Genomic DNA, 72,089 nt, shown 5'->3' with positions numbered 1-72,089 from the left:
GGGTATAGGCTAGACCCGAAGGTATCAGAGCGCTTTACATGAGGACGAAGCATCAAAACATTTTTACATTGTTACATCAATTATGATTACAATTAACAATAAATGCTAGGGAAAGAAAGATGTGATTGTGACACAATAATATAAGATATTAGATCGTAACTTAACCAAGACTCACGTTATAGGAAAGGTGGAGGATAGAGGGGACAGATAGTCTGGATAGAGGCAGGTGGATAAGGACGGGGGGAGGGGGTCTGAAGGGGGAAGGTACTCAGTGTCAATATAGCAGTCGAGTAGTTGCAGAGAAGAGATAGAGGAGCCGTGAAAACAGTGAAAAGCAGTGTCCAAAATCCGGCTGGGTAGGTGACGGCCAAGGGGGTGAGCCAGAGCCAGAGCTAGACTCGCTATAGCTGCATGAGACAGCTCCATCGGTCAGAGTGTTCAGTCTCCCTGTTAAAAAAGACACCGTTTAAAGAAGAGAGCAGAATTACAGAAATTCAAAGCAGGGGATAAGGGAGAGACAGGGAGAAGGGGAGACACTGAGTCCAAAGTCCGGCTGGGTAGGGGACGGGCAAGGGGATGAACCAAGGCCGATCTCCTGAATAGCTAAGCCGAGCAGCTCCACCGGGCGACGGACACAATGCTCAGACTCCGCTGTCCGGGCAATGATCAGGTGCGCTCAGAGAGACACAGATTGGCACAGGGGGAGTGAGAAACCATGGTCAGAAGGGAATCCAGACACCATTGTGAGGACAGGCAAATCTCTGTAGGGCTGCGCAATGAAAAAGTTCAGCGCGGGGACGAAATCACCACTGGCAGCCATGTTAGGATCAGGCAGCTGTCTGCCTCAGCCTCGAGTGTACAGGGGCCCCCTCTCCACATCAAACGTATACCAGGCCACACCACACTTCCCAGGGAAAGATAGGATGGGCCTGTCTTCCCCTGCCACCCGAGCCCACCTGGACGCATCACTCCTCACGGCAGGCCATCGCGGTAGGAGCCGCCATTTTGCAGGGGGTGTCCGCTCACCTCTGCCCTCAGCTTCTGGTGCCTTCGGGATCAAGGGCAACCTGTCCAGCTGATGAGCAGCCTGTCGGGTTGTAGCCTGGGGCCCAAGCAAAGGCTGGATGGGGTTCCAATTGTCTCCGGCTGGCAATTTGGGTCAAAGCAATGATCTGAGGCACAACGCTCCAATTCAGGCTCTCCAGGGACTGCTCACCGCGGGGCTCAGAAGCGGAAGCGGAGGGCAGTGGCTGGTGGCCGGTCGCTCTGTAGCCAGGGGCCCCAGTAATGACTTTGTTTGGTTTCCGATAATGGAGAGCCGGCCAGGACTCCTTACAATTTACTCTGGGACCGGCTGCCAATGGGGGCAAAGCAGTGATCTGGGGCGCAGCGCACCGATTTCGGCTCCTCACTCCATGTACCATGGTCCAGCACCCGGCACTCGCGGGTAAGCAGGCCTGCTCCTCTGCCCGGGCTGCCAGACCTAGCTTATATACCAGCATTCCCCAGGACGATACCATCAAAGTCATGGGGTCCGCCCTAGATTCGATCCCATGGGACCATCAGACATCAAAGGCCTTTATCCTAGACTGTGCCACCCTAGCTCTTAAAGAAAATTTCTTTGCATACAAAGGGCAACTCTTCTTGCAAAGTACAGTGACTTCTATGGGCAGCCCCTTCACCCCTAGTGTGGCGGGGCTCTATGTCTTCGACTTTGAGGCAAAACACATCTTACCATCAAACGGGCTCTTCTCCTCCTCCATCTATTTGTGGAGGAGGTATATTGAGGATGTTCTTTTGATCTGGAAGGGCAGTCATGACCTTCTGGAAGACTTCCTCAAATGGATCAACACTGTAGATCTCAATCTAAAATTTACCCACACCTCGAGAAAGTCTGAAGTTGTCTTCCTGGATGTGACCATCTCAATTGAAGTCACATCTTTAACTACAAAAACGCATTACAAACCGACAGAAAAAATAATCTACTGGAATTTTCCAGTTTTCATCCAAGACCACTAAAAGAGAATCTACCGTATGGCCAGTATCCTTAGAATCAGGTGTAACTGTAGTAATGTGAAAGACTTCAAGGAACAATCAACTGGCCTTACCAAGAAACTGCAAGCAAGAGGATATCCAGCTAGAATTCTGGATAAGGGGTACAAACGAGCACGCAACCAACTGTGTGAGGCCCTCTTGGAAGATAACCCCAGACAACCACAAGAAGTCCCCCTCACCTGTGTCACCACATACAGTAGCCTGTCCAATCTAATGAAAAAGTCAATCAATAAGAACTGGAGAATCAGCGCCAGTACGAACAAAACATGGGAGAAACCTCTCTTCTCCTTTAAGAAAGGACGGAACCTCAAAGATTCTTTAGTCCACACACGACTGAAAGAATTGACATCACCAGGTGTACGTACTATCACTGACACTTGGGGCATGCCTAAGATTGTGGGCCATTTTCCATGCTCTGACTGTAGCGTCTGCCATTTGACAACCCCATCCAAACAACTGGTCTTGGAACAAGGAAAAATATCGACACAAAGATTCCATACAAACTGCAACTCCACCAACGTCATCTACCTGATCACATGGCTCTGTGAATTACGATACATTGGAATGACCACCCGGAAGATCAAGCAAAGAATTTGCGAACACAGGAGCAATATAAGATGCCGGAAAACAACCACTAAAATGAGCGACAATTTTCTACAGTACAAATATCTCTCAGAGACTTTTTTAAAAGGAGCAAAGATGGGTGTACAGCTTGGGAACCCATAACCGAGGCTGGAATGACGACATTCCATGGTCATCAATATTTAAATAAACTTTGCATTGAACCAGCCTTAATTACATTCCCATTAACAGAACTAACATTAAGACTATAGTATTTATTATAACTGGGCACTGAACACTGTCTTATTGAGTTGACAGAATCATTACAACTGTACCCTGTACCTAATACCTGTAAGAGCACAATATGTGTCATAAGGGAGTCTCCTTCAGTCTTTATGATAATACTGTAACTTCCCCTTAAAATCTTTGGGGAAACAATTGCTGTTTCGATTGCCGCAAAATACCCCCTTTTCGGCATTCTCATGTGCCGTGTCATTTTCTGAGTATCGTAGTCTGCCTCGCACACTAGTGTTAATTGTCACTTTTGCTTTCTCTCAATAAAGGTGGTTCCAGCACAATAAATTTGGTTCCAGCTCACAAACCTGCCGTAACCAGTGCGCTTCCCCGGATTGGTCGGGACGCCGCACTCACCCCATTTCCATTACGCTGGACCTTGCTCACTCACCAATTCACAAAAACCTGCTCCGCAGTAAATCTGGCGTTGAAGCACACTGTGGAGGTATTCGGCCTCTCCCAGTGGGGCCTGATGATAAAGCATGTCAACGACCAGGTAGGTGAGTGAGGGCCTTCCATACAACCCTGAATTGATTTCTGTATTTTCATCTTTTTCTTGCTCTTGTTGTCACAAAGTAATTAAATTGTACACTCTTATTTTGTTTGAATTGGTTTCCAGACTAGCCCAGATATACATGACTGGCAGATGTGGTTACAATATACATGATTAGAAATAAATACATGACAGGCAGAGGTGGTTGACTCGATTTTAAGACCTAGTAACTGGTCTCTGATGGTCCTGGATACAAGATGTCAATGGAGGGTTGACTATGGAAAACACTGATGGTATTCAAGAACCAGTAGAGGGCGTGATGCTCTGAGGATTGCTGTTAGTCTAGAGAGTGAATTGCTCTGCTTAATAACCCCACGTCATATGTGGTCACTTCAGTCAGAAGTTTGACTGAGTCCTGCTGGTGTTCAGTACCGAGGAACCACAAAAATTAAATTGTGCGCAGGTCACCATGAAATGAATTTATTGTGCAAAAAAACTTTAGTGAAAGGCTTGAAATCCGTATCTGGCTAAGTGTGAGAATCTCAGAGGATTGTGGGAGGACGGTCAAGGAGGACATGGATGAGGAGGAGAAAGACCAGGAAGGAGGTCTAGGAGGAGGGCCAAAGCCATCAGGACGGTGTGCACAAGGAATATCAGAGTCTAGAGGGCGAGGCAGACCTGGACAAGGAGGTCCTGGAATAAGCATATCAGTTTGGCAGGGGATACACGGCTAGGTCAGGATCAGGACTATGGGGAGGAAGACCAAGAAAACCAGGAGCAATGGGAATAGGCACAGGAGGAAAGAAGGAGCAGCACCAATAGGAGCAGGACTACCAGAATGAGGGGAACAAGGATTAGGTGGCCAGAAAGAGGAGGAAGAGAGGACCAGGGCCAGATGGACCAGGATGCCCAGGGTCCATGATGAGCAGGAGTATCACTCCACAAACATGTCACATTATGTTAGATGTGTGAAGTAACTGGGAAAGCCTTTGTTTCCAGTAGAGGAGGTATTAGGATGCAGAATGCCTGTCTATGTAGGTATCTAGTTAAATCAATATATTGGTCTAGCCTGTCCAAAAACCATTAAAGCCTCCAACACCAGACACATGTAGAGGAAAAATTCATCATTGGGCAATTCATGCTTGATGATGAGGCATGCCACCAAATTGGTGGCTGGGGGCACTTTTAATGCTGTTTAAGACCCTAAAGAGTTTGTCTTGTCATAAGAAACAGTCTGAACTCTTCCCCCCTCTCTTCATTCGGAAATGTGTACCTTATATATAATTTTGTTACAATAAACGGGAGGTAGTGTACTGGACTGATCCAAATCCTATCTTTCCTCTTTTGTGTACATCCATATAGAGGTCAACCAGAAGTAAATCTGAAACAGACTCCATGCTGTTAAAAACCTTATAAGAAAGGATGCCACGGCGTGTGAGTGTCCACATAGTTTTGGATTTGGTAAATAACCACTGATACCTGTATATCTACCACCATATAGTTCTAAAATTAATTCAATCACTTTCACTGTATGCTTTTTAAGGAGAAGCATTACAAGTGCAGTTCTTATATAATTCCGCACCTTTTCCGAAGGATCAGGTATGAGGACAGACAAAATCACTGATGTTGTTTGTGTTCTTGGATGAAATTAGTGCAGTGACACAGCCTACAGAGGACAACAGGGACATCAACTTAGCCATCAACTACAGGCATAGTTGCCTTCTATCTGTCCTAGTGTTTAGAAAGTTGGGGAGGACTTCACTGACAGTTTCTGGTTTTTTTAGGTCTCGAGAAGGAGTTTGAGTAAACGTTTACCAGGAATATGGTAAAAAAAAATAATCTTAACAAGTTGATGAAGAAATAATCCCCTTCCACTCAGGCAGAAAAAGGTTTGATCAGGTCACTTTTAGACTATTGTCAGATTTTTTGATACTTTGAGGCATAAAATACTCTTCATAGTAATTCATTTACTGGACACTTCATGTCAGACATTTCCAGTTGTCCTCAATCATTCAGCCATTTGCACAAGTGTAAGAATTGCAGTAGAGGGTTATTGATTCCTGCAAGCAGCTAATATAACTATTTCTCTACACAAGCAGATTATTTAATGTTACCATACCAGAAGAGTGCATTCTGGAAATCACCAGACAGAAAAAAGATAGAGTAGATGGACAATTAAAATATTAAATTCAGAATATTGTGACAAACAGATAGTAACACACTGCTGAAGCCTAAATATAATGATCACACCCTAATTTGTGCATGAACATAAGGCTCCCACTTTCTCACTCCTCAGTGCAACAATCTTCTCAAAGTGCATGGGCCTTCGGAGTATCTTATATTTGTTTAATGTGCAATGTATAGGTCCACGCTGTTTTACCTTTCTTCTAACGGTGGACAGAGATCTGTAGGATGGGAAACATCCTTTACAACGCAACTTTTACCACGCAGTGCCTTTACCACGCAACTATTACAACGCATGTCATTACAACGCATTGCGCTGCGGGGCGCTCTAGAATAGGGAATAGATTTAATTTACTATCCGACACCTTCCCTAGTGTCCACGGGGACTGGAGTTGGAATAGTAAATTAAACTATTCACTATCCAGCACCCCAAAGCGCTATGCGTTGTAATGGTATGCGTTGTAAAAACTGCGTTGTAAAGGCATGCGTGGTAAAAGCATGTGTTGTAATGTAATACATCTCTGTAGGATTCATTCAGCAGTGCATGGCCCTATAAAGCCATCTTGTCGACATGAGACAGCCTGTAGTGTCCACTGTAGATGGAGTGAAAGTGTGTTTGGGTCACACTCTTATGTGAAAGCCTGCCAAGGCGGCTGCAACACTGAAGAAGGGACATGCTCCATTTCTGAGTGGTGCGCCAGCTTTGAACAGGAGGCTGGTCATGCCGGGAGGTCGGTCGGTCTGGGAGGTCGGCCAATGTTACTCAGAATGTGCCCATTTCAGAGGCCAATGAGTCTAGCTGCCCGTGGATGCTTTTTTTGAAGGGACATCACATGAAGAAACAGAGCATTGATCCCTTCTGAGTGGATTACCAGGATTAGAATGGACTTCGTAGGAGGCACACATAAGGTAAGACCTATTGCAATAGACAGAGCAGAGACTCATGTTTTTACAAAGAGGATGGTTTAATTGTTCATTCATTCATTAAAGCTTTATTCGGCATTTGTCATAAAAGCATCCATTCTAACCCTGTACAATAAATACTAAAGCTAAAAATACTTTTTTTTAAATACATATTAAACATATTAAACAAGTGACAGTCGAATACTTTACACGAATAAAATTAGTGCTTAGTTCATTTAGATTGTTTAAAAAATGGGAGAGCATTTAAAACATAGCAGCCATACTTCATTATGTTACATTTAACAGTAATGTACGGGTGCGGATTACCCAGGCAAGAAATTTTGCTACAGCAAAAACAAATGGTGTAGAGCAGTCAGATTCTAATATTCTAAGTGCTATCGATTGACTGCGAGTACCAATGTTTAAACAGACTGGTTTTAGCCATTTACGCCGTGGGCTTGCATATAAAGGGCAACAAAACAATAGATGGGAGATGTGCTCTATTTGGTCTTTACAATGATAACAATGTTCATCCTGCGGCGGGGACCAATGTTTCTTAAAAGCATTCACTGGGAGTGTTCCAACGCGAAATTGGAAATATAATTTCCTATCATGCGGGCGTTCAATTATGTCCCAGTATGCTTCGCACGATGGAAACATTTTGATGTCCAAAAAGCGAGATGACAAATTGGGTACAGATCTTTTGCAATACATTGTTGAATACACAATCTCCCAATACATTTCTTTCAATTTTGTTTTCGATGGAAAGCAAGCCAAATCCCTGTTACCCCATAGATGTTCCAGTTTTAACTTTGCAAGTAGGCCCCGCTGTTCTTTTAACCATACAATACAATGGAAACGATCACACTTGACGACATCTGACAAAGCTGTGACATAGTGACTTAGCTCTGGGGTCACCATCAAGCGCCTCCAATACAACAGTGGCCGTAACTGAGCTATGTCCTCAACATTATTCCTGCCGAGGTCCAACTTTAATGGGATTGTGGGTGTGCTTTGTGGGGCCATTACAAGCCCTCGCAAAAATCTATTTTCTGCCCGCCCCAGATCTCCTAGATTTGAAAAACCCCAAAGTTCGGAACCATATAAACAGGCGCTCAGTACTTTCATGTTATAAATTTCAAGGGCACTATTTATTGGTTTTGTCAGCGAGGCTCTATGTTTGAGCTGACTAAACTTTAGTACTGCCGTGTTAATATGCGATTTCCATTTCATATCGCCCTGCAAAATAATTCCTAGAGAGGAAAAAGCATCAACTTTCTCAAGTGGAGTACCCTTGTACGTTATCACACCTTTAAACGTGGACTGATGGTTAAGGCACATGAATTTAGTCTTGGTGGTATTCAATTCAAGGCCCCGACCATCGCAAAATTCACCAAAGGCATCAACCACTTTTTGGAGACCACTCGGTGTACTTGAAAGTAAAAGTGTATCGTCCGCAAACATTAGGACGGGGACATGTAAACCTGCTATGGTTGGGGCGTCACTTGGAGATTTCTTCAAATAATCAACAATACCATTTATATAAATTGAAAATAATGTTGGGGCCAGGACACACCCTTGTCTCACTCCTCGCTCCACCGGAAAAGGCTCAGTCACTTCTCCCTGCTTGCCCCACCTAATTTTAGCGAAGTTATTTTCATGGAGGCGCACAAGCAGGGTGAGGAGTTCTTGGCTTATGCCTACGTCAGCCAAGGTCTGCCACAGTTTTTCTCTAGGGACCAGGTCAAAGGCAGCTTTTAAATCCACAAAAACAGCGTACAATGTGCCCTTTTTTAATGTGACATTTCTCCAATAGATGGCTATGAAGTAAAAAACTTGGTCAACACTGCTGGTCAAGGGGCGGAACCCTGCTTGATGTGGTGACAGTATGTTTTTTTCATCAATCCATTGTTGCAATTTATTCTGGACTAAGCGCCCCATAAGTTTTTGCGCTGTGTCAATGAGACTGATGGGTCTATAGTTTTTAGCCTGAGTTTTGTCACCTTTTTTAAATATAGGGATGATTTCCGCTCCCTTCCATGAGGCGGGCACATCCCCTCCCATAGCCACTGCATTAGCCAACCATGTAAAATAAGTGCACCATGAATTCCGGTCAGATAAGAACACATCTGCCGGGATTCCATCCATGCCCGGTGCTTTTCCCCCCGCCACACAATCCAAGGCCATGCGAACATCTTTTTCATTAAATATTTGGTGTTTAAAAAAGACAGTTACAGGGGGGGATCAGAACTATGCATTGGATTGCGGGCATACTGTGGTTGAAAAAACTCAGTCCATTTATTTTTAGCAACATGGTTTTGTGGTTGTGCAGCTATCCCTCCCCTATCCCATTTTACTGTGGCCCAAAATAACTTGGAATCCTTGGCTGCGCAAGCCTGTTTCAGCTCGCACCAGGGTTCTTCATCCCAACGTTTCCTGGCTTGTTTTTGGGTCAATCTATAACTGTCTCTCGTCTTCCTAACAGCTGTGGCGTTACCCGTTCTCAATTCAGTGCTTAGGTTATGTTGTGCCAGTCTACAGCTCTTATCATACCATCCCTGCCTTGGTTGTTCTTTTTTAACTTTGCTTGTTTTAATGAAGAAGCTTTGGATTTTACAGAAGAGGTTTTTGTGAACCTCCATCATGTAGTCCTGGAAGTTTGGATTTCCACAATGGGACTTGATGTTATTTACTTCCTCTGTCACTACTTTTTTGAGGTCCTCTAATTTCGCTACATCTTCTATCAACATGCTCCATTTCAAGTGGCGCTGGTTGTTTGAACACACAACATCTTGCGTCACCCGCTCATTTTTATTGACATGTTCTGTGGTCTCATGGTAAGAGTGAAAGGTCATGCACAGGGGATTATGATCACTTTCCAATCTTACTTCTACAGCCATGTCTATCAATTTGCTCCAGGCCCTTACATCTATTAAAAAATAATCGATTCTACTAGATGCACGGCCAGTGTCAAATGTATTATTCCCTTTTAGATCAGAGGGCGTGCACCCATTTACCGCTCTCAGTCCACTTGCTAAGCAGAGACTCTTTAGCTGAATTGCCACAGCACTCCATCTTTTAATGGCAGGCACCTCCAACTGAGGTAATCCCCACTGAATGTCCTCCTCCTCGGACAGATTCCTATCCTCTTTACCCAAGGGTTCAAAGGTGGAATTGAAATCCCCACCCACGATAATGTGCGGTTGAAGTGTTAACAGTTCAACATCCTGTTCTAGAATAGTTACTACTTCTGAGGATTTACCGCCACCAACCCCCCTGGCATAAACATTAAACAGAGCGAGTTCTTGGCCGCTGTCCCATCTAATGTTAAGTGCTAAAATATAATTAGATGGTAAAGATCTTTGCGTTATTAAGCAATTCAGCGTCTGGCGGATCCAAATTAGTAGGCCTCCGGAGGGGCGTCCTGAGCGATTTCTGATTGCTAGTATGTAGAAGTTTAAGCACCCCTGGCGAAAAACTGGGTTTAGTGACCAAGTTTCTTGTAGCATGATAATGTCATGTTGGTCAATAAAATCAACCCATTCTGTTGTAGCTATCTTGTTCGCTATGCCTGCTATATTCCATGAAATAAGGGTCAAAGAAAGTTCTCCTAGGTGTAGCCCTGGCTTGCCCATCTCCACGTCATTTTCAACAGGGTCAACACTTATCATTTTTCCGCCTTCCCATATTACCTCACTCCCTGCCATTTCCCTATTTTTACCATATGGGTCTTTATCTGCCTCTCCAGAATATGAGGTTCGGGATTCCCTGAATCCTATTGTCTGATTATTAGATTGTGTGCATGCCATATTATCTGCCATTCCATTGGTTTGCATTCTCTGTGGTTTGGCTGACAAATGTTTACACCCTGCGAGTCAATCGCATTCGTTTAAGTTAGATAAGGCAGAAAATCTGTTTTCCAGGTTCAACCCCCAGTCACAAATTGGACCATCCCTAGCTCTTCTACTACCCACAACTGACCACTTGGTCCTTAATACACTTGACTTTGCCACTAGTCCTCTTCTGCTTTAGAAGAAGTCCAGCGTGAGTGGTATTAGTTCTGCCGTTCTGCGTTGGGGGGGGAATAGATTGAGCAGGATTTCCGGTAGTACATCTGGGCCCTTAAAGTTCAGTACCACACAGTCCCCCGCAAATTTCTTAGGTTTATTCCCTATCCACTTCACTCGTCTTGCTGTTACCAAGTCCTCTGACAGCTTTTGTTTGCCCCAGGGAGAAATGTGCATGTTATTGCTCAACCATTGCAATGCTTTATTTAGCAAGGATTCAGGTAGCTCAATCTGGCCTGTATTCAGGGGTGGCACGTTGGCAAGAACAAGAATCAGAGGTGAGGCTTCAACGATTAGTTCCACAGGGCCTATTTCTAGATTTGGGCCTGGATCAGTAATATTCCCTGAAATTACTGAGGGGCCAACGGCTACGGCTACAGGGTTATTTGGTTGCATGCCAAGATTTAATCTAGTTGACTGAATGGGAGCTAATACGTCTACTGTTCCCCCTGGTGGGTTTTCCATAGATTGCTTTTCATCGATTTTACCTAATACCAAATTCGGTATTTCCCCCACATTGTCATTAGTAGTTTTTAAGAGGATCTCCAATTTACTAACTTTATCAGTGAGGTGGTCAATTTTAGACAGCAGCGGTTTAATTATCCGATTTAGTTTAGTGTCCAACATACCCATGAGTTTCTTTATAATGGCGTCGTCCCAACCTATACTATCATTTTCTTGTCCCACTTTTCCTACTATGACACTCTTACTAGGGGGGGCGGTTGCTGGTCTTTTCCTACTAGACCGCAGCCCTTCTCTTTTGGGGGGAATCTTAGTGTCCCCTCTGGTTGCTCTTGGCGCAGGGACAGGAGCCGGTGGAGACATACAATCCTCGACTAATTCTAGATCATGTTGGGAGACATCTATATCATCCCCCACTGTTATGTCTACATTAGTGTCTAGATTTGAAACTGTGGAAACATTTAACAGTAGTCTATCGGTATTTTGCTGGGTAGATGATTCTATAACATTTATTGTGTCCAAATCCATCAAATTCATGCCTAAGTTCTCCCTTTGGGAAGATGTTGGTGAGGTGCTAAGTCCCAAGGAAGACCTCCGCTCGTTATTTATTTTTGCCACCACCTGCACTAAATAGTTGTCCATGGTGTTGGCGGGAACAATGGGGGTCTTTTGTTTAGACATATACAAAGCTGGTGACAACCAGATGATATATATATATTAAGCTAATGCCCCTTACCAATGTCGATGTGTTCGCACTTTACCCAGGGACAGTCAGTATTGGATCCACGGATATCTAATTAACTCACAGTGCAATATTTTGCAGGAATTCTGGTCCAGTCCAGTCGTGGCCAGTCTTGGACTGTCTTAGACTGTCCGCCCTTTGTCCGGGCTTAGTCCAGGCGTCCCGCTCGCGTCCCGCGACGCGGAGAGTGCCGTTAATTTGTAGCGCCTCCGGGCGCGGTGACCCCGTTGATGGCTTCCGGGTCGCAGGGCAGGCTGGGAGGTGTAGTCTCCTTCCGCTCTGGGCCGCGAGATGGACTACAGCGGCGGCGGGAGGGAGACCAATGCACAGCCAGGGAATTGAAACTGCAGGCGGAACAGCGATGCCAGGTAGGATTCTCCTCTTTGAATTAGGCAGAGCACCCGCTCCACCGAGAGTGCCGTCAATTTGTAGCGCCTCCGGGCGCGGTGACCCTGGTGATGGCTTCCGGGTCGCAGGGCAGGCTGGGAGGTGCAGTCTCCCTCCGCTCTGGCCCGTGAGATGGACTACAGCGGCGGCGGGAGGGAGACCAATGCACAGCCAGGGAATTGAAACTGCAGGCGGAACAGCGATGCCAGGTAGGATTCTCCTCTTTGAATTAGGCAGAGCACCCGCTCCACCGAGAGTCCCGTCAATTTGTAGCGCCTCCGGACGCGGTGACCCCGGTGATGGCTTCCGGGTCGCAGGGCAGGCTGGGAGGTGTAGTCTCCCTCCGCTCTGGGCCGCGAGATGGACTACAGCCGCGGCGGGGGGGAGACCAATGCACAGCCAAGGAATTGAAACTGCAGGCGGAACAGCGATGCCAGGTAGGATTCTCCTCTTTGAATTAGGTGGTTTAATTGTGAAAAGAACCATGCCAGACTGCAGAGCAGTTCACAGGGAAGATATAGTAACTGGTCATATTTTTCTGTGAGGTGGTCAGAAGTTTGCCTGTTAAAAAAGGATCTATAATGAAATACATACATTGCTTTTAAGTTTATCTCATTGAAGGCAGTGTTTCTAATGTCCTTTGATACTGCCAGACATTTAGGAGAACTAAGTGCCTTTATGAGTACCTCTCCCCATTTGAGAGATTTTGATAATCATATAGCTTTAAGTTAGGTGCCAAAAACTATACCAAAAGAAAATTCCATTTTTCATAGGACACAGGCAATGGTTTTACAAGTATTATGATTCAACGGAGCACGAGCATTTGTAGTTTTTATTGACTGTATTTAGAGCAGTGAAGATTTATCTTGCCAGATTTGCTGAATTAGAAAGGATGCCTTTTCATTTATAAATGGTCAACAGGTCCTTAGTGGTGGAAGGTCATTCTTTACCATGGGTCATTAGATTAAGAAGGTGATTTCTGCTGCTAATTCCAGTTCTGGATGTGATATTTTAGGCCCTGTTCTGTCTCATTCGCAAATGAATTCCGCCAATGTAGTCCCTCAGGATTTTTTGCTTTTGACAACTTAATTCACAATAATTGTACTGAGTGTTACCAAAGAGTGTCATCTTTTAAGATGAAGCTGGTCCTGAGCAGCTAGGGTAAGAGGCACTGAGCTGGTTACATGTGAACACATTAGACTACTGTTGTGTGTAGCCTGATATCTGCACATAGGTAGCCTGTTGCAGGAGGGACTCTGCAAGGATAGGTGCTGACCAGAGGTGGGCCTTACAATGAGTTGGCCTCATAGCGTAGGTCTGTGGTGTTGTAACTGCATTTTATATTATTGGCAAAATCTGCCCTAAATTAGAGTTTCGGCCTACTTAAGCATACAGGGTCCAGCAAGGTACCAAACAGGGGTAAAACATGCAGACTGAGCTTGAATTTGTTGCCATCAGTAGCCCACTGGGTCTCTGGCTCAGCTAATAATCAGGTTTCCAGGCCTTAGTTTCTCCTTACTGGAGCAACTTCATTAATTAGCTCCACCACAGAAGGACAAAAGCCTACTGATACAAAAGGGACATTGACAGTGATTTGCCCAGTTCCTCAGAGAGTAAAGAGACAGTGAGGAAATATACTTCTGACAATTAGCTTGCTGCCTGTGGATTGGGTATGGAAGATGGCTCATACACGCAGAAGAGAGCCTTAGAAGTGCAGGTAGAGGACAGGTCAGGCACGGTACCCAGTAAAAATCCAGCATCCAGTAAAAGCAAGATTCGGGAGCCATAAAGAAAATTCTCCTAGTGGGAGTTAACCAAGCCAAAAATAAAAAAACTTTACAAACAGAGCTATATGCAGGTTTAATGATTTCCCTGTTTAAAACAAGAAAAACAAAGCTACAGAGCGTGTGGGGCTCTACCCAATTTCATCTGAATTCCTCCAATAAGGGCGAGGCCTCTAGAGGTCGGTGCAGCAATCGATCATTTATTTCCCTGGGTAGGAGATGTGTGTGAGACTCCCCCCTAAGCTCACATTTGGACCCAGGTGCCCCACCACCTGGGATCCAATGCAAGGATGTCAAGGGGACCCCATCCCCATGAGAAAAAGGCACATAAGAGAGCTGGCACAAGTAATCGCCTACATCAGGGACTCCATCCCCTGAGGCAGGGACATTTCCACTGGGTAGTCGCTATGCCCCATTGCTCATATTTGGTGGGTTGGAGTGCCCAGCATCACACAGACGCTGCCACTGTGGAAGCATGAGGACAGCAGCTCCTGCCGCACAGGAGCTGAAAAGATTGATACCGGTGCACTCGTCTGTGGATGAAGGCGTGTAGGGAGCCGGCCAGGGTTGCAAGATCCTTAGGACTCCCTCCACAGCCCACCACATAGAAAAAGGCAATGGGTGGTCCATGTAGGCCAAGGGACACAAAACCAAAAAGAAAAGCAGCCTTGCGGCACCAGGCCACCAAGAAAATTACAGCAGGTGAACCTGATAATATAATCTTCATAGCATGGACCTGGCGTGCCACAAAATTCCCTACAAGGGCTCAATTGCATATTTAGTTTTGCTTGTGGTGGAACCAAAATGGACTGCGGCACCACCAACATTTGCTATGGAGTACTTAGGGGCTGCAGGAATGCAGGAGTCCCTCTCAAATATTTTTGTCATTACTTGCTGTAAGTCTCCTGGGACCTTGGAATTATGACTCCCCTTCCCCCAAGGAGACATTGATTCTAAGTACTTTTAGCGCTCAATCTTTTGTTCTTTAGAGTGCACTAATCCCTTGTTTTTGGTTATTTGAGGCAGTCTACTGTCAAGATTCTCGGTTACATGTGTTTACAGTCTAAATGTGTTATTGACAGCATTAATATTAAACAATGAGTACATATAATTATAAAGAACGTGTTTGCTTACTAGTACTTTGCTTGCTGATTTTAATGATGTTATAAGATTGAAACAAGACACATAGTTGTTTTTCTTATATGGTAACTCCCTGACAAATCCAATAGACCTGCCTTATTTAAAATGACACCCCCTTATATTGTGATGTTGCATTTGGTATTGGTGGGGTATAATGTGACTATGTGGTTTGCTTGGTGTTAGACCTGGCACTGTTGGCTTGGGTCTCCCTTCCATTTTTTGGTGTTGCTTCATGTTTTTTTGCTGGTTATAGATGCTTTGCGCACTGTACCACTGCTATTCAGTGCCATAGTGCAAGTGCTCCCTATGGTAAATTGATGTATGGATTAGGGACTCCCTGATTAACTGGTTTGGTTTACTTGTTAGACCCTAGTACCGTGCTCCGAGTATGCCCAGGGCTTTTCAATCAAATGCTGCTGATGGGCTTGGAGCACTAGTTGTGCCACCCACAGAAGCAGCCTGTAAATTGTGTCTCAGGTCTGCCATTGCATTGTGTGCAGTCTGGTACTGCCATGTTGACTGGGCAAGTGCACCCACTTGCCAGTCCCTAAACCTTCCCTTTTCTGCATATTAGTAACTCCTATGGTAGGCCCAAAGGCAGGGTGCATTGTAGGTAAAAGGTAGGACATGCCCTAATGTGTGTTGGATGTCCTAATAGTGAAGTAAAGCCCTTTTCGCTTTTCACTATTGCAAGGCTACCTGTTCCCCATAGGCCAGAATAGGAAGTTTGATTATAACATCTTACAATCCTAACTGACTCAGGGAACTAGGTAGAAATTCAAGTTTAGTATGCCTGTACTCAGAATGATAAAATACATCTCTTAGTGAAGTTGGTTTTAACATTCTGTGTTTGAAAGTACCACTTTTAGAAAGTAGGTATGTTCTTGCCTAACTATCCAAGCCTACCTCTGCCAGGTTGTGTAGTCCTTGTCTGGAGTCTGAGTGACAGGGGCTGGGGGATTCTAGGAGACAGGGTGGGAGGAGTTGCACCTGGGACCTGAATAGGGCTGTGCCTGCCTTCCACAATGCTAGCTCCACCTCCCGTGGTGCGTCTGATGTCCCTGGCCCACGCTGTCAAAGGAAAGAAGGAGTCTTGTCAACAAAGTGCTTCAGGACTGAACAGAACTGGTTTGGACTAGGCACATACACTCCCTGCCTTCAGAGACAAAGGATTTTGGTGTATAAAAGAGGGGACCCAGACCACAGAACTTTAGATCACTTTTGGGAAACAAGAAGAACCTTTGCTGAGGAGAGGAACCAGAGAGAAACTGAAGGAGGAGACTATCCCTAAGCTGAGGGCTGTTTAGGGGGTGTGGCCTGCAGTGATTTCCTGACTGCCAAAGAAAGGAGAAAGGAACTTTGTGCTACTTTCATCAACTTGTAAAGGATCTCCAAGGGCTTGGAAATTGAGCTTGCCTCCTTAACAGACTTCACCAACCATCTCCCCTAAGTTCTTTTGAAGTGTCTGCTGTTGTGCTGGGCCTTCTGAGGAACAGTGTGTCGCAGTAGCAGGAAGCGCAACTCACGACGAAGAAGCGTGACACCATCACAAAAGCGCCTCGCATCGCCGGAGAAGAGTGTCGCCATTGCAACAGATGCCGTCGCATCACCGGAGAAGCACGTCGCAGAGCCTGCCACGGCTCAGAACATTTGTTAAGTTGCCGCACGCCCGTCAGGCGTGCACACATCTTTTTCGCATCTAGAAGAAGACACCATTTTGTTTCATTGCACCGGATCTTCATCGCATCACGGCATTGTGGGTCTCATCGCAATGCCCCAATGCAGCAGTAGGGAACCGACGCATCACCGTTCTTGCATGTAAGGAACCGATGCATCGCCTTCCCTGCAGCACTTTCGCTGTATAGCGTTACGGATCCAAAGGTACATTGATTTTAAAGTGTCGCATTTCCCTAAAGAGAACAAAGCTATTTCTACCATTTTTAAAGTACAGTATTGTGGATTTTTTGTTATTTGTGGTCTTGTGTTAAGTCTATATGAAAATACTTATTTTTATACTACAACTTGTGTGGTGTCCAAATGTAGTGTTGTCACTGGGTTACTGTATGTGTTCACAAATGCTTTACACACTGCCTCTGAGATAAGCCTGTCTGCTCATGCCAGGCTACCAAGGGGGTGAGTGTAGGAAGGTGGAATCTGACTATATCGTTACCCCCACTTTTTTCCTGGTGTTTTGCTGGTTTTCGACTTAGTTGGACTGGGATCCTGCTATTCAGGGCCCCAGTCTATCTGATTTCTCTATAACATGGATTCCATTTACTTTAGGTACATCCTAGATTGGTTACTGGGACACCCTTACCTGATAATCCTGCCTGGAGAAGAGGAATAGCAGAACTGTACCGCTGCCTGCGCCCCTCTGTTCACTGCCCACCTTCAGCTGCTTGCCGGACCCGCTTCGCGGGTCCCGCTTCGTGGGTCTAGGAGGAGGAGAACATAGTTTGCGTTTGGTCCACCGCCTGAAGCCCCAAGGATTTGGACAAGTGAGGGCTCGAACGGCAGCAGGGCTGCGAGCGCTGACGCTGGGACTCGGTATTCCAGGAGCCCCAGCGCGACCAATTGAAACCACCTGGTCCGCTCTCCCTGACAGCCCCGCCCCGGACCACTTCCCACCTAATAAATTTGTCACAGCATACCGCTGCGCGGGAGCGTCCCGGGAGAAGCCCGGGACAAGGGCGGGCCTTCTGTGGCCCCACGAGGCCTGTAGAGACTGGACTGGGCCAGGCCTTTGACTAATCTCTACAAAGTCACCTATACAGCAAGTATTTCCCCATTGCTGTGGTTATTATTGTGCCATTATTGACCCCTTTATTCTCTTCCTGTTTGTATGCATGCTCTTTTTGCACTTATTAAGGGGCCTTGAAACGTTAAGTACCCAGCTTAATTTGTATTCTTCTCGCTAGCATCTTGTGCCCTCACCCTACTGTTAGTCTGTCACTACTTTGGCTCTGCCGATGTCTACTCGTGAGACCCGTAGCAAGGCTGCGGCAGGCGCCAAAAAACTGACCGGCACTTTGGACAACTTCATTCTTCGTACTAATTCCCTAATAGATCAAGGTATAGTACTTATGGAAAGAAGAGTCTCTCAGGATTTAGCGCATGCCAAAAGGTCGTCACTGGGCAACATAGCCACTGCACGCACCCCTGTCAAAGTCACAATTATCCCTGAAATTCATTCTAAGGAGGCTGATTATGTGTCCCATTCTATCTCTCATATTAACATTGCCACCCTAGACCCCCTTGTACCGTCCTCTGCTACACTGACACCTCAGGATAGCAACTCACTATCCCCACTTGCTATTGATTCTTCTGAGAACATCTGTACCCAAAGAGGTATACTCGAGGGACCAACTCCTAAAGCGAAAAGTGTTACCCTCAACACAGGTCACCAAGATATGCTAGAACGATTGAGTGACAGTGGTAGCATGGAGGAGAGGAGGGACATCATGGGACCCAGTACTAGGAGAAAAGAGGTACAGCAGGCACACGGCCTTCAATCTTTAGGTACTCCAGATGATACAATTGTGAATAGTATTATGGCTAGTGTATCTGGTGACAGTAGTCTAGAAGAGACCCTAGGAGATCCGGAGGATGAGTTTGGCCCACTCATAAGCACTCTATCTGATCTTATGAAGTCTCTCCTCTTGCCTTTGGAGAGTAGGCTCCAAGGCATAGAACAACAGCTTAAGTCTCTTCACCACGAATTAAAATCTCGGAATAGCAATAATACTCAAAGTGCACCCATTGTATCGGTCCCTGCTCGTAATCCTCCTCCCATTACTAAGAATAAATCTGTAGGGAAAATCTCCACTCCCAAGGCCTGCCTTTCTAAAACTCCCTCTGTCATAAACCCTACCCCCAAGGGGAATAAAGTCAGTACTATCAAGCCAGCATCTAACGCGATTAATACAACGCAGATTGCAGCTGGCCCAACAACCTCCATTCCCAATTCCATCACTTCCCATCCTGAGGAACCAAAGTCACGTAGGAACATTAATCTACCACCTGATGCTTGTCCCTATGTGATAGTCCTAACTGGTGTTCCCGAGCTTGCTCCTGCAGCACATGAATCATTCTGGGCTCTCAACAACAAAGTTTGCCATTGGCTAAATAGCAATTCTCCCCCTCCTAACATCAATAGTAAAATTCTAATGGTAGAGAGAGCTCCCTTGGTGGGTGAGAATAAGAAAAGTCTACATGGTGACTGTGTTATTGTCACATTTGAGGACCCACGCTTGGTGGACCATTTTTGTTCTGGGCCCCCAAGTAACAACTTCTCTACTATCAGGGTTAAATCTTTGTCATACTTTTACACTCGTACGGAACATCAAGATACCAGGTGGAGTTGGTTGAGAGTTCCTAATCCCACGAGGAGGGGGATGAGGGGTGAGCCATCCAGGAGCCTGGAACGCAACTAATTGGACAGGGGGTGATGACGGAGGTTGGAACACAGTAGGGAGAAGAGCAGGGAGATTTGTCCCCGGTGAAACACAGTTTAATGGGGACTGGCAGGGCCCACAGCTTAACTACCCTCTAATCCACTGCTATAATCGTTTCAGTGGATTGGAAGCAGTCGACTGACTCCCAACCCAGTCTGCTGGACAAATGGAAAAGATTGTGGTGAGAGCTGCCCCTGGGGACAAACTCAAAAGCAGTAGAGAGAGTACATCTAGCCTAGGGCCCACTAGATCTGGTCTGAGAGTGATAGAACCTAGTATCCCAGTCATAACTAAGGAACTACCTGAAACCCCCTCTTCTATCAAGATTCTATCTTGGAACATAGCTGGGCTTAAAAAAAACCTTGCTAACCCAGACTGGAACAATGTTATTAATAATTTCCACATATGTATGTTCCAGGACACTTGGTCATTGACCCCACTATATAAAAATGGATACTCTACTCATTTTACGCCATCAGTCACGGAGGGGAAAGGCCGCCCATCAGGTTGCCTGCATATTTGGGTTAAGGTGAATTTGAATTGTGTAGTTACCTCCCATAAAGTCCTTACAAATGACATCTTGCACATTTCCTTAAAAAGTCCATTTGGGGGCACAATTTTCGAACTATTCTGTGTCTATGCAAGAGGCATACAGGGCGGCCTAATCTCACCCACAATAGAGTTGTTGGAGGAAAGACTGTCTGACCTTCCAACCACATCCAAAATACTGGTGAGTGGGGATTTTAATTGTACATTTGAACCCCTAGATGATGAAGAGAAACTTGGTTTCAGCCCAGAGGACCGGAGGCAGATGATACCTTCCCTAACCCTCCCTCCCATTAAGAAATGTACAGCTAGAGCTATCCAGTTGAATGCTCTAGCTCTCGAATACAATCTACGTGCCTTAAACGGGTGAACCATCTCAGATCGGGACGGGGCAATGACCTTTAATAGGATAGGTTGCCCCTCTAGAATTGAATACATCCTCTTGGACACTCAATCCTTGACTGATTTAGTAGATATGGAGGTTAGACAGTCCTCTGATAGTGACCTTAATCCACTATGTATGGAAATCTATTGGGCAAATAGAATTGGTAAGAGTGGTGGCCCCATGATGATTACAAAAGAGGTCTTGCCCTTGAATTGCAATCGGAAACTAAAATGGAACACGGTCAAATGCGAAGAGGGGAAACTCAATAGTATAAAAGAGCTAGTCTTAGCAGAAACCCTTAGCCTTTCAGCCGTTGCTTTGACAGCGCCCCATGCTCTTGTTACGGGCGTACAAGTATCGTACAAGAAGCTCACAGATAAAATAGGAGAGTTCTTCATGAAGAAACCCCAGGGGGATTTTAAACAGAAACAAAAACCCTTCTCGGGTAATCCCTGGTACACAAAAAGCTGCAGGGTCAAGAGGAGGGCTATAACGCAAGCTATAAGAAACAAGGACCCCGTAGCAGTGAGACTAGCAACAAAAGAGTATCATAAAAGCATTAATTTAGCTAAAAAGGATTGGGAGGAGGAACACTGGCAACAGCTTAAGGATGCAGCTTGGGAGAAAAACGCTATTGAGTTCTGGAAGCTGATCAGTGTCCTTGATAGAAGGGGGGCTGATACGATTCCAAATCATATAAATGAACATCAATGGCACTCTCATTTTTTAAAACTATACTGTGAGGATAGTCAGCAAGACCATACAATACCCCCAGTAAAGGAAACACTAAGCGCATTTGGCTTGGAGATAGGTTGTAAGAAAGAGTCCTTCTCTTCACGAGAGGTTTATGACGCAATTCTGAAAATAATACCAGGGAAGGCAGCCGGCCCAGATGGCCTCCCGGGAGATTTATTACGCCATGACCCCAATATATGGGCAGATTTTATAGCCTGTCTAATGAATTCAATCCAGTATGGTCATCCCGTCCCCGAATCTTGGAAGGGTGTGGAGGTAATCACCATATATAAGAAAGGTGATAGAGATGACCCTGCCAACTATAGACCCATAAGTTTAATTGACACCATTCAAAAGGTCGCTGGCAGGGTCATCATAAATCGAATTGAGACGTGGCTAATAGACGATGACATTCTGACCCACTTTCAGGCGAGGTTCACACGTAATGTTGGTGCTATGTACCAGGTATTCCGGTTCTGTGCAGTCTATTGGAAAGCAGTGTCTATCCAGAAGGGAAGCTTGTATTTGGCTTTCATAGACTTGAAAATGGCATTTGATGTCATTCCCCGCGCCAAACTTTGGGAGGTTTTATTGGGTATGGGCTTCCCTGTTTATTTGTTGCAATATATCATCAAGCTCCATGAAGACAACTATGCTAGAATTCGGTGGGGGAGTCAAGGCCAATTGACAGAGAGGGTACCAGTCAATAGAGGAGTGCGGCAGGGTTGTGTGATGGCGCCGACACTGTTCTCCCTTTTTATAAATGGGGTGGTTGACCACCTACGGGAGGAACCCGCGGATGCCCCTGTCTTAGCTGGAGAGAAAACCCCCACACTTCTCTTCGCAGACGATACCCTCCTAATGTCCAAAACCCCTAAAGGTCTACAAAAATTGCTTGACCTCTTCAGTATCTTTTGTAAAGAACGTGGGTTTACGGTCAATACTACAAAAACGAAACGGATGGTACTATCTGCCAAAAGGAAATTGAAGAAAGTCCATCTCTCCCTGAATGGTACCCCCCTAGAAGTGGTGGATGAATTTGATTACCTTGGGGTCAGGCTTTGTAACAATATGAGATGGCACTCCCATATATCTAAAATGGTTTTAAATCTTAAACGGGTCGCCGGAGCTATTTTAAAGAACCAGCGTCTTTCAATCAGTAGACCGGTAGCCCCCGCCCTGGCAGTTTACGAGGGAAAAGCTTTAGCTTCTGCAGTTTATGGCTCTGAACAATGGGGTGCGCAGAATAGTAAGGCGCAGGCTATTGCGGAGAACAAGTTTTTGAGAAACTTAGTTTCACTTCCCCCCACAACCCCCCTGAAACCACTATTTTATGATATGGGCAAAAAACCAATTGCAGAAATAGTTCAAATACGCCCTGTGCTATTCTGGGTGCGACTTAGACGGACCCCAGAATTGGCAAATTATGCCCTAGTACTGGACGAACTAATCATTCTGAATGCTTCCGGCAAAATAAGGTGGCTCAACAATTTAAAAAAGCTGGTAGAATCTATAGGCCTGGCCGAGTCTTGGGCCTTGCAAGCCCCTCCCTCTAAACAAATTGTTAAGAAATTATATTGGGAATGGGCTGAGGGCAAATATCTCATTACTTCAAGCTGGGGACCTCTGACAAACAACTTCCTCACGCATAAACCCGGGAGGAAGTTGGAACCATTTCTGGATTTCATACAGACCCCCAGAGATAGAAACCTGTTCCTAAAACTGAGATACGGCACCCTCCCTTTAAAAAAATTCATAGAAGGGTGGAAGGGCAGGAGGGTTCATGATCTAAAATGTCCAGGTTGTTTGTGTCCGGTAGAATCCCTTGGCCACTTTTTGTTTGCTTGCAATGCCTATAAACATGCTAGGGCAAAATGGCTGAAACCTGTGTGAAGGGAGATGGGCATTAGAGACCACAGATCAGCTTTGCGTATTATTTTAACCAACACTACCTCAATGTTTATAGTTTGCGGGATAGCTAAGTATCTGGCCAGTGCTTGGTTTATACGATCTAGACTGCTTTTAATGACTTAAGAGTGCATCCCTTTAACATAAATCTCTGTAGACTTTCTCCACTTTTTTAAACTAATTTTAATGATGATTTTTTTTTCTTCTAATGAACTTGTAGTAATACTTGTAAATGTTTAATGTCGTTTTATGTCTGTACTTTTATGATATATTTTATCGAATAAAGTATTACAAGACAAGGTTACTGGGTTACCCTTGTGAGTCCCTATATATGGTACCTTAGGTACCCAGGGCATAAGTACCCCAGATGCCTACCAGGGTCTGAAGCATGTGGTTCCAAACCTGCCCTGTCCCTCCAGTGGACCAGACAAAGGGATCCAACCCCCAGCTGTAGGCAGCCAGAGGTTGACCCTGAGAGCACAGTGCAACTCAGTCATGGAAAGAAAGGCATGTATGGTGGACAGTGATTGGAGGAAGCTGAGCCCAACCTTAGTGGGGCCTCACTTCAATACTCCATCCCAGCACCAACCTTTTACTTTGCCAAAACACCCCACAGGTAGTGACTCCCTATGGTGGAGACCCTCTGATACCCTTAGGGTGAGGGATTGCTTAGTGGACCATAAGATAGGGCGTAACCATGCTAATGCAGGTACTTCCTTATATGGCCACTTAGTCAACATAGTCTCACCTGGACAAGGATAGCCTTATCTCCTTTCGTTGGGGGAGGGGGGTTATGTAGGAAGGTGGGATCTGACTATATGGTTACCCCCTCTTTTTGCCTTGTGTTCTGTTGGTTTTCAACTTAGTTGGACTGGGATCCTGCTATTCAGGGCCCTAGTCTATTTGCTTTCTTTATACAATGGATTCAATGTACTTTAGGTACATCCCATATTGGTTACTGGGTTACCCTTGTGAGTCCCTTTATTTGGTACCTTAGGTACCCAGGGCATAGGTACCCCAGAGGCCTACCAGGGGCTGAAGCATGTATTATGCCACCCCTGGTTAGCCTTCCAAAATGGCACCACAGGTCTGCACTTGCAGCCTGGGTAAGGTGGTGTAAGCACCCCTTACTTAGATATAGTATACCTATATCTACCTTTACAAATAGACACATATTACCCTATAAGTCACTCCTATGGCAGGCCTTGATAATCCTGAAGGCAGAATGCTTGGTTGTGTGTGAGAGGGTGCCCTAGCATGAGCTGAGCCCCTTTGCAGCTTTCAGAACCATCTCCTTATAGCTGTTCTATGATATAGCCATACCATATACTCTTAAGTGCATTATAATCCTTGCGGTTAATGCTAACTTTGGTTTGGCCTCATAAAAACAAGTCGTGTTTGGTGTCAAACACTTTGGAATACTACCCCCCCCCCCCGCCAGCTCTGGCGGCGGGGATAATATTCCACCCTTCTAGAGGGAAAAGACATGTACACACTGGTGCACCCGGTTAAAGTTAAACAGAGCCCGCCCATCACAAAATGGGTGCTGCTGCCACAGACACGAGTCTGCACTCCTGCTGGTGGATGAAACTCCGGCAGGGGAGGCCTGGACAATAGGTTTCCTGTCCAGGGAGGTGCTAGCACCTCCCCAGACAGGCTTTAGTGTATTGGGGCAGGGTGGGTTGCATTCAGTGAATGCTTTTCAGGCACTGCCTGGGGAACACAAGGTGCTCCATGCATTTCCCAGTTCAAACTGGTTGCTGGGGTACTCTGCCCCAGCTCTGGTGTGAAACTTGACAAAGGGGAAGGGGTGTAACCACCCCCTCCCCAGGTCTACCCATAGGAGGGACCTTAGATTTAGTCCAACCCCTAAACTTACTATAAGTATAGAAACCCAGTCCCTAGGACTTTATATTACCCTGGACGAAACTCTGCAACATATATCTTGGACCTTTGACATTCCATATCGACTGGAAGACGGAAGAAATCTCCCTTGTGGTCAAGGAGTGACCACCCTGTTCAAACAGGCACCAACTGCATCTTTTCTGGTCTGCATTATCGAGGCTCCCACCGGATCCCCAGGAATCTGTGACACAGGACATGGAGTTCCAGACATCTCTAAAGCTGACCCGAGCTCCCAGCAAAGCTGAGACCCGTAGCTGACACAAGAGACATGGGACTGAAACTCCTGGGCATCCTGCATTTTTGCAACTGCACCTACTTCCCGAGGTATCCCGAAGTTGTGCATTGGGGTATTTGAAGCCCCTACCCTGATCTCCTTTTGCCCTGTAGAACAGAGGCCAGCACCCCATGAGTGATCTGTGAGTCCCCTTTTTTCAACGCAGTTTGAGGCACCTTTGGGGTTCCTAGTGCGTTGGCTAGTGAGCCCCCACGAAGGACAATCCTTTGTTTCTTGAGCTTTCCTTTTGCTCCAGGCGTGCTCCCACTTCTCTCCAATGAAGGAGTTCCTCAGACCTTGCTGGTCTGCACTGAAGCCAATCTTGTCATCTTGTGTGGGTTGCTGTTGCCAAGGCTTGTTGGGTCCAATCTGGATTCTGACACTGCAGTCAGCTAGATCTTTTGTGGGACAGCTCGAATCCAGTTCCTGGTTGTCGTTGGTCCCTCCTGGTCCTCGTTGCTGAAGAGTCAAGCTACACCTCTTTCACCTGAAATCACCCGACATTGGCTGGCATCTTCTCTTCACCATCCTGGTCACTGGCTAGTGACCCAGACTCTGTCCCTTCTGCTTTCAGGTTCTTCACATCTCCGATCCATCCTTGGATCTACACGGACACTTTTCCTGTGGTCGCCTACAGCATTTCTTCGCAGCTCTCCATAGGAATCAACGACAAAACCCGACACCAAAAGACACCTATGCACCCGGCTTCCCTGGGTGAGGTAACACAAGTACTCCGGTGCACGCGTGGGTCTTGACTCTCGAAGTGTCCTAGTCTAAAAGGGTTCCATCGTAGTTCATCTCTAAGTGCCTTTAATCTTTAAAATTGTAACTTGTTCGTTCTCAATAGAAAGTCAACGGTGATCTGTGGCTGTGTTTAGACACTGCACGTGTCCCCTGTGGGCCACCTGCATCCTAACCTGGGGTGGTTATTGGTAGCCCCAGTGGTTCTACAGGCCCTTGGCCTGCTTTCTAACTCTCACGTGGTCCTTATACCACTATTTTAGTATATGGTTTCCAAGGACCCTAGGGCATAATGTATACCGTGCAACTTATCGTATGGTAATTGAGTTCCTCGTAGTGTACTGTTACCTCAGACCTCATAAAGAGTCCAGAGGGGTTGTGTTTAAAATAAATACATATTTATTTGATATGTACCTTGTGTGGTGTGCTTTCATTTGATCATTCAAGATATTATAATTGGGAAACCAACCAGCTTAACTCGCCTCTAAGTCTTAGCCTGAATGCTGCTCCCCACAGCTACCTCTAGGATAGCTTTCTATAAAGGTTGCCTTGAAACCTATCATCAATAAGAGTCATTTGGACTGGTGCAAGGTGCCCACTAGAATAGTGGACATCATATGCCAGGCCAACTTTTCACAGTGAGCAGGGGTTATTTTAGGAGTGTACCCCCTTACCCTGACTAGATGCAAGGGTCCCTATTTGGTCAAAGGTACCTACCTTTGCCAACTAGAGACCCCCAAATCTAACACTTGGGGTATAATGTGATATTAGTGTGTCATCAAGGGTACTTTGATCTACTTTTCCTTTTTAAAAAGAAAAACCACTAACTGGACAATAATTTACTGAGTGTTGTTGTGTGGCAATAAATTGTAATTGCTAGTCCACGCCACCTCTTCTGAGTAGGCCTTGTACTGCTTTGCTTCACTACCCTGAGAAACTCAAGGGCTACAACGGGGTACTTGGTTCAATTGAAAACCTATTATTTTTGAAGGACTCACTTACTTCTCAACTAATTACCTACTGTCTTACACTCTACTATGGGGATGACTGCCTCCTGGGCAAAATTGTGTGTAAACTCAATTAATAACATTTGTTTTGAAGGGACTAGGGCTATACCTGTTAATCACTACAGAATAAATGTAGCCCAAAGAACTGAGCTGGACTTCGGTACAAAAAATTTGGAGTTCTAAGAAAGTGTCATGATAGGTCCTGATGGTAAGAGCAGGTTCATGTTTAATTTCAAATAATAATAATTTTTGGCATCATGGGTCATGCTCGATTAATGTTTTTTATATACAAGAAACTCTTTGCTTAGGCATGTCTGCATGTTTGAGTACTGGGAGGAGGGATGGAATGAAGAGGTAATGCTTGGATTGTCTATCTATAACCTACATTACTCGGATTCTTCATTTCTCATTCCGGCACTAACGTTACCACCCTCCCACCCTATTTTGAAGGGAGGTCTTGTAGAGAGCTTGATAACAGCAAGAGGTGGACTTTGTGCTGAATGGAAAGAGAGGTGCTTGGGAAACTATGCCCATAGTGTGATAGGACCTCACCACTGCATGAGTAGTTACGGGTATGACGAATGAGGTAATAGAGTATGATTACTGGTAAGTAATCCAGGAATTGAATGTTGAGCAGTAAGGAGATATCTTTTACAAAACAACAGATATTCTATACACCCAACTCTTGGTGACCTGCCCAGAGGTCGAAGAGATTTATTTAAAGACGTTCTCCTACTTTGTGTAAAAAGACTACTGTTCCAGGATGATTACTTCCTATAGCTTAAATGCTTCTGCTGAAGTGCCATTATATGAGTCTCCTGTGCTGTGAAACCGAAGACTGACAGCTAAACAAGCCTTCCTGCCAGGGTGCTTACCTGCCTGAAAGAAATACAAATGTGCACTACGAGTTAATCTGCAAATTTAAAGGTTGCTTGGGAGCCAGTACTGACAATAGTTGATCAAATTACTCGAAGCTGTATGATGACAAAGATGTATTCTTTTGTGCTTCCTACCCCTGACCAGGTGTTGAAGGGACAGTTACGTAAAAAAAAAGAATTCATTATGTGCAGTCTGGGTAGTAGTATAATCTATATTTTGGAAGCACACCTCTATCTTGAAACTTTTTGCACATTTTGAAGCAGTCTATCTTATACTGTGTGTAATGCAAGTTTAAAAAAATGACTTACAAATTCACAGTGCTTTCTGTCACAGGTTGTGACCTCCTAGCACTAAAAATACTAAAGACACTATTCTGCATTGCACCTACCAAGATATAATTCTGTGATTCTCTGGTAACACACAGACCTATGCAGTGCATTTACTAATAGAGATTTTATAATGTACTGTAGTGCATTTCCCACTGGGTAACACATTTCTTTACATTTATTTTTCATTTAAGCAGTTCAATATTTTATATGTAGCTACCTGATGATGAAAGACCAAGAAAGTAGAGAATATTTTGTTTTTTTAACTACGCCTTTGACCCTGCACCTACTGTCTCTGCACGCATTGCATGCAGCATCATAGTTCCCATACTTTTTTAATGCACTTCGACCCCTAGACCTGCCTCATCGCACCAACAGAGACTCCTTTTCCAGCATCACCCTCACTGGCACTGGACCACGATTTGACACGAAGCCAGAATGCACTGGCAGTTGTGTTTTTTCCTTGTCCCCAACCACTCTAAAAGATCAGACCAAACAGAAAAAGATTTTTTTGTAAAACCCTCACACACTTGCAGAGTCCGACTAGCACGATATACACACTGATTATTTGTCTTCCGAGAACAAATCCAGCTGCGGAGCCTTGTCTTTGTATGTGATAAAAATATGACAACCAGTCTGCCCTACTGCCAGGCACTGGGCGTTTCCGGGGTGCGCCACCAGGGTGGGGGCTGGTTTTGGTCCCCTGGGAGGCATTTTTGTTGGCAGGGGCCTGTAATATCGGCCCCTGGTGCCAAAATTGTCTGAAACTGGCCCTTGCCAACAGCTCGCCGCACCCCCTTAGGGGAGGGGAGTGGGGTGAGTGGGGTCTGTCGAGCAGTTTGCCAGGGCCAGTTTTAATTAACAGTCTGGCCCTGCCTACTGCCATGGCTTGACAAAAGAATGCAGTGGTGTATTTAGACCTGCTGCCACCCGGCACCCCCTGAGTTTGCCAAACGGTACAGATAGGTGGGTGCTGGCCGACAAACGACTTGTTCTAGGTCGGGGAGAGGCGTTTACGGGCAAAATGTTCCGTGGGGGGGATGGTGGTAGTGGACAGGCACGACTTGCTCACCTCCGCCGCCCCCAAAGAGAGTGATCCCACTTCCCCCTGGCTACGCCACTGACAGAATGTCACGGTTTATTTTTGCTGAAACCATCTCTGCCATTGTGACAGGAATAGTTTCCGCAAAATAAAGCCTCTGGAAACGCGACTTGTTTTAAATGTGACTAATGGGCCAGGGCATGAATGGCAGGGGCGCTGACTCTTCTACTGCATGCTTGGCAGCATGCCCATCATTGATTACGACATAGGAGAGCGTTGTGTAGATAAATTAAGCATATATGTCTTCAAATTCTTTAGTAATCCGTTCATATTTTTCTAGGGTAGAGAGTATCCATGTTTTTTCCATCTATAAAATGCGTGCTTAGTCCTCCAGCCAAACATCAGCATCTTTGTCCCTAATGAATTTGAGAGACAATGATTGAAAGGCATGTCTAAGCAAAGAGCATTTGTTGAATAAGTATAAAAGAAGCACGTACGAATCACTTTTTTCAACCTAAGCTCTTTTTGTTGAATTTATTCCCAATTCTATACATTTATGTTTATTTTCTCTTCCCCACAGTAAATTTAACTAATAATATTATCTCTATCTTTTTCGTTTGATGTGGCCTCCTTCACTGTTATGAATGTAGCTCATAATTTTTTATTTAACAAAAAAGTACTCATCAACACATACGCTGTAGGAATACCTCAAGAACAACAGATTATACATAAATTTCAAAATGCTGACATTCCAGATTCTATCAAAATAGCTCTTGTCACCAGGGGAGCTGGAACTAAGGGTGTTTGAGGTACCACAGCAAACCTACATTACCCTGAATGAGTTCAAATGGGTGGCTAGCACACACTCACAATGAAAATTGTTCAATCGTTGCTCACCTCTCAGGTGACGTGCACTCTAGATACATTGTCTACACATTTTCCCTGTACCTTGTTAACATCTGTGTGGAAGACGAAATCAACACGGCAGCATAGTATGATCAGAGCACATGTTTATTGAGCCTCAGCATAGCAGCACAAGGAGACAACTGTCTCTGTACTTAAATACCTATATGTCACCACAGAAATTAGAGCCCTCCGTAATCTGACATCACATAGAGCAGTATGAAATACAGTTCATCACAACATCTGCCCCCTTTGCATAGAAGCCACAACAAAGTAACTTCCAGCACAAACCTGTACATAAAGAAACGCAAATAAATCAAAACAGCAACAGTTAAAAGAAAACTAAATATGTACAGAAACCTTCAAATTTACATCCCATAAAAATATGCAATAAAATGATAACATAACATAGATGCAATGGAATGGTTGCCTATATGATAAATGGAACATCTAATTGCAAAACCATGCTGGCTTCCTTATTATTTTCTTAACTCTGTCATGATCTTGAACATTTTCCGAGATCTTAAGATAAGGATCTTCCTTAGGACTTTCAATGGTACTCTTAAGATTCACTTTTATAGCATTCTCCCCAGCCCGGAAGCATTTAACAGACCATGCTACACACTGAGCTCTGGTTTGCTCGTCTTTATTCTTCAGCATGCAACTGTTAACTGAAAGCAGTGCATCAGAAACTATATTAACCACACCCAGTCACATCCACCAGATTACATAATACTTGTAAGGAATCTGCCGAGGACCTTTAGAGGCCTCATAGATATAAACACAGGACACAATGACTTTCACCACTCTACACAAATTCCACCATGCATGACATCTTACTTTGATCACACAACCACTCACTGCTTCAACTTTAAGAGGTTCTCTGAGCTTTGATCGTCCTTTCTGCACATTCGATGGTTCCGTAATGGGTACCCAATACCCAACTTGGACCTTATCTCAATGAACACCAACATCATGTTTGGCATGAAACCACTGCTTTAAAGTGTGCATGTGGGTTTCTTTTTTATCTTCTTAGCTCATCACCAAATTGTGGAAGACTAAATCACCACAGATACTTAGTATGATGAGAGCACAGGTTTATTCAGCCGCAGAGTAGCAGCACTAGGAGACGACTGTCACTGTACTTAAATAGCTACATTCCACCACAGAATTAATAACCCTCCATAATCTGACATCACACAGAGCAGTATGGGATATAGATCACTACAATTAGCCTGCAACTGGTGTGCAACATTACATCAAGGGTGAAAGAGGAAGAATTGCACATGAAATTTTGATTCTGCCTCGGCTAAGCAGTTTTGGAACGCAGGCTGCTTCAAATGTTGTGAAATGCTGGGGTACACAAAATGTGTTATTCACAAAGATGAATTAATTATATGTAATCATATGCTTATGTTAACATTTAACTTGCTTACATCCTGGCAGCCGCGGCCGGTAGTGGGAGTACTGGCCGGGATTTGACGTGGATAGGGTGCGGGGCAGGGTGGGGATAGTAATGTATGGATTACGGAGTTTAGCAGGTAAGTAAACATATAAATAAATAAAACAAATTTTGTTGCGTGCGCTGTATTACCAAATGCGATGTAGTGCACGCAACAAAATGTGTTTTATTTATTTATATAATTACTTACCTGTTAAACTCCGTAATCCATACATTACTACCCCCACCCTGCCCCTCCCCATCCCCACATCACCGCCTGGCGGTACTCCCACTACCGTCCGCGGCTGCATCCTGGCAGGTATAACACCAATTAAGTGTATGGAGTTTTCCATCTTGAACGTGGAGTTCTCCCCATCCATATATCTCACGGAAAATGTGGGAAAATGGGTGACCCAATGCTTGGTTAGCTTTGGAGGTCTCATAACATTTACAAACATGACACAACAATGAGTACTCCTGTTCAACTCTCGATGGGATTGGCCATCTCTGGGGTTTGTTGGTCCTATTATTTGAAAGGACATAAGCCCCTATCCCACCCTGAGGTGCAAAACAGCTAAAACCCAACCTGACATCAAGTCACCAAGCACCAGAGGTCGAATATCCAGGGAAAAGGCAGACTATAAGTACCCAATCAAAGAATTACACTCTCAATTTCACATTCCCTTCTCTTATCATGCTAAATATGGCACCCTCTTAGATATTCTCTGACAATAAACCATAGACACATCTTCAATTCCTCCTCAATCGCCCACCACTCCTCCACACAATTTTTCTATTAGGCCAAGTCTTCCTCTATATATAAGTAAGTTATCTTCCGCAGACTCAGACAGAAATAAAACTAAAATTGAGGAATATGGGGAACAAGACTAGCAGCTTCCTTCGCAATACCTTTATAGAACAAAATATGGCACAACTTCTCCTACTACCAGTTTGACTCAGACTATATATTTCTTTTTATAACAGAGTGTTTTTAACTCCTTGTTCTCTTTTTAAAATGAAACTATAGCCTAACAATAATTGTTGGATTTGCCATGCCTCTCATGCAGACTTTCTTCATAAGTTCTTCTTATGTCCAAAAGTTCTCTCCTTTTGGAAATAGGTTTGGCACGCATTGTTTCAATTGTTTTCTATAACACTCCTCATACAATTTTTCATGTTTTTCTCTGTGGTTCTTCGGATATTTAGTCAGGCGACAATGTTAAGGGAATGTTAGCTGATCTTCTACTGGCATTGGTCTTTCAAGTTATTACCTCCAGTTAGGAAAATTCTAATAACATTGCCTTTCTTACTTGGTGGAACTTGATTTGTCATAATCACAGATTGGACACAGCCCATTCACCTAATTTGCGAATTGCCACCAAAATGGACCTGTTATTGTTGCCTTTGATTTCCTACTTATCTAATCATAACATAATAAATACCAGAGGTGTTGAGGTTTCCAAGCCTCCATGAACCCTGATTATGTTCTTATTTAGATATTTTTTCCTTTTTTTCCATTTTATCACATATATTTAAACGTGCCTCTTTTCCTTTATGTTTTGGTCAATACGCCTTAAATCTGATGCATTTCTGCCCTTTTCCAAAGATGCAGTGCTGGGGTGCCGGAGGGGCATGAGGGGCATGGTCTGCCTGCAGGCCAGGCCATGCACCCAGCCCACACCATGTTCAGCTATCAATGTTAAAGAAAACTGAGAAATTCACTGAAATAAACAAGGGTTAAAGTCACAACATTATCGTTAGGAATTGTAATAATATGTCATTCTAATTTTTTTTAAACTTAGAAATTCACTAAAAATATAAAGGTTAAAGGGACATTATAGTTATATGCAAAGTTCAATTAAAACACACTATTTTAAATGAAAAAATCCACTGAAATCCACTAGTTATAGTTATCTCACATAACTATAACTCATGCTCTAAAGTGACTATAACTCGCTCTCTCAACATGCACTATTTACTTTGCTTATTACATCACTCAGTCATTACATGTTCTATGACACCATTGCTAACTTCACTGCAAGATCTGAAATAACATCATTGATGACAACACTGTGCAACGTGGGGGCATTAGTATTAGTATTTTCCTTCCTTTTTATATATCTAGCCTTTCTCTTTACCATTCATCCATACATCCTTCCTTCTCCTATGCAGCTATTTGTCCTTTTCTACACCATCTTCTTTTCATCCCATTTCCTTCTGAGTTTTTCAGCCAAACTTATGATCATGCCTTTCAAAGGTCATGTTGAATCTTTCAACAAGCCTATTTCCTTGGAGATTGTAGGAGGTAGTGAACTTATAGGTCACCCCACCCTCATCCCACATTGCTTTCAAATAGGCTAACACAAAGCTAGTATCCCTATCTGACATGACCTCCTTTGGAAATAAACTCTAGTGAAGATTCTAAGAAGAACGCTCAGCACTGCAAGAGCAGTGACTGTCATAAGTGGGATAGCTTCTGGATACCCTGTGACATGGTCCACTACCACCATGATGAACATGTTTCTGGGGGATGTTTGTGGTATAGGGGGGCAACAATGTCACCCTCTGCTCTTTCAAAAGGCGTCTTTATCACAGGTAGTAGTATTAGGGAAGCCTTTGGCTTGCCCTCTGTCATGCCACCGGCTTGACAAGTGACACTGGAGCGACAAAACTCCTTCACCTTTTTAGACATATGAGGCAAAATGAAATGGCTGACCTGCCTTTCACAGGTCTTGGTCTGCCCCAGAGGCCCAGCCAATGGGATATCATAAGACAGGTTACGGAATAATTCTCTGTATTGCTGTGGGACCACCACTGTCCTGAATATTCCTGGTATGGGGTCTCTTACCTCACTATACAGCATTCCCTATTCCCAGTAGAATCTTATAGGTACCACTGACATCATGTTCTTCCTTTTTGACAGCTACAAGCCTCAGGCCTTCAAATCGGGACAAGATTATTGCTGCTGGCTCATGTCCTCCCTGGAAGGGCCTCCTGCTCATTGAAGCTCTGCCAACTCTGGCAAGTCTCTCAGGGAATCAGCCTCTTTTCAGGCTCTAGACCTTCCAATGGTGGTTAGGTTTCTCCTTGGCCTGATGACTTTTGGAAGAGAACTTACTAGTCTTTCTTTTCATGCTCTTGACACTAGGGTCCATGGACCTACTTCAAGGGTCCAAGATCCCTTGACCTTCCCTCAAGGACTTTTGTGCTCTGGTGGAAATACATACCCATCCATGAAGACCTAGCATTTCTGCATGAGTCTTTCTATACACCTCTGCTCAGGCAGAAGTGGCAAGGTAATTTCCCGGCAGACACTCCATTGGAATGGAAGGGACACAGCAACCTTCTTTGGTCTAGTAGCCCCTTCCCACTCAAACTTTAGCACAGCTAAGGGATGTGACTTAGTAACATTGCCAGAGTTTACAATCTGTAGCACCTCATTAGGGAATATTTGGTCTGAGAAAACCAGCTTTGCTATCACTATGCTCATGCTGGCACCTGTATCCCTCAGAACCTGTTCATCAATCCTATTGATTCTTGGTCACTGCCTGTATTTCTTTAGGCTTGGAGGCCAGTGGCCCAAAGGTTCAAATTACTCCCTACTGATGGAAACTAAGATAGCCTCAATGCACCGTGTTAGACCAGGCACCTTGGCGTGGATCTCCCTTCCACTTTTCTGTTACTGTGCCTCATGTGTTTTGCTGGTGTTAGCTGCTCAGAGCGCTGTGCCACTGCCCATCAGTGCCACAGTGCAAGTGCTCCCTGTATAAAATGTATATGTTGATTGGATTCCATGAGTGGCTTATTTGGTTTACTATCAGACCCCAGTAAAGTGCACCAGGAGTGCCCAGGGCTGGTAAATCCAAATGCTGCTAGTGTTTTTCCAGCACTGGTTGTGCCACCCACAGAAGCAGCCTTGTAAAATGTGTCTAAGGTCTGCCATTGCAGAACCTGCGTGCAGTCTGGTACTGTCATGCTGATTGGGCAAGTGCACCCACTTGCCAGTCCCTAAACCTTCCCTTTACTTCATGTGAGTCACCCCTATGGTAGGCCCAAGGGCAGGGTGCATTGTAAGTATAAGGTAGGACAAGCCCTGATGTGTGTGGCATGTCCTAATAGTGATATACAGCCATTTTCGTTTTTCACTATTGCAAGGCTACCTATTCTCATAGGCCAGAATGGGCTGATAGAATTGTTACATTCTATGATCCTAACAGACTCAGGGAACATGGTAGAAATTCGAGTTTAGTATGTCTGAACTCAGAATAATAAAATACATCGTTTAGTAAAGTTTATTTTAATATTCTGTGTTTGCAGATACCACTTTTAGAAAGTAGGTATTTGCTTGCCTAACCATTTCAGCCCCCATCTGCTAGGATGTGTATCTGCTGTCTGGGTTCTGTGAGTGACAGGGCTGGGGAATTTCAGCGGGCAGGACTTTAAATAGGACTGTGCTCTGCCACCACAATACCGACTCCACCTCCTGCCAAGTGTCTGATGTCTCTAGCCTGCTCCCTGAATGAAAAGTCTGAGTCATGTCAACAGAGTGCTCAAGAACTGGTTTTGGCTGGGCACAGGCCCCTCTACCCCTGAGGAACAAAGGAATTAGGGGTATAAGTATTGGGACCCTGATCCAAAGAAATTAGATCCTGCTTTAACAAGAAGAAACCTCTGCCCGACGAGAAGGAACTGGGAAAGCTGTAAGGAAGAAAGGAAGAATACTGTCTCTGACCTGGGGGATTGGCCTGCAGTGGTTGCCTTGCTGCTGAAGGAGAGGAGAAAGACTACAAAAGACTTTATTTTCCACCTTGTGCAAAAGATCTCCAAGGGCTTGTGAGTGAGCTTGCCCCCTGAACGAAGTCCCAGGACCAGTAGACTTCATCCGCCTCGCAATCCGCTGCTGGAAACGCTGTTTTCAGTATTTGCCGAGGCCAGGAGCTGTGTACGCCTCGTACAACCAAATCATGTCCAGCAACGCACCGTACTCCGCCTGTCGACTCAATCAATGCGACCAACGAACCATAGATCGCACCGTGACTGGCCGACCTCGCCGCATACAAACGCTTTGCCTCATCGAGCCATTCTGGTTGGTACGACCTGCACACGGCTGCCGAAGTTCAAAGCTGCTGATCGCATCTGAAAGGGGAGTACGCTCCATATGTCTGCCTCGCACCGCAGCCAAGACTGAACGCCACGGCTCCCGCAGTACGGCTCGTACGCCGCATCGTAAGCTGAATGTCTCGCATTGAGCACCGTCCACTTCACTCCACTCCACGCAGCTCTCCGCTCTACGTCTCGCACCGACGACTGCAACGAGCCGGGGCTCGCACCGGGAGTGGCCGACAACGCTTCTGCATCAACTTCTTTTTACAGCGCCTCATCCATGCCGGACTCATCACATCAAGGTACTGTGTACGATTCGAACCCCCATCCTAATACGCATCGGACGGAAGCGTCCGCTGCCCGCATTAGACTCTTCTGTTCATTTTTCATTGACAAAAGAGCGGAACCCAGAGACCGAGTCGCACAGAACTTAAAAACTACGCATTTATTAAGAACTCTTTATTGCAAATAGTATTGTGGTCATTTTTGTCGTTATGTTGGTCTTGTGCTAAGCCTTATATAAAAGATACCTATTTTTGATATATTCCCAGTGTGTGCCCATTTGTGGTGTTGTCCCTGAGTTACTGCATGTGTTCACAAATGCTTAACCTATCACGTCTCTGAGATAAACCTAGTCTGCTCGCACTACACTACCGAGAGGGTGAGCAGGGGTTATTTTGGAGGGTAATCCCCTTGTGCTGACTAGAGGAGAGGGTCCCTGCTTGTCACAAGTACTTACCGGTGCCAACCAGAGACCCCCAAATCTAACACACACTTTGCAATTATCAGCAACAACTTCCGTCCCCATCACTGCACTAGCAATGCCTTTGGGATGGTCACCATTGGGTGACTTATTGGTTCACACATCATGTCTATCTTCTGACCTGGCTGTTTACAGCCATAGCACATCTAAGCCTTTGAAGGACCATAATTCTTTCCCATATTTTTATATATATAAGACAAGACCTAAAATTAAGAAATACACAATACAGTAATTCAAAATCTTCGGTTATCAGAATATGCTTGAAAAACTGTTTCTTGATGTCAATAGCTCTATCCAGGGCGATCACGGCTTCGTGAGAAAACAAATTCAAACAGTTCTGGCTGACCCTGGGTGTTGCGGGCCAGCTACGGTTTCGGGTAGACCCGCAAACAGTACCTTTTAGAAATGCACGGCGTCTGCGACCTCTCGTTGAGCTTCTGAAAGCACGACGTTCGCAGGCATCGGTCCTGGAGGTTGGTGCAGGAGTCCGCAGGGACCTTGAAGTCACATACATGTTGCAGATCGAACTCCTCTCTGTTGAAGTCAGGAGCGCTGGCGTCAGCAGGCGTAGGGTGCTGAGGTGCAAAGTGCAGCGGTGCAGGGTGAGGTGCTCTCAGGTCGCGTTGTGAGTAGCGGCTCGGTGGGGGCGTCAAATGGCACAGTTGGTGAGACCAGGGTCACGGTGCAAAGTGAATACGGTACCGGCAAGTCGCGGTGCAAGCGTTGTCATTGCTGAAGGGCTGTTGTCAGCTGACGAACTGGAGTCGATGGTGCCAGCGTTGGTAGGCCAAAGCTGAGGGCGGTGCGTCATGATACTTTAGGAGTGATGCCCTCGAACCACGGTGAAAGCAGCAGTGTAGATTTCGGCGTGGAGCGTCGTCGTCGGGGATACCAATGCATTGTTATGAAGCAAGGTGGTGCGGAGTGTGGTGCCCACAGGTCGCTGTGCAAGCAGTGGCTCGGTGGCGGCATCAGCGGGCGTCATCGGTGAGCCCAGGGTCGCGGTGCGGCTTTGCGGCAGTGCCTTCAGGACAAAGAGTCGCAGCCATGTCTTAGACATTGTTGGGTTGCTTTTCTATTGCAGCACAAAATACTAAGTCCCAAGTGCTGAGAGCTGAAGAGCTTGAAGTCTTTGCTGTTCCTGAGACTTCTTGAACAGCAAGCTCTACCTCAAGCCCTTGGAGAAACTCACAAAGTAGACTGCCCAAGACAGAATCAACCACTGCAGGCCAACACTGCAAAGCACACAGCAACATGGAAGTTCCTCCTCACAGCTTCTCCAGCTCTTCTCTTTGGCAGTCTTCTTGGTCCAAAAGAGTTCTAAAGTTCAGAGGTCTGGGCCCCAGTACTTATATCCAAAATCCTTTGACCTCTTAGGTAGAGAGTGTCTTTGCCCAGCCAGAACCAGTTCTGCCTTCTCTGGTGTGACTTCCTGGCAGGAGGTAGAGACGGCATGGTCAGAGGCAGACCAGGCCCTTTGAGGTGCAAGGAAATCTCCTCCCCCTTCCCCAATTGCAGGCCAAGTCTATTCATCCCTTTCCTGACCAACCTAGACTATCTGGAGCCACTCCTGTTCCCAAGCCTCCTGTAATTCAAACTCCAGACAGGCAATCCACATTCCAGAAGAGGCACACAGGAGGACTGAGCAAAAGAAATACCTACTTTCTTAAAGTGTTTTTTTTAAACAAAATGTAAAAATCACCTTCACTAAAAGATGCATCTTTAGATTCTGAGATCAAGCATACATTTTCCTCCCTAATTCCCCGGGCGAGTTATGTTTATACGATATTCTAATCAAAGCACCCCATTCTGTCCTATGTGGGAACAGGTAGCCTTGAAAAAGCGAAAAACAAAATTGGCCGCAATTCACTATGTGGACATGCCACACACACCAGAGCATGCCCTACCTTTCACATACACTGCACCGGCCCCCTGGGGTACCTTGGGCTTACCTTAGGGGTGGCTGACATGGCAGAAAAGGAAAGGTGAGGGACTGGCAAGTGAGTGCACTGGCCAAGTCGACATGGCAGTTACAAACTGCGTGCAGACTCTGCAATTGCGGGTCTAAGTTACCTTTTCAGGGCTACTTACGAGGGTGGCACAACTAGTGCTGCAGGTCCACTAGTAGCATTTGATTCACAGGCCCTGGCACACTCAGTGCACTTTCTTAGGGACTAAGAAGTAAATCAAATATCCAATCTTGGAAACACCAATCCACAACACAATTTATTACAGGAGCACTTGCACTTTACCACTGATCAGCAGTGAGAAAAGCGCGCAGAAAGACTACGCTAGCAAAAACTGAGAGGTCAGAAAGCAAAAACTCAGGGGAAATACGCCAAAAGATGCCAAGTCTAACACATATCCCCTCCAGCTGAAAGTAGGGAGAACAACCCACCCTCTTGGTAGTTCTCTTCACTAAGGCGGAAGAACCTGGACAGGACATCTGCATTGGTGTGCTCTGTGCCAGGACAGTGTTCCACCGTAAAGTCCATTCCATGTAGGGATTTGGACCACCTCAGGAGTTTTGGATTCTCACCCCTCATTTGCATTAACCATTTGAGGGGCCTGAGGTCTGTCTGAACTCGGAAGCAAGTCTCAAACATGTAGGGCCTCAGCTTCTTCAGTGCCTAGACCACAACCAAAGCCTCCCTTTCAATGGCACTCCACCTCTTTTCCCTGGGGAGTAGTCTCCTGCTAAGGAAGACTACAGGCTGGTCTTCATTGAGTTGTGAGGGCACCGCTCCCACATCATGCTCTGAAGTGTCAGTCTGCATGACAAATTCCTTGTAGAAGTTGGGTGCCTTGAGCACGGGTGCAGTGCAGATGGTGGCATTAAGGGCATCAGAAGCCTTCTGGCAGGACTCAGTCCAGATCACCTTCTTGGGCTGCTTCCTGGAAGTCAGCTCTGTCAAGGGGTCAGCAATGGTGCCATAGCCCTTAACAAACCTCCTGTAGTACCCGGTGAGATCTAAGAAGGCTCTCACATCTGTCCAAGCCAGGATGGTGTCGATCTTGGGATTTAGGGGCGCCACCTGGAAGCTTCCTACCTGGTGTCCCAAGTACACCACAGAACCCTGCCCGATCTGGCACTTGCTTGCCTTAATCATGAGGCTTGCCCTTTGCAGAGCTCTCAACACTTCACTGAGGTGTTGCAAATGATCTGCCCAGCTGGAACTGAACACTGCGATGTCATCCAGGTAGGCGGCACTGAAATCCTCCAGTCCAGCCAACACCTGGTTGACCAACCTCTGAAAGGTGTCAGGGGCATTCTTCAACCCAAAGGGCATCACCCAGAATTGGTAATGTCCTTCAGGGTTTGAGAATGCTGACCTCTCCTTGGTCCCCTCGGTTTCCTCAGTTAGGGCAATCTGCCAGTACCCATACGTTAAATCGAATGTGCTGAGGAGCCTGGCAGCTCCCAACCGATCAATGAGCTCATCAGCTCTGGGGATGTGGTGTGCGTCAATCCTGGTGACAACATCGAGCCCCTGGCAGTCCACACAAAACCGCCATTCTGGAGTAGCACTGGGTGCAGCAGCTTTTAGAACCAAGACCAGTGGCCTCACCCAAGGACTGCTGGAAGGCTCGATCACCCCTAACGCCAACATCTTAGAGACCTCCTCTTTAATGCTAGCCTTGACCCAGTCAGTCAACCTGTAAATCTTGTGCTTCACAGGATGGCTGTCACCGGTGTCCACGTCATGGGTACACCAGTGAGTGACATCTGGGGTCAGCGAGAATAGTGGGGCAAACTGACCCTACACTTAGCGACAGTCGCTGTGCTGCTCGGTGGTCAGGGTAGGGGAGAGGATCACACCTGCCACGGGCCCATCATGCTCCTTGGCAGACAGGCAGTCAGGGAGAGGTTCATTCTCCTCTTCCACCCCATCATCTGTTGCCAAGAGCGTTCTCACTTTGGACCTCTCGAAGTGCAGCATGAGGCGGTTCACATGGAGGACCTTCAAAGGGTTCATTGGAGCCTGCAAATCCACCAGGTAGGTGGCATTGACTTTTGTGCTCTACCACCTCAAACGACCCAGTCCACTTGCCCTGCAGGGCACAAGGTTCCACTAGGGCCATAAGCCACTCTTTCTGCCTTGGTTGAAATTTGACCAGTGTAGTATTCTGGTCATACCACTTATTAATTTCTTCCTGGCTGGCTTCTAGGTTCACCTGAGCGAGTTTCCTGAAGTGGGCAGTTTGGTTTATAAAGGCCAGCATGTAACTAAACACATCCTGGGGAGTTTTCCTGGGAGCTGCCTCCCAGCCTTCCTTCACCAAACTCAGAGGTACTCTCACAGGGTGACCATACAGAAGCTCAAAGCGACTGAACCCAAGAGACTTCTGTGGCGCCTCCCTGTATGCAAAGAGAAGGTATGGCAAGAAGACACCCCACTTACGCCTCATGGGTACCCTTCAAGGTCTTGTTGAATCTCTCCCCAGACCGTTACCTTGTGGGTGGTATGGAGTGGTGAACTTGTAGGTTACACCACACTCATTTTACAGGGATGTCATGTACTGGGATATGAAATTGGTCTCTCTGTCAGAAACCACCTCTCTGGGGAACCCCATGCGGGAAAATATCCCCATTGACGGCCGGCCCACCACAGGTGCCGTAGTTGTTCTGAGAGGGATTGCCTGTGGTGCCGGGTGGCATGGTCCACAAAGACCAGGATGTACCTGTTGCCGATGGCTGTCTTGGGATCCAGTGGCCCCACAATGTCCATCATTACCCTTTAAAAGGGTGTTCCAATGACTGCAAAAAGCTGGAGAGGAGCTTTGCTTTGAACTTCCTCCCACTCTTACCACTTGCCTGAAAAGTTTGGCAAGCCCTGCAATGTCCATCTGACTGCCTTCGCATTTGGGACCAGAAGAAGTGGTTGACAAGCCTGTCAAAGGTCTTATCCTGCCCCAAATGTCCTGCTAAAGAGACGTCATGAGCCAGACCCAGTAGGATGGTCCTGAAATGCAGGGGTACCACTAGCACAAGCGCTGACCCAGGCTCAGCAACCTTAGGCTCACTATACTGGAAATCATTCTCCCAGTAGATCCAATGTGATCAGGACTGGTCACCAGCTGCCTGGTCTGCAGACTGCCACCGCAGACCCTCCAAATAAGGGCACTCTTTCTGCTCCTTGCAGAATTTATCCCTGGTGGGACCTCCTTCTTGCTGACAATGGGTCAGCTCAGAGATCTCCCCCAGTAAAGCTACCCACTCCCCTGTAAGCACTGGAGCGTCCCCCTCAAGGTCCTCCTCCTCCTAGTCTGTGGGAATGTCAGGGGCCGGTTTCCCGCACCTCTTGCCCTTTCTCTTGGCCAGGACTTGAGCCACTGTTTCAGGTGTCGAAGTCCTCTTAATCACCCTCTCTGGCTGCCATTGACTGAGTGGAGATGCATGCCCACTCTGACAACCCAAACATCTCCAAGTGAGACCTGAGCTCAACATCCTTCCATAAGGACTGTTCCAGGTTGTTACCGGGCAGACAAACTACATGCATGCAAGGGCTCACAACCACCCTCAAGGGACCTGAGACCTCCCCCCACTCAAAGGGAATCTGCACCACCAGACACTGGTGCTCTGAATTGTCCACAGCAATTACTTGGTGGAATGCCCCATGGACTACCTGCTTCTCAGAGACCAGGCGACACCGGACTGAGGTCACACTGGCTCCAGTATCTCTGAGAGCCTCTACCCTTTTCCCATTGAAGGTAACCTGTAGTGTAGTTCCTATATTCCCAATAGGCTCTGCGAATTGGAATAAAATATCCTACAGATTTGACGTAGGACTTAGGTTGACTAGGTCTCTATCGAATATATTAGAATTAATTGTGAGTGCCAGCTAGCTTGGAGGTCACTAGAAACTTTTTTGAATACACAAGAAGGGATTAGTTTCTGACAACAGCATAAACAAAACAACTTTGTTTCCCCAAGAATAAAACTTATCTTCAGAGTCGTGGAAACAATAGATAGATATTTTACTCAGTCAATCGTGCATGCTTCGTTTAATCAGAGGTGCAGAGAAAATAGAGAGACGGCATTTTCAATAAAAGGATTTATTGAACAGTCTTCTTTCTCATGCAGGTAAAGTGAACTGCTACAATCGGAATACTGGTTGCAAAGTATAATGAGTACAGTAAGAAGAAGAGTATTATAAAATAATACTGTAAAAGCATTGTATGGGTTCTAAACCATAGATAAATACATACATAAATAACAAAGGCTAAAAATACTCAAGTGGTGCTTCTAAAATACGCCTACCCCAGAGTACCTAACCTAAGTCTAGTACGCAGGAAGAAGTAAGTGAGGTGTAGCATAGGTTTAGTTTTTCTTTGCCAAGAACCTAACCAAGATTTCTCTTAAGGTCTAATCAGTTCCGTACCTTGGTTTTAGAATGATGGAGGTCTGGTATCTCTGTCTCGGACTCGATTTTCAAACTCCCCGCGAGGGGAGCTTGGAAACACTGGAGCTGGAGTCTCGCCAGGAGAAATGCAGCCTCTTGATCAGTGCGTCAGCTGGATGGTCGGCTTACTTCGGCACTTGCTGTAGCGAGCTGCGTCGGGTGAGTAGATAGTCGAGCTGATCCGGACCACCGTTTCTGTGCTATGGCAAGTGTAGGCATATTTATACCTGGAAGGTGCCTAGTATGACGTAAAGTCGGACATAATAACGTCATCAAAGAACCCCAAGGGAATAGTAGTTCTTTAAAAAACTCCAAGAATTCTTGGACAAATCAATATTCAAGCAAGGGGCTGTCCCTGACTGCTGAAGCCGAGTTTTCCAAGAAATCGTTGTGGCTTTTTGGAACGAGTGGAAGTAGCCATGTCTGTAGTTGGACTGCATGGGTTATGTCTAAATATGGTTATGATTTCTATGCCTATATAAGGGCAATGTGAATTGTACCTATATAAGGGCATGAATCGGTAAATTTTGCTCGGATCCAATACGCTATACAACACCCACTCCACTTTATTATGTTTGATATTACTAACTTGTAAGCATTTTAAACATATCTAAAGCATAATGTTTTAAAATCACAAAATACATAAAATGCATTTGAAATGGCTGTACATGAAAATGAGCACTTGTGCAGTACTCTTTTTAAAAAGCAATATTTTCATTCAAAGCATCTAGTGTGACGTTGGAAAAATGCTTATCAGAATGAGGCATGGAATAACATTCATGAAATGGCTTTTAAATACAGAAGAAACGTCGAGACCATTCCATGACAGAATATAAAAACTGTTCAGGTTGTGGACAAGGTCAAAACTTGTCTCTTGGAAGTATTTCAAAGAATTCTTGTTCTCTAAGAATAGTTCTATTTTAAGCAGATTACTTTGTGCCCAAAAAAAAGTTCAATTTTGGGAAAAGTCAAATCGCAGAAAAATAGAGTTCTAAAGTTGGAAGTTTTGTTTTGAAAAGTGACGGTTGAATGCAGAGTCCCATAGAACGCTGTGTGCTAACTTCAAAAGTAATTCTCGTTGTCTGGAGAAAACATCAAATCTTCTAAGCTGGTAAAGAATTTGTCTACCACAGTAGGTGAAATTTGGACCACTTCGTTAAGTAAACCGATAGCACAAAAATGTGAAGCATCGCCTTCCGCGTTAGCCGCATTAGCAATGTTCGTCGGAGATGGAGATGGTATCTGAGTGCCTGTCGATCCACGTATCTAACCATCAGCAGATTGCGTCTGTGAGACCTCAACGAATGCCGTCCTCAGGATGGGTAGCCGCTGGGGACAACACAATGCATGGACTGTTTCTGAACCAAGCAAAGTATCAACATCCGTTGGCAGTGCTGATGGAAGTGTTAGACAGATGTCCAACAAGCATTCTTCTCCACATAGCAGGCATCATAGAACAGGTAAGATGCAATCTTGCCAGATTGGTCGGAATGATAGAAACCACTTGGTATTCAGGTCTCTTAAACGAGCCAGGCCCAGAATCTGTATCATGCGCTCACGACAGTTCATTGCCAGGAGAGTGTTCTCCATGGTAATCTGGGTGTTGATGCTGGCCAGACTTGCCATATCGGAGCAGAAGGAACAAGCATAGTGTTCCTGCTACGAGTCCCAAAATGAGAGGCAGGCCGCTGAACACAGAGTGCACAAAGTTCGAAAAATGCCAAGGACTGCTTCAAATGGTGCTAACAGTCCCGAAAAAACTGTCTTAAATATATGTACAATGCCACTGGTATCAGACATGTTTCAGATACGACCTAACATTTCCACGAAATGTACAGGGCAGTTTGTTGATAATAGGGCATGTATCTCTGCAGAGGACCGTGCAACTTGTAGTTCATACGTCTCTTTGGACGAGGTCAGTGGCACCTTTTTTTGTAAAAGAATGGCTTTCATTCTGCTTAAAGTATCAATTTGAATAGAAAAGATGTTCAGTGAAGCCATAACGGCGACCCCCCGTCTGTCTTAGCTTTAGGAAACAATACTTGCATACAACAAGTGACCCTGGCTGACACAGTTACGAGATAGGCTGTTCCTGGCAACATACCACAACAGCTGTGATCATTCAACATTATATAGCTTCCGTTAGAAAGCTACCTAAAAATTGGATCAATCACTGCTGCTGGGGAACCTTGCAGGTGGCAGGATAAGTTGGTTGAAGAACCGTCATAGGCTCCATGTAAATCAATACTCTGACATAAAAGTGTACCGCTTAGTGCGCTTTTGCATTGTGTACCACTAAGAATACTTATTTTCCCCCACTCCAACATCTGTCTGTATATGGTAATTCCCAGGTTGACTTTATGTATTCTTTACCCAACCTTTCATACACGCCAGCTGGAATATGTTTTAAACAATATTGAAAATTGTGACAGGCATAGTGATTATCCCGTATATTAGCCATTCTGTTGCAGGTTTTTCTGAAACAGTTAATGGTAATCTTTCCAGTTTCTCAATGCTCAGCACCGTATAGTCTGCTGCGCTCTGTGTCAAAGTGATTTGTTTATCTGTAAGGTTAAATACAGAAAACAATGATGTGGTGTTGATTAGACGGCATGGCACATATCCAGAACAAAGATTTTGTAACGTCCAGCCTAGAAGCATTATAGAACGCAATTGCGACTGCCCATGCTGTAGCATGAGCAAGTCCTGTTCCATTATGTCTATGACAGAGGATACTATGCTGTCCAAAGAATAAATTCTGGATGACAGAGTTGTTAACCCATTATCAACTACAGAGAGAGTTTTCTCTAAATTAAGACGATCAATTTCTCGTATTCTTTCTGCAGTCTCTGCCTGTGTCGCTTTCCAAGCTTCATTATAAATGGCGTATATACCTGCATATATAAAACGTTTATGACGTCGTTTCGCAGGACCTTGTAAGAAGTCCCTTAAATCAACGCCATCTTTAAGTAAAGATAAATGATGTTTAACCTCTGTTAGTGTGGATTTTTGTAGCCACTCAAGGCACAGTTTTCCTACACTGTATATTGTTACTATCCCTGGATGTTGTCTCTGGACATATCTTGGATCTGGCCAATTAATGTAAACCCTTGTGTCTTGTTCAGGAATCTATCTTGACAGCTATTCGTGTCTGTGGGCCAGATTATCCAATTTTTCCAATCAGGATCAGCTCTGTTTTTTAGTAAAATAGTTTTTACGTCAACCCCTCCTTCTGAAGTTTTTTTACTATCAGGTGTAGGTATTGGTATGGACGGCTTGTTCAAATCTTTTATTTTGGCTAGGCCAAGGCAGGATGTCTGTTGCACAGTGTCGTTCAAAAACATTGTTTGTTCAGGGATAATGCAGGCTCGAAATAAAGCTTCCATTCCTTGCACCTGCAAGTCTTTTGAGCCCCAGACAGTTTTTAGGTCTTGTCTGAGCCAATGCGCTTGCGCATTGCTCTGGCGAGATTATGGTAAGGGGAAAAGAACAGTCTACCAAAAGGGTGGGTTAGACACAGTTTATGTGATATATGAGCGTGCACAGCGCCAGCCACGTCACACACCACCATTTGTCTGTGCCTTGCATCAGACTTCAAAGGCTGCCGTGTACCCCCGATCACACTTCAAAGGCTGCCGCTCCCCCGCCCCCCGCATCAGACTTCAAAGGAATGCGCTCCCTCTTCCCCAGCCACAGCAATGCCAAGAGCTTGTCTAATATAGTGTTAATTGTACGTTTTTTTGTGCTCCAAGCGTGGCATAGCAATCCCACGCGATGTTGAGTATCCCGCAGAGACTTGAACCCAGTTAATGCACCATAAATGCCAGTGTTTTGCACTTATTTTCCCAGTTTTGTTATAAAGTGCAGCACACCGTGCTTGACTTGAACCCGGTTAGTACACAATAAATGCTGGTGTTTTGTACCTATTTTCTTAGGTTTGTTATAAAGCGCGGCACACCATGATTGATCTTTATTTATTTGTTCTTCCTAGCATTCACACAAAATGTTAAGCATCCTGCAGAGATTCAATCCCAGTGTTAAAGTTTAAAAGTCGGCCACGTAGCCGTTACGCCACCTAAACATTGAGGGGTCTAAACTAGCAGACATCTTAATGTTCTGCCACTCCGTGCTGATGTGTCCATGGAGACACCGGTGTACATCCACATGCAGCACGAGACCTAGGAAGCAAAAGTGTAGACACTGAAGAGTTCAAACGCTGCTGCTTCAAGTATCCGGCCTCTGAATGGCAAAGTCGTGGAGTCCATTCTGGTAACTGCTGAACTACAGCGTGTAATCACACAAGTGGCATGTTTAGTTTGGAAGACGCACATGCTTGGCTGATGCAAACACTCACGCTGCAGGCATGACTAGTTTATGTCTTAGTTCTTAGACATTTCCGGAGTCTAGGAGAGGGCAGTTGCTCTATAGGAAGCAGGCTGTCCGCACCCTCTGGCTCCACCAGAGTCCATTCATTCTCCAGGGCGCAGATGGCTTGCCTGCCATATGCTACAGTGAGCAACAGATGAGCCTTCACCACTGTAACCCGAATGGAAGCTGTCCTTGGCAGGCTTTGTTGGGGTGTACCACGGCAGGGTGTCAAGCCGTCTGCATTTCATCTCTGGGGTCCCTGCATCTACGGGGCCCCAGCCTGGGTGCAGAACGGGGCCCCAGCCTGGGTGCAGAACGGAGCCCCAGCTTGGGCGCTGAACTGAGCTGCTCGACCATGCTCTTGAAGGTGCTCACACCCTGCAGCAGCAGCTCACAAAATTCTGACATGGCCAAACGAGAGAAACTGAATAAATTGTTTCTGCTCCTCTTGCCATCATGCTTTTAAGGATGAACTCAGACACAAGAAATACTATAGCGATTACACAGACCAAGAGTGACTCAATGAGCCATGCCTGCCGCTGAGGCCTCTCGGAAAGGAAAGTCTGGTAAAAACAGAAAAAAGCGTAAAGTGATTAACAGAACCAGCTGCAAGGGAAATCAAGCTGCACTCCTGAATGCAGAAAACCTTGGGAGCCGGCTTTGGTCTCTGTGCCTTCGAGTCAGCGGACTCAATAATTCTCTCCTGCCTGCAGTAAGCATTTTCCATCCACAGAGCACAGTGGGAAGCCATTCACAGCTGCTAATGTAAATAAACACTGTTCTAGGCAACGTCAGGAGCGAGGGCCCTATACACCTCAATACCGTCTCCCCTCACATGCAGGCAGCTCACTCACAGTCACAGTAGATATGCCGCCTGCATTTATAGTCAACAGTACACAGAAATCTGCAGAGATCACTGTCTCTGAGGAGGAATGAATGCCTCATTTCGTAATGACAGTAACAAAGAAATGCACAAATCCATCCTCCTTCTAATCCATCCATCTCTCTTTAAATCTGCACTTTTCGCGTCCCATCCAGTCCCTACTTTCTATCCATGCAGGGCCCTGTCTCTCCAATGCTAAGCCCTGAATATACATTGTTTCTGGCACCCTGTTCCCTCATGCTAGCGTGCGGTGCTTGCTTGTTTTGCTTGCTACTCCTTGCCCCCTGGTCTCCGCCTGCTGTCCCGTGTGCTTGCATCTTCCTTCCTTGGCCCTGGGTGTTTTCCGTGTTCTCCCATTCAGTGCCTTCTCGACCCCGTACTTTATTGCTGTCCAAGATCCAGCCCTCGCTGCCTCTATCATTATACACTCTCCCTGTGTTTTCCTGTTTCCCCTAGCTTTTTCCCGGCTCCATCATTCTGTGCTTTGATAAACTGAAGGCGCTTTGTAGCGCTCAACCCTGCGTGTTCTTAGCTTCAGTCTCGGTGCTGCTGTACCACATCACTCAGGGACACCACCATATCACTCAGGGACACCACCACATCACTCAGGGTCATCACCACATCAATCAGGGACACCACCACATCACTCAGGGGCACCACTCACGGGCACCACCACATGACTCAGAGACACCAACACATCACTCAGGGGCACCACCACATCACTCAGGAACACCACCACATCACTCAGGGGCACCACCACATCACTCAGGGACACCACCACATAACTCGGGGACACCACCACATCACTCACAGACACCACCACATCACTCAGGGACACCACCACATCACTCAGGGACACCAACACATCACTCAGGGGCACCACCACATGACTCAGGGGCATCACTCATGGGCACCACCACATCACTCAGGGGCACCACCACATCACTCAGGGACACCACCACATAACTCGGGGACACCACCACATCACTCACAGACACCACCACATCACTCAGGGACACCACCACATCACTCAGGGACACCACCACATCACTCAGGGGCACCACCACATCACTCGGGGACACCACCACATCACTCAGGGGCACCACTCACGGGCACCACCACATGACTCAGGGACAACACCACATCACTCAGGGGCACCACCACATGACTCAGGGGCATCACTCATGGGCACCACCACATGACTCAGGGACACCCACCACATGACTCAGGGGCACCACCACATCACTCAGGGGCACCACTCACGGGCACCACCACATCATTCACGGGCACCACCACATCCATCAGGAACACCACCACATCACTCAGGAACACCACCACATCACTCAGGGGCACCACCACATCACTCAGGGGCACCACCACATCACTCGGGGACACCACCACATCACTCAGGGGCACCACTCACGGGCACCACCACATGACTCTGGGACAACACCACATCACTCAGGGGCACCACCACATGACTCAGGGGCACCACTCATGGGCACCACCACATGACTCAGGGACACCACCACATGACTCAAGGGCACCACCACATCACTCAGGGGCACCACTCACGGGCACCACCACATGACTCAGGGACACCACCACATCATTCACGGGCACCACCACATCACTCAGGAACACCACCACATCACTCAGGGGCACCACCACATCACTCACAGACACCACCACATCACTCAGGAACACCACCACATCACTCAGGGACGCCACCACATCCCTCAAGGGCACTACCACATCACTCAGGGACACCACCACATCACTCAGGGGCACCACTCACGGGCACCACCACATGACTCAGGGACACCACCATATCACTCAGGGGCACGACCACATCACTCAGAAACACGACCACATCACTCAGGGGCACCACCACATCACTCAGGGACACCACCACATCACTCAGGGACACCACCACATCAATCACAGACACCACCACATCACTCAGGGACACCATCACATCACTTAGCGATACCACCACATCACTTACAGACACCACCACTTCACTCAGGGACACCACCACATCACTCACAGACACCACCACATCACTCACAGACACCACCACATCACTCAGGGACACCACCACATCACTCAGGAACACCACCACATCACTCAGGGACACCACCACATCACTCAGGAACACCACCACATCACTCAGGAACACCACCACATCACTCAGGGACACCACCACATCACTCAGGTACACCACCACGTCACTCAGGGGCACCACCACATCACTCAGGGGCACCACTCAGGGACACCACCACATTACTTAGGAACACCACCACATTACTCAGGAACACCACCACATCACTCAGGGGCACCACCACATCACTTAGCGACACCACCACATCACTCACAGACAGCACCACTTCACTCAGGGACACCACCACATCACTCACAGACACCACCACATCACTCACAGACACCACCACATCACTCAGGAACACCACCATATCACTCAGGAACACCACCACATCACTCAGGGACACCACCACATCACTCAGGGACACAACCACGTCACTCAGGGGCACCACTCAGGGACACCACCACATCACTCAGGAACACCACCACATTACTCAGGAACACCACCACATCACTCAGGGGCACCACCACATCACTCAGGGACACCACCACATCACTCACAGACACCCCCACAGCACTCAAGGGCACCACCACATCACTCAGGGACACCACCATATCACTCAGGGGCACCACCACATCACCCAGGGGCACCACCACATAACTCAGGGGCACCACTCACGGGCACCACCACATCACTCAGGGACACCACCACATCACTCGGGAACACCACCACATCACTCAGGGACACCACCACATCACTCGGGGACACCACCACATCACTCGGGGACACCACCACATCACTCAGGGACACCACGACATCACTCAGGGACACCACCACATCACTTGGGGAAGCCACATCACTCAGGCACACCACCACATCACTGGGGACACCACCACATCACTTGGGGACACCACCACATCTCTCGGGGACACCACCACATCACTCGGGGACACCACCACATCACTCACGAACACTACCAGATCACTCAGGGACACCACCACATCACTCAGGAACACCACCACATCACTCAGGGGCACCACCACATCATTCAGGGGCACCACCCCATCACTCAGGAACACCACCACATCACTCAGGGACACCACCACATCACTCAGGGGCACCACCACATCACTCAGGGGCACCACCACATCACTCAGGGACACCACCACATCACTCAGGGGCACCACCACATCACTCAGGGACCCCAGCACATCACTCACAGACACCCCCACAGCACTCAGGGGCACCACCACATCACTCAGGGACACCACCACATCACTCAGGGGCACCACCACATCACCCAGGGGCACCACCACATAACTCAGTGGCACAACTCACAGGCACCACCACATCACTCAGGGACACCACCACATCACTCGGGAACACCACCACATCACTCGGGGACACCACCACATCACTTGGGGACACCACCACATCACTCGGGGACACCACCACATCACTCAGGGACACCTCAACATCACTTGGGGAAGCCACATCACTCAGGCACACCACCACATCACTGGGGACACCACCACATCACTTGGGGACACCACCACATCACTCGGGGACACCACCACATCACTCGGGGACACCACCACATCACTCAGGGGCACCACCACATCATTCAGGGTCACCACCACATCACTCAGGAACACCACCACATCACTCAGGGACACCACCACATCACTCAGGGGCACCACCACATCACTCAGGGGCACCACCACATCATTCAGGGTCACCACCACATCACTCAGGAACACCACCACATCACTCAGGGACACCACCACATCACTCAGGGGCACCACCACATAACTCAGGGGCACCACCACATCACTCAGGGACACCACCACATCACTCAGGGACACCACCACATCACTCAGGAACACCACCACATCACTCGGGGACACCACCACATCACGCGGGGACACCACCACATCACTCGGGGACACCACCACATCACTCAGGAACACCACCACATCACTCAGGAACACCACCACATCACTCAGGGACACCACCACATCACTCAGGAACACCACCACATCACTCGGGGACACCACCACATCACGCGGGGACACCACCACATCACTCGGGGACACCACCACATCACTCAGGAACACCACCACATCACTCAGGAACACCACCACATCACTCAGGGACACCACCACATCACTCAGGGGCACCACCACATCACTCAGGGTCACCACCACATCACTCGGGGACACCACCACATCATGCGGGGACACCACCACATCATTCGGGGACACCACCAGATCACTCAGAGACACCACCACATCACTCTAATACACCACCACTTCACTCAGCCCAACCACACCATCACTCAGCACCACAACAACACTGTCCTTGCTTCCTACCAATAAGCATTGCCATAGCCAATAGGACTCACATTAGGAAAGTGTAAGCTATTGGCTTTGTGAATAACAATGCTATTAATTTATATATTTTCAAAGCAAACACATATTGAAAAAATGTGTAATTTACAATACCAATAGCTGACACTTTCCTACTGGGAGACCTATTGCATTGCAAACGCTTGTTGTTTCTAGATTGTCACTCCAAAAGTCGAAACCTAACGAGGACAGCTGGGTATAAAAGGCTGCTGAATAAATTTGCTTTGTATTTGTTAACATACTTTTCATTCCTGCCTTATTAATACTTTTAAAGTAAAATGTTTCCGGATCTGTGGTATTAAACCTGAGAAGTATAGAAATTGATCATAGAATGTTTTTGAGCTACCCTTTGGTGGCGTTGGGCAATGTTCCCATTTATTAAAAGTATAAGCATTTCTAGGGTTTGCAAATTTGTGCAAATAATGATGACCATAGTGATTATAACAGTACATTTGTGCATAATCTGATGAGCCTTCTAAGTATTCATGTTTTGTAAATTTTGCAGACATCTCTAAATCTGACATCATATTATTAACAGTGTCAAAGTCCCAATCATCAGAAAATGTGCTGGGTGAAACAAAATCACTCAAGGAAACCTTGAATTGATGTAGAATCATCAACAGCTCTGCAGGTCCAAGGGTATCATAATCAGTTCTGTCCCATGCTAAACCACCAGGTATAGGAACGGCTGTGATGTTCACTGATGTCAAGTCTCTTTGGTCACGATGAGATGATTTGTGTGGCTTGAGTAGCAAGTTGATGTTCTTACTTGCTGTGTCCATTTTACTATTTCTTCCATTTATCAGCATTCCCAAAGTCAATACAAGGATTAGCCAAAGCAGAAGAAAAAAGTACGCCTAGCAAAATATAAAATTCAATCCATGGTGAAAGCGGATAGGTTTTGTCAAGTAGCTGAAAAAGTTCTGTTACTTGTTCTTTAAAAGTTTTCTTTGCAGGCGTAGTTTCAGGCTCACTGGGATCCTCGGAAAACGTATCAAAGTTAATGAAATAACCAGAGGCAGTTCTGTCAATTGTAGGAATTGCATCAGGATTATTTGAAATTACTGGAGCTACCAGATCCCTTGTCATATTCAGTCAGTCAGTCAAACAAAACTTTATTGATTTGTTAAAATCTTAAAAGTACACTTCCCACATTCCGTGATAAGAGAAAGAACAGCAACAAAACATGACAATATTCAGCAAGAGAAAGAACAACAGCATAACATGATAATTTTAAAACCACAATTACACCTCGAGAAACATGTAGTTTAACTTCTCTTACTCCTTATAAAATGGAGTATTATAACATTTATTTATTAAAATCGCTAAAAAGAAATAAAAATATACATATATATATATATATATATATATATACATTTTTTTTTTTGCCTATACATGACTTCTTCAGAATGCAATTTTTACTATTATTATACCTTGGTGTCTCTACCTTTATTCAAAGATAAGGGCTGCACTATACATGTTCTTCTGCGCATTTCAGGAACAACTTAACTTTATTCATATATTTCCCCAACGCACAGGCTATATCTAAATTCTCCATTTCCACCAACAGAGTAGCAGCTTGCATTCTGTGCGTAATCTTATATTTTTTAAAAATCGGACATAAAAACTCCTTTCGAAAGTCTAAAAATCTCGTACAATCTAATAAAATGTGTAAAATATCGCAGGTGGTTCCTAAAATGCAGGTGCATTTCCCATTACATCCTATCATTAGGTTTCGAACCCCGTTATTCGCATAACCTGGGTTTATGCCAATTCGCATTTTCAAGACTTCTCGCCTCAGATTGTGGCTGGGTAGCCAATCCACGTAGGGGAAGTGTTGGCTACTCTCCCACGCCAATTTCATGTGTGCAACCGAGGACTTCTGAGCAAGGAAGTCCCGATCATAACTACGGGACATATTGACCCCTTGAATCTTTAATTCTTTTTTCCCAATTATTATGGGGTCTTGCGGCAAGCATACCTTCAAATCTAACACCCCATAAGCCTTGCTTACCGAGACTCTCACCTCTTTTGCCCAGGGAAGCTCACTAGTGGCGATTTCCTCCTTAGCCCATTGGGAGATTTTAGCAATTTCCCCTACTCCCAACCGCTGCAAGAAGCGTACAAGGCTCATACAAGCTGTTATAGCCCACGAGGTTATTCCCAGCTCCAGTCGTGCTGCCTGCACCATAGAGGATTTTGGCAGTGCGAATAAGCTTTTTAATATATTTCCCTCCTCTCTATCCCAGGAGGTCTTATCACTGAGATAAATAACCTCGGCTCCATACAAAAATTGTGGGGGAACCATTGCTTGATAGGCTTTTAAGACCGGCCTATCTGACCTTTCACCATAGGTATTATTAAATCTTTTTAGGCCTTTGACCGACGCCATTGCCCTTATTTTTAATGCTTGCAGGTGTGTATGCCATTTCAAGTTACCTGAGAACCACATTCCCAAATATCTGTAATTAGTCACCCTCTCAAGCAAAATTGTGCCAAGATACCACGAGAACTTCACTTTCCTACTCCCAAAACATACAATTTTCGTCTTATCCATATTTACCACTAATTTTTTACTCGTACAATATTCTTTAAACCTATTTAGTTTTCTCTGGAGGCCTATCTCCGTTTGATCCATAATGACTAGGTCATCGGCATAAAGGAGGCACGATATGTGCTTTCCTCCCAATTTCGGATTCGCTCCTCTGACATCTGTTAATACTTGAGGTAGGTCAGCTAAAAACAGGGCGAACAGCAGGGGGGCTAGGACGCACCCCTGCCTTAAGCCGTTCCCAATAGGAATTCTCCCGGTCAGTCCTCCATCCGTGTCCAATATTATCTGTGCCCAATTTTCTGTATGTAATGCTTGGATAAGGACCAGCAGGTCATCCTGTAGTTCATACCCTACTAGTGTTGACCACAGCTGTTCCCTGTCGACAAGATCAAAGGCTGCACGGAAGTCAACGAAACAGCAGAATAAATTACCCCTCTGATTAATTGACTTCCGTGCGATGGACCACAGAGCAAAACAATGGTCAATCGTTGAGTGGCCTTCTTTAAACCCCCCCTGTTCTGGGGGCATTATCTGTTTGTCTTCCACCCACTCCTTTAGTATCCCTAGGATTACCTTGGAAAAGACCTTTTCACCTATATCCAAAAGGTTTATTAAGCGGTAATTGTCATATTAGTATAGTCAGATGCTCCATCATTGTAGACAAGAGTGTCTTGACAAACTGGTATTTGGGTCTCAAGAGGCACAAGTTCCATTGCTTTATTGCTTAGTCCTTCTTTTCTTACTGCAGATTCTTCAAAGGTGATGAGTCTCTCAGTTTGAACCTCTTGGATAGTAGCAAGATTTGGTCTTCTGCTACATCTTTGGAGTCCACTGGGCTTACTACTTATAATTGGCCACATGATGTGGTTGGACCAGGTCGATAGGTACAAACCTGTTCTCCTTTCTTCCAGCAAGGGGCGACAGTAACACTGTTCTTGATCCATGGATTGCTAGCACAGGTACTGGTTTTCTGTAAAAAGGCCCAAATTCCTTCTTATCCGCGATCTTTTCTCTGATTAGATACCCAATCTTTGGAATCCAGGCATGCCTTGCTGGGACGGGTGGTTCTCCTTCAGTGGTCGTTGGCTTCTGTATTGTGTTGCTTTGACTTCTCCTATTCTCATTTAAGTCCTGTAAAACAGACAAACGGTCTTTGATATCAAAGGGTTTTTGTTCCACCACTGAAGTGTGACAATCAAGGTCCTGGACAAACAATTTAGTACCCAAAAGGATTTCATATGGAGTAATTTTACCCAGAGAATTTCTTGGCAGATTATTTAAACTACGTTGTACACTTATTAGATGTTTGGCCCACCCGTCACCTGAGCCTAATACCCTAGGTGTTATAGATTAATTTATGTCCTGGTTTTTTCTTTCCACTACAGAATTTCCCTCAGGATGGAATGGACTCGAATACCACAATGCAATGCCCAGATTGGCCATGGCCACCTTGTAAGCTTTGGAGCTAAACGCAGGACCCATGTCAGAATGTAGCGTGCCAACTGCGTATGTGCCGATAAAGACTCGCAAATCTTTTATAACAGTTCGGGCGTCTGCCGAGCGCTGAGGCCACATCCAAATGTATCTGTCCTAATAGTTATGGGATTGCATTTGTCCATAGGGACGTCCGCGTGTAGATAGTCTAATACTGTCTAGCAAAGGTGTCTGTACTGGGATGGCTACACTGTAGTCAGGTATCTGGCGGCGTTCTCTGCTGCGATCTCTGTTGCAGTCAGGGCAATTAATTGCAAATTCATAAATTTGGGTATTCATCCCTGGTCACCAGTATGTCTCTTTTAATTCTAAAATGGATTTAGAGATCCCTTGATGTATTAGACCCTCTCCCATATGTGCTTCTTGTATCAAAGCACCTCTACATCTCCTGTTTGGAATTACTCTATACCCCACTCCAGGGATTCAAGCAAAAGGAATGGAGTTGACATCAATTATGTATGAATATTCGAGTGGATAGTTTAGAGGCAACACTGCACCGATGCCTTTGCTTGTGGCATTGACAGCTAGCTGTCAATGACACACAGCTGTCAATGACACACACTAATATCGAATTCGTCCTTATGGGCGATTTTAATATCCATCCATGTACTTTGTTATGCGGCACAATTGATTATTTGGGACAGAGTGGCCCAGACATTATGCACTTTAAGCATTCTAAAGGGGGAGAGGCATTAGAGGAGTTATTGGCTAATTCCAATTTGTTGGAACCTGCCAGTGGCTCAGGCGGACCGAGGCTCAACACTTTTAAAGGATCGGACCCAGGATCCATTATCGATTATATATTTGTGTCACCTGCGATTTTACACAGCGTTGCTTCATATAGAACCCTGATTTCCCCTTTCAGTGATCACAATCCTGTTTTATTGGAAGTTTATTGGGGTGATTCCATGGGCCCTATGCCGCCCTCTCTTAATCCTAGGGTGGGAACCCTAAAAGTGGTGGACCAGGGTAGACGGCTTAAGTGGGCTAACGTGGTGCCAGATGACTTCTATGAGGTATTGTTCCCCAAAATTGAAAGTGCTGTGGCAATTTGTCAAAATCTTAGTGCAGAAAAATGTGAAATTCTGGGGGCCTATGAAGAAATTTGTTTACAAATTTCGAAGCAGCTGACAGTAAGATTGGGGAAGAGTGGCAACAAACAACACCGCTGGTTCGACTCTAAATGCTCCAAAACACATAGCGCACTCTTAGCAGCCTTAAACCATAAGCCTAGAAATAGGGAGGCTGTATCTATCCTAAGGAGGGAGTATAAGCAGGCCATCAGAGAGCGTAAGGAGGGTATTAAGCAAGTCGCATGGGAGAAGCTACTCTCAGTTGATGTTATGCGGGATAGCAGCCAATTTTGGCAAGTGATAAACCAGCCCTTGTTCTCTGGTCAGGAAAACTTGCTTACGGATTGTGTTATTCCTGACGACAGGTGGCTCGCCCATTTTAAAATTGTGTACGGAGACTCATCGCCTGTGTCAATTGGCCCCCAAGCGACAACCTCAGAGTATGCCCCGCTAGTTTTTACTACTGATGAGGTTGAGAGAGCCATTTTAGAAACCTCGAAAAACAAAGCACCATGCCCAGACGGAGTGCCCGCAGACTTCTATTGGCACTCTCCAAAGTTATGGGCAGGAGTGCTATCTAAAGTCTATACAGCCGCCAATGGTAATGTAATTCCTATTTCCTGGGCCACCTCAGTTATAGTACCAATTTTTAAAAAAGGCCAGAGGGAGGACCCAGGGTGTTATAGACCCATATCCCTTTTAGATTCTGCCATTAAAATATTGGGAAGAGTCCTTCTGACGAAACTAAGGGATAGTGTGGAAAGTTGTGGGGGTATAGCTAATGCCCAGTATGGGTTTAGGGAGAAGAGAGGTACGGTCGAGCAGTGTTCAAACTTACATCTTTTGCTTGCAAAATACACTGTAGCCAAGGAGGGGTCGTTATTTCTGGCCTTTATGGACTTCTCCTCGGCCTTCAACCTGGTAAATAGAACTAAATTGTGGGACATCCTCTTGAAGATGGGTATAGATGGGGCCTTGGTAAACTTTATGGCATCACTACATCAGGAATTGTTTGCCAAGGTCAGAGTCACCAAGGAGGGTAGATGTACGACTCCCTTCAGGTCCATGCGAGGGGTGCGCCAGGGTTGTATCCTGGCCCCCCTCCTCTTTACAATGTACATTAACAGCCTAAATAGTCATCTTGAGGCTGTACAGGGCGATTTTCCGCGTATTGGAGAGGCTAAAATACCTGCCCTCCTTTACGCGGACGATGCAGTACTCATAGCCCGTACAGGTGTTGGACTGCAACGGTTGTTGGATGCTTTTGGGGCTTTCATGGACCAACTCGATCTAAAAATAAATGCCAACAAATCCCACACTATGGTAGTAGGTCTCCATTGCAGAAAGGTAAAAAAGATGATTTTTAAATGCAAGAAGGAGGCGGTTTCAAGATTGGCTGTTTTTCCCTACCAAGGAGTACTTTTTGACGAGAGAGGCTCATGGAGGCCACAGGTCAGAGCCAGAGGACTAGCCGTGGCAAGGTCAACTGCCTCACTCATGGGGTTTTCTAAAAGGTTGGGGGCTAGGCCGATGCAGGCAATGTTAAAGATCTATAACTCCAAATGTGTAGCAATTGCAGCATACGGCTCACCATTATGGGGTTACATAAAAGACGACACCATTCAGAAGGTGGAAAATAGGTTTTTACGATCACTGCTGTCGGTTCCTCAGTCCACCCCAACCTTCTCGACACATGTGGAGGTGGGTTTGGACTTTGTTACCGATAGGTTGAGGCTGGCCTCAATAATTTTTGGCTTAGGACTTGGCTGAACAGCGAATTATCTTTGAACCACTCTATTATGGCTGATGTCATGTCCTTAGATCATTCCAATAGGGTGCCCTGGCTGGAATATATAAAAAGATCCTTAGTAGAGCTGGGTCGCCCGGAACTTTTTTATTCACCTTCCTGCATTAGGAGCGAGGATATTGGTATGATCAAAAAGCAATCTATGAAGGGGGCCAGACTGGCACGGGAGGAAAGGGAACTGAAGAAGCCAACTGTTAGATCGCATTATTTGCTTCTGCATTCTCCCTCAATGGAACCATATCTTGCCATTGTCACCAAACCGTTCCATAGGTTCCTGTTGACCAAGTTCCGTTTTAACCTAATCCACTACCAGTTGGGCAGCTTTCCTAAATGGGCCAAACCTGAGGCAGCCCCATTTTGTAAATGTGATGATAGATCCGTACAAAACACAATGCACTTTACTATGTTTTGCAGGTTTTTCACTGTGGAAAGGGCTACGTTTTTGTTATCTATCTTAAGATAGGAAGGCTTTACCCAGGTAAGGCCTGCTGTAATTTATCTTCAGCTTCTAGGCTGCACTTACGTTATATTTAGCGTTGCTAACTTTTTGGTAGCCGCAACTAGATCGAAATCTCGCATAACACGAACATGATTATTTTTAACATTGAGTTGGTCTGTTTTTACTCTTTGAAATGAAATATTTACAATTAAATGTACCTACCAATTTTTATAATCTTTGCTGCTAAATCTGTTTTATTATGTGTTATCCTGTATTTTAAATGTATGTATATAAAATTGTTATACCTTTTATGATTTTAACAATCGAATAAAGTGTATTTGACTGACTGACAGCTAGCATTGTTTCAATGTCTATTTTTGTTTTCGAACGAGTGATTGCAGCTACGGAAGCCGTTTGCACAGCTGCCTTTGTGGCTTCATCAGGCAATGAATTCCCTGCAACGTGAACGCCATCACGCTGATGACTCAGTGTATGGATCACATGAGTCGTTTGCAGTTCTTTCTGTAATTGAACTACTTGTACCCAAAGCAACTTTTATTTGATTGTGCCACCTTTTGCATCTTTGAAACCGTTTTGAACCCAATTCTGCAAGTATTCATTGTAAGAGTATCTTTAAAGCCTGTAGTTCAGCTCACTGAGCTGTACAGTCTCCGAGAGATTGTAATTTGTGACCATAGGTCGGAATTTACCATTGTGCCAGTAAATATAAATTGATACTTGTATAGCGCACTACTCACCCGCAAGGGTCTCAAGGCGCTTGTACGAATACCGCTGTGGAACCCATCCTGGCTTTCCCTGTGAGGTGTCCACTCCTGGGCACCCCCAAGGTGGAGGCCAGGCATCCTTAGCGTTGTGGGGGCCATTGTGGAGATTAAGCAAGCTATTGCCCAGAGTTGCAGAGTGGGACTCCATGATTGGAATAGGCACCGAGGCGAGAATGATCAGGTCCGTGGAATTTTGACCCCAAGACCCGCCGAGGCGGGGAATTGAACCCTGTTCCTGGGCTAGACCTCTGCATCAGGATCTGCCTCTCTAACCATTTAGCCACACTTCTCCACTCCAGTGACCGTTAACAATCGTGCACGCAGCACTATAAGCTTGTTCACCCCCAATTGCGGGTTGTGCTGATCCGTCTGCATAAATTATACATTCGTACTGTTCCAGAGGCAGAATCTCAGTGGGCAGAGGACATTCTTGTTCGTATTGTAGAAATTCTTGAGTTTTCAAATAAGGATCAAAAACGTATTCAACGTCCGTTGCAGCAAGAGAGTTAACCCATTGTATCCATCTTGTATGTAAAGCCTTTTCATTTGGAATGCTCGCTTTTGTCACTACCTCTAAGGCAGGTGCAGGAGTAACGACCATTATGCAATTACCCTGTGCGAGAGCTCTCTCTTTTGCTGCTGCAGTTTGAACCGCTGTCAGAAATTTTTCTGTTGAAGTGAATTTCATTTCAGCTTGTGTGTACAAGTGTGATTTATAAGCACACACTTTTCTAAAAAGTTGGCCGCCAGGCTTTAGCCTTCACTTGACAACTCGTATCCCAGAAAAAAGACGTTGAGGTGGGCAATTCTTGATTTCTTTAAGTTGAATTTGAACCCTTCAGAGGCGAATCCAAGTATAATGGTATTCACTCTGTTCAAGTGCCTGTATAAGTCATCGTCTGTTAGATAGATGTCATCAACATAAGATAATGCCTCATCATCATACGTTTGTAGTAACTCTGTTACTCTGGCTGAAAATAAACCAGGACTATTCTTAAATCCCTGGGGGAGACGACAGAAGTGAAGTGTCCCCATAATTGAGGAAGCGGTCAAGTTCCTGCTTTCAGGTGCAATGTTTTGATAGAAGAAACCGTTAGAAATATCTAATGTATTTTTATAGTTTTTGCGCACGATGTTATTTATCAGTGCTGCACTATGTGCATTTTGTACTGCAAAGGTTTTGCAACATGAATTTAAATGTCTGTAGCCCAAAACTAGACGATATGTATTGTCTGGTTTGGAGACAGGAAACAAAGGATTTTTCATTGACGAGGTGCATGTTTCAATCACCCCTTGGTATTCAAGTTGATCTAAGATCTCCCTGATTTGTTTTTTAGCTTCTTGCTTAACTGGATACTGCCTCTGTGTAGTTGGTTGAGTTTTTAGCTGAATTTTATGGTGAGGGGAATCCTCATCCCATCCTACATGATTTTTATATATTGCTGGAGCCTGGGCTACAGCCCATTTTCTGACATAGGTTTATTTTAAGTGAATTGGAATATGATTGGAGAAGGCTGGCATAATGATGTCTTTGCCATGTGAGCACTCTCTGACAAATTTCGGTGGCCAGTCTTTTTCAGCTAGAAGAATGTCATAACCCTTATACAGCTTCTCCCAAAAGAGTGCTCTTATTTTCCTAGTTATGTCCCCCTCCATCTGGAGTGTTACTTTATATAAACCTATGGGGTACACTAACCCTGGTACCAGCTGTTTCAACTTGAATGTACTCATTCAAGTCCACTGTCTCACGATGATCCTTCAAGATATTACGAGCTATGGTGACTTCTGCTGCGCTGCCCAGCATTGTCTGGGCCCACTCCCCGTTCTTGAGTTGTGTCCTCAAGATCCTCGACATGTCTGATTTTTAGACCTGCTACCTTCTTTTTGGTGCATTGAGTGTTCTTATTTTTTGGAATGTGTTGATCGTCTTTGGACTTCACGCATTCTTCCTTGTGTTCTGACCGTCCTCTTCTTTCAGATTTCTGTGAGGAAGTCTGAAAGGTACGTGAGGAACGTGTATCAGTATCTTGATATCTATCAGGTTTTCTCAAATTATCCCTTTTCCTGAGGTTATACATCTTTTCGGAGGGCTCCTTTTGAAGAGACCTTCCTCGGTACTGAGAACGCTTCTCATTAGAAGTTTGTTTAGTATTTTCCCACTTTTTTCTAGGAGTAGCGAGAGTGTTGTTAATAAAGACCTTTTCAGGATTTTCTGTTAGTTGGGGCTTTACTGATTTTCCACCCAAACTATCTCTACCTATCATAGGATTTTTCAATTATTCCGGCCAGTTCATATGGTTGCTCAGGTATATCAATTTCTCTTATTTTTTGGCGGATCGCCATGGATGCTGCTTCACCTTTAATATTAGCTAATATTATAGCTGAGACCTGTTTGAAATATTTCAGTAATTTCATACCCAGATTTATAGAAGGCTCTGCCCCGTATTTATTTTGAATCTGTTTCAGGACATCTGGTATTAGCGTCATCGATGGAACACCATGTGTTTTTGTGTAGATTGCAGCAAAGACTGTACCCCAAGTGTCGCAGTCCTCCAGGTGTGGTGCGATCCCCATTGGTAAACAGATTGTTAAAATTCTGTGTTTCTCATGAAGTGTACTGTCAGGAAATAATGCCTCGATTTGAGTAATTTTTTGAGCTATCCAGAATGGAATTTGTTCCCTTTTTGCTCGTAATTTACCAATGACTGATTGTATAGTCTGTGGTGTGATTTTATTTGTATTCCCCTGGTGAGGGGTTTGTTGTGGAATCCTGATAGCAGGTTGGACTGTTAGAGTCCGCGTGACATATTGAACCAATTGTCTCTGTATTTTTATTAGTTGTTTTAGTTGAACTAATAGTTCTTCACTTAACATTTCTTCAATGTGGTGTATAGCTGGCTAGTACCGGCCATGTTGCTCCTGGTCTACCTAGTGGACTGAGCCTGGTAATGTGATTTTGATGTTGTAGGGCGCCTTTAAACCAGAGCTGATGCTCTTGGTAAGTTATTGGAATTTCAATGTCCTCGAAGGGAATGTATTCCGTTGGAGCTTCATCCTCTTTGTAGAAGTGAAACAATTTAGTTATTGGGTTTGCTTCAGGGAAGATAATCCATGAATAGAATACCTCTGTCTGCCAATATTCATGTGCCTCCATGACAAGAATTACCCTACCACCTCTTGGTGATAGGTCATTTGTTATAAGCTTTATAGTGATTGTTTTCCTTAGGTTTTCCGGTATGATTATAGCATCCGGGTCACTTTGTTGGAAACCAGTAACATCTAAGCCTGGTTGGGTTGCAGTTCATGCAGCTCCACCGGTTGTGTTATTGTCGCCGTTATTCGACATTGTTTAATGAAAGTTTGCAGAGCAAGTTTCAAGGAAACAAAGATAAGGGGCACAATATTTTGGAATACTGTATCCTTCAACGTTGAATCAAACCAAAAACGAATACATAGGATTTTCGTCCTACTCAGTTAAGGCGGATTTTTATCCTTTTACCCACTCCAGACATCTATTCGATTGTTTTAAGGGACAAAAGGGGTCTCAGAGAAAAGCACGACTGAGTTACTCTAGTATCTAGCGTTAAATTAGTGCCTTACCAAACATTGGGCGCCATGTAGTGTAGTTCCTATATTCCCAATAGGTTCTGCGCATTGGAATAATATATCCTATAGATTTGACGTAGGATTTAGTTCAACTAGGTCTCTATCGAATATATTAGACTTAATTGTGAGTGCCAGCTAGCTCAGAGATCACTAGAAACTTTCTTGAATACACAAGAAGGGATTAGTTTCTGACAGCCGCATAAACATGACAACTTTGTTTCCCCAAGAATAAAACTTATCTTCAGAGTTGTGGAATCAATAGATAGATATTTTACTCAGTCAATCGTGCATGCTTTGTTTCATCAGAGGTGCAGAGAAAATAGAGAGACGGGCGTTTTTAATAAAAGGATTTATTGAACAGTCTTCTTTCTCATGCAAGTAAAGTGAACTGCTACAATCATAATACTGGTTGCAAAGTATAATGCGTACAGTAAAAAGAGTATTATAAAATAATACTGTAAAAAAAATTTATGGTTTCTAAACCATAGATAAATATATACATAAATAACAAAGGCTAAAAGTACTCAACTGGGGCTTCTAAAATACGCCTACCCCAATGTACCTAACCTAAGTCTAGTACGCGGGAAGAAGTAAGTGAGGTGTAGCATAGGTTTTGTTTTTCTTTGACAAGAATCTAACCAAGATTTCTCTTAGGGTCTAATCAGCTCCGTGCCTTGGTTTTAGAATGACGGAGGTCTGGTATCTTTGACACAGACTCGATTTCCCAACACCCCAGGAGGTGAGCTTGGAAACACTGAAGCTGGATTCTCGACGGGAGAAATGCAGCCTCTTGATCAGTGCGTCAGCTGGAGGGTCGGCTTCCTTCGGCACTTGCTGTAGCGAGCTGCATCGGGCAAGTAGATAGTCGAGCTGCTCGAACCACCATGTCTTTGCTAGGGCAAGTGTAGGCATATTCAAACCTGGAAGGTGCCTAGTTTGACGTAAAATCGGACAAAATAACGTCATCAAAGAACCCCAAGGGAATGGTAATTCTTTGAAAACTCCATGAATTCTTGGGCACATCAATATTCAAGCAAGGGGATGTCCCTGACTGCTGAAGCCGAGTCTTTCAAGAAATCGTTGTGGCTTTTTGGAACGAGTGGAAGTAGCCATGTCTGTATTTGGACTGTATGGGTTATGTCTAAATATGGTTATGATTCACATTGCCCTATGCAATGTGAATTGTACCTATATAAGGGCATGAATCGGTAAATTTCGCTCGGATCCTAAAACGCTATACAACACAACCAGGTGCTGTATTTCTTTGTGTTAGTGGGCACCTGGTTTCCTGGGACCATCTCACTATTCCCTAGTGAGACGAGGGTCATTTCTGCAGGATCCCCACCTCCTGTGGGTACTCTTCCTCCCCAAGTGCTTCATTAGCCAACACCTTGGACTGCCCACCGGTGGGTGGCTGTGCACCCTTAGGGCACTTGGGGTCCCCCTTCATGTGGCCCACCTGGTCACATGAAAAACACTAGAGGGGTCGGTCTCAACAGGCTTTCCTGAAGAGACACCTTGTCTCTTATCTCCGGGGGGGATAGGAACCATTACCCTGTTTGTTAGTTTGGGGCCTTTTAGAGAACTCCTGTGTTTTTACCCTTGTCCCCCTACTTTTCTGATGCAGACCTTGCCCACCTTTGGCTGAGTCTACCCAAATGCTTTCTTGTGGATCCGGGTACTCATCCAGTGGTCTGCCTCCATAGCAACTTTCTGGGGTCAGTCAGCTTACTATCGACTATGTTCATGTGCAGAGCTGCAAAACATAGACTAGACAAGTGCTCCCATGCAATCAAATTGTATAGCCCCTGAAAATCTGTCACATTACTGCCCTTCACCCAGCCATTCAGTGACCTGCAAAACATATCTACACATTCCAACCAAGTTTTGGCATCAGGCTTCTTACTGGACCTGAACTGATCCCTGTATTTTTCAGGAGTGAGACCATATCTAGTGAGAAGGGCCTCCTTCCTGTCAGCATAGGTGAGGTTATACCCCTTACCCAAAGCTACTAAAGTGCCCCTTGCTTCTTCTGGAAACAGAGGCCACAATCCTCCTCCCCAATTATCCTGAGGGTCACAATTCAGGTGTATCACTGCCTGGTAACCATGAAACCACCTTTGCATGGCGTCCCCCTTCTTGAATTCATTGCCTACATTCTTAGGGATATGCACACTTCTGTCTGCCTGTCTTGATGAGTTGCTGCCACCATCTGAGCTGGCCCTTCCTTAGCTCCAGCTCCTTAAGACTTCGCTCATGATCTAAGATCATCTTCCTCTCCTCCATGGCTATTCTTTTTTCTTCCCTTTCACTTTCTATCCTGAGTTTCTCCAACTCGAACTTCCTTGCTTCCCGCCTTGCCTCCAGCTTCTCCGGGGACAGGGCACTGCTGCCTGCCATGGAGGGTTCCCCCTCTCAAAAGCACATCTACCCTAGAAGTAGGCTCCTCTGTCTCTCCACTGAGATCGCTAGACTGCTTGTTAGCATGTCTGGCTGCTACCCAGGCCCTCAGCGCCTTTTGTAGCTCCTCCTTCCTAGTGAGGCCTCTGACGTGGACTTTTATGTTTTTGCAAATTTATTTTAAATTCCCTAACATTGTAGGATTCCAACTTATCCTCCTCAAAGGCACTTTCCAGGGATGCCACAGATAATGTTCTTGATTCAGGCATGATGAAGTAGCCAGTTGAAACTGGCGAGATCAAAAATAGGCCAAAAAGAAAAATAACTGGTATGTGGTATGTAATGGTCTGCTATATGGTAGTAGTGCACACCAATCACTGTAACACCTATCCTCACCACTGACAATCAATGTTAGAAATGGGATTTTTGGTCGGCTAGGGCATGTGCCAAAGTCGGGCAGAAACCATGACTCTAGTCAGGATAAGGGAGTAAAACTCCTAAAATAACCTCCGCTCAACCCCTTGGTAGCTTGGCACGAGCAGTCTGGCTTATCTTAAAGGCAGAGTGTTAAGCATTTGCGCATAACCAACTGTAATACAGTGTAAGCACTACAAAACAACACAACACCAGTTTAGAAAAATATCAAATATTTTTATATATTTAAGACAGGACCAAAAACGATAAAAAAAACACAATACAGTACTTAAAAGTCTTCGGTTATCAAAATATGCTTGAAAAACAGTTTGATGTCTATAGCTCCACCCGGGGATATCACAGTGTCGTGAGCAAACAAATTCAAACATTTCTGGCTGACTGCAGTGACGCGGGCCAGCTACGGTGTCGGGAAGACCTGCAAACTACCTTTTAGAAATGCCAGGCGTCGGCGACCTCTTATTGAGCTTCCGAAAGCAAGGCGTCTGGAGGCATCAGTTACTGCAGTCAGTGCAGGAGTTGTTGGGGCCCTTGAAGTCACACATGTGTTGCAGATCGAACTGCTCTCTGTTGAAGTCAGGAGCGCTGGCGTCGGCAGGCGTCAGGTACTGCAGTGAACAGCGTAGCAGTTCGGCGTGAGGTGCTCTCAGGTCACGGTGCAAGCATGGGCTCAGTGGCATGTCGTCGGTGAGACCAGGATCCCGGTGGGAAGTGAATACGGTGCTCGTCGTAGTGCTGGCAGGTCGCGGTGCAAGAAGCGGCGGCTTCGTTGCTGAAGTGCTGTCTTTGGCTGACGAACTGGAGTCAATGGCACTGGCGTCGGAAGGCCATGGCTGCGTTGTGGGATGAGGGCGGTGCATCGTGTAACTTTATGAGCGATGCCCTCAAACCACGGTGCAAGCAGCGATGTAGATTTTGGCATGGAGCGGCGGCGGCGGAGATACCAAGGTATTGTCACGAAGCAAGGCGGTGCTCAGTGTGGTGCCCACAGGCTGCAGTGGAGGCAGCGTCGTGGCGGCCTCAGAAGGCATCGTCGGTGAGCCCAGGGTCATGGTGCGGCATTGCGGCGGTGCCTTCAGGACACAGAGTTGGCAGCGGTGTTGTAGACATTCTCGGGTTGCTTTTCTGTTGCAGCACAAAACACACAGTAACCAGTGCTGAGGGCAGAAGGGCTTTAAGTCTTTGCTATTCCTGAGACTTCTTGAACAAGGGGGCAAGCTCTACCTCAAGCCCTTGGAGAAACTCACAAAAGTAGATTGCATAAAGTTAAGTCCAGTCCTTTTACTGCCCAAGACAAAAGCAGCCACTGCAGGCCAACACAGCAAAAGCACACAGCAAAGTGGTAGTTCCTCCTCACAGCTTCACCAGCTCTTCTTCTTGGCAGTCTTCTTGGTCCAAAAGAGTTCTAAAGTTCAGGGGTCTGGCCCCAGTATTTATATCTCAAAATCCTTTTATCTCTTAGACAGAGACTGTCTTTGCCCAATCAGAACCAGTTCTGCCTTCTCTGGTGTGACTTCCTGGTAGGAGGTGGGGACAGCATGATCAGAGGCAGACCAGGCCCTTTGAAGTGCAAGGATATCTACTCCCCCTTCCCCTATTGCAGTCAAGCTCTATTCAGCCCTTTCCTGACCCACCTAGACTAGCTGGAGCCACTCCTGCTCCCCAGCCTTCTACCATCCAAAACCCAGACAGGCAATCCACATTCCAGCAGAGGCACACAGGATGACTGAACAAGAACATACCTACTTTCTAAAAGTGGTATTTTCAAACACAGAATGTAAAAATCACCTTCAATAAAAGATGCATCTTTAGATTCTGATTTCAGGCATACTAAACTTTATTTTCCTACCTATTTCCCCGGGCCAGTTATGTTTATAAGATGTTATAAACAAACTCCCCATTCTGTCCTATGGGGAACAGTTAGCCTTGCAATTGCAAAAAACTAAATTGGCCGTAATTAACTATCAGAACATGCCACACACACCATGGCATGTCCTACCTTTCACTGTACCCGGCCCACAGGGGTACCTTGAACTTACCTTAGGGGTGGCTGACATGTAAGAAAAAGGAAGGTGACGGACTTGCAAGTGTGTGCACTTGCTAAGTCAACATGGCAGTAACAAACTGCGCACAGACTCCGCAATAGCGGGTCTGAGTTACCTTTTCAGGGCTACTCACATTTGTGGCACAATCAGTGCTGCAGGTCCTCTAGTAGAATTTAATTCACTGCCCCTGGCACACTCAGTGCACTTTACTAGGGACTATCAAGTAAATCAAATATCCAATCATGGAAACACCGATCCATAACCCAATTTACCACAGAAGCACTTGCACTTTTCCACTCATCAGCAGTAAAAAAAGTGCGCAGAAACACCACGCCATCAAAACCGGGAGTTCATAAAGCAAACACTCAGGGGAAACAGACAAAAAGATGCCAAGTCCAACACTCCCTTATAGATATCTACACTTTTACCCTTACTCCAGCATACTAGTGACTTCACAGAAACATCCACAATGTATACCCATGTCTGTTTTGACCATTTTTCAGTGTTCCTGAACCTCTGTCTGTTTTCCTGAGAGGTTATAACAAAAATTTCAATGAGGGCCTCCTTCATGTGTGGATAAGACTCTGCCACCTCATCCTCTAGTGTCATGAGCCTATCCTATACCGCGGTTTGAACAAGTTCCCAAAACAAGGACACCTGGGGGCATATTATCAAGACAGGCGATAAAATTATCGCCGTTTTTGCGGCAAAAAACTGCAGTTAAAACGGCTATAATGGGCTTGATATTATGCTCTATGGAATTCCAATTGAAATCCATGTTATATGTCCTTCACATTTAACATGGGCTTCAATTGGAATTCCATAGAGCATATTATCAAGCCCATTATCGCTGTTTTAGCTACAGTTTTCTGTCGCTAAAACGGCGATAATTGTATCGCCTGACTTGATAATATGCCGACTAGTGTTAAGCAGCCTCCTTCTCTAATAGGATATTAGCCATTTATCCATGTCATCCCCCTCAGTGTACCATGATCCCTTTGGGCAAGTTGGGATGATGGCCATCCACCTTATGTTACCTCTGCTTATTTGGTGGTGCCACCATAACCTTTGGTGTTCAAGCCCAGCTTGCCCTTCAGCAGGCTCTGGTGGGCCAATTCAAATCTCTGAAAAAATCCTATTATTGACAGAGACCCTGATGGCAACAATGAGGGAGGAAAGTAGGGGCCCACAGACTACGCCAATCTCTCTGGAATGGGATCCAATGCTAGAACTATTCATGACCTCAGATCCCCCACCAACATGATATGCTGTTGGGTTTAATTATATAGATCATACCAAAGTTGAATGTACTGGGACAGAGCCACCCAAGAAATACCACTGTAGGAACATGCACAGCTGCATGCCATGTAGTCAGGAATACATCTGCAAATATAATAGAGCTGCACACCTTATTGTCTTGGGAGAGGATAGGAGTGAGTCAGGTGGGGGAAGGAAGGGAGTAGAGCCGGCAGGACTAGGGAGGACGGGTGGGAATTTTATTTTGACATGCAGACTGTAAATATGCTCACTCTGTAAGTACTGTTATTGTGATACCTATACCTGTAACCACAGTCTACATTACTGTTACACCTACTGCAGTATATACAAGATATTGTGGTTGGTCATTCCAGCCAGAATCAATGGTATGTACACTAGAACTGCATATTTTTGGACATGTCAGGATGCTATGCATGAAAATCAACAAAGTAAGTTTTAAAAAACAAAATTGATGGATACCCCCATTTAAGCTCAACTTGGTGTTACAGGTGCTCAAAGTCTCCATTCTTTACCACCTCAAGGCTC

The sequence above is a fragment of the Lissotriton helveticus genome, chromosome 3_1 (genome assembly GCF_964261635.1).
Source record: "Lissotriton helveticus chromosome 3_1, aLisHel1.1, whole genome shotgun sequence".
NCBI lineage: Eukaryota > Metazoa > Chordata > Amphibia > Caudata > Salamandridae > Lissotriton > Lissotriton helveticus.
The sequence above is the reverse complement of the archived record's forward strand: the minus strand, read 5'-3'. Positions refer to the sequence as shown.